Source organism: Stegodyphus dumicola, chromosome 3 (assembly GCF_044657685.1).
Source record: "Stegodyphus dumicola isolate Sdum_Otavi_A_Nest chromosome 3, ASM4465768v1".
NCBI lineage: Eukaryota > Metazoa > Arthropoda > Arachnida > Araneae > Eresidae > Stegodyphus > Stegodyphus dumicola.
Genome location: NC_140770.1, coordinates 26,935,038 through 27,007,126, shown reverse-complemented (window position 1 = coordinate 27,007,126; position 72,089 = coordinate 26,935,038). Strand labels below are relative to the sequence as shown.

Here is a 72,089-nt window from a genome sequence, read left to right as displayed (position 1 = left end):
TATTATCTTCCTCTTTCACCGTATGCTTTCCGGAAATAATTGAAAAATACGTCCAGGCAAAATTCGATTCGAATCTCGGGGCAGGCATTACACGTGTTTTACGTCTCCTGCTTTGAAATATAATGCCTAATGCTAGTCACTACAATGGCGCCCAAACTGAAACAAAAAGTGGTGGACAACCACCAATATTTAAGGATTTAATCCCTTCCTGATTTGTCTTTTTTAAGTGGGGAGAGGTACCTTTTCTGCGTGCATAGGTGTAATTAGAAATCACGTGTAGCTAACAATCGGAAGGTTAATGTTTCGAGTCCTGAAGAGGACACTGCACAATTTTCACGTTTCTTACCCGAAGTAAAATGAATAATACTAGTCGCTACAATGGTACTCGAACTAAAGTAAAAAGTAGTGGACGATGATTTATAAACGCCAGTATTCGGCGACTGGATTCCTTCCTACCCCGTCTTCTTTAAATGGGGAAGAATGTAAGGTATTTTCTCCATCTTTATCTTGTGCCTTTATAGTGTTATTGGGAATCATGTCTGACTAGCAATTGGAAGGTTCAGAGCTCGAATCCTGTGCACGTTTTTCGCGTTTCTTTTTCCCAAATAAAAGCCTAAAGACACTTTACGGTTTTAAGACTGAAAACTGATTGTTTGGTTAATTATTATATATAAATGCTTAATAATTAACAATCAATGTCTTATTGTTAACTATAAATTCAACATTGATTATTTAACATCGAATAAGAATTCTTACAATTTAGAGGGAAGTAACGAACACATTTATTAATCAAATTTTAAGAGAGCATTTCAGGGATCTTCAGTCACGATTAGAATTAGTTTAATGTGAATTTTCGAATTCTGTGGACTTTGAAAATATTTTTAAAATACATGAAAGTTTTGTCAAATAAGAGGGTATGTTAAATTATATAAAATAAACAATGCAGCCCATGCAACTGAAGAATTTTATTTAAAATATAATATTCGAAACCATATAAGAATTTGGTGAAGAATAAAAGAAAGCAAAAGAAAATATTATTCTTCATTGATGCAATTCCCTTGTTCCTTTTCACAGTCTGTTCACAAAATATCTCATAGAGAAAGGGTAAAGAGGATTCTTCGTCTGAAAGATAATGAGCTTTTTACATCATTCATCCGCTTTTAATTTTAATTTTATTTTATTATTTTATTGTGAAAGATTTTTCCTACTGAGAGAGATGACTCATTAGCGAAAGAATATACGTAAACTTTTATAGTTCTTTAAGTGAAAAGAGCAACTGAAAAACCGGTTGATGAGACTTCTGGTGACTGCCAGTTCCTTATGATCGCACGCATGAGAAAATTACGCGAATTTTGAGATCTTTAAATAATAAAAAAAAAAAGAACTTTCATTTTTTAGTGTTTGTCCTGGAAACATAATCATCTACTAATGTTTAAGCTAGATGCGGATTAAAATGTTTTATTCCGTACACCGTTGCCATTGCTCGCTTTGAAATTGCTGAGTTTTTTTATTTAAAAAGCGTTCAAATTTTCCAAAGTATGAAATATACAATAAAACAAATTAGAAATTCTTCCAGTTGTAGATGTTCGGTTGGAGGACTATGTTATTCAAAATTTGATGAATCTAGGTAACTTTTTTTTTTTCAGAATACGAGAAATATACATACATTTATGTAGATTCATCATTATTTTGTTTCTTTAAATATAATACAGGGCGATAATATTTAGTGGCAACAATCTGAGAAGTGATGCAGTCGTTTTTAGTGATTCGAAGCAAAATTCCGTTTCAACTCTAATACCTCTTCTGGGCTAGCTTCCATTTGGGCTAAAGAAAACTACATTTAAGATGCGATCAGCACTTTTCGTTATGATGCTTTTCAAAATTACAAACTCAAAGCTTCAAAATTAGAAGAAACGTTTTTATGTATGATTTCGTATGATATAAAATAATAATAAAGTTACCCGAATGTCTATATTCAGGACCACCTTTATCCGGATAGCTTGGTCCTCTTTTTAAGATGGGTAAAATTAAGATTACTGACAGATTATTTCTGTGTTTTTAGTTCTTTTTTTTTTTTTTTATTCAAAAGATGCAAAACTGCGCCATAACTCAAGAAGGATATTTTAAGAAGCTATCAATATGTTTAGGCAAATGCGCACAGTAATTAAAACTGTTCGGGAAAAAATGCAGCTTGTAAGCAGTAACTGTTAAACAATTATAATCCTGTTTTTTTCAGTAGGTCAATTATTATTCATTTTTCCCATAAATCATTGCTATGCCATAACAAGTGTTATTTTTCTAAAAATAAACTAAACAAACATGATGATGTTACATAATGATCTTTTCCTACAAGTAATTATCTTAAAATGAGCCTTAATTATACAAATGAAAAATAATTCCTGCATTTAAATTTAATGTAGTAAAATAAGAATAAAAACTAAATGCTTATATTTACCGTTTATGTAAATAAAAAAATACTTTTATTTTTAATTGAAATCGAAATGAATTTGTGTTAAGGCAAATAGGAAACGAATTTCCTTATTTATTTTTGTCAAAAAAATATGTTTCGGTTCACGAAATTAAAAACACTTCCTTTTAAAGCACGTAAGAATTTTCTCTTTTCTTTTCCTCAGAGGGAAGATAAAATGCTAGAAAAGCAGAAATTTCAATTTTCTCATTTGTATCCTGTAAATAAATATTTGTTCAGTATAAAGCTAACTGAAAACCCAGATTTATCTAAAAAGGGACTAGCTTTTCCGGGTATTTGAAACAACTGTAAGCTTCGCATCAATTTGAAATTAAACTGCCAAACTAGCCAAGTTGCTTTAATATAATAAACTACCAGACTAGCTAATGGAGTAAAGTACTATACATTTATCTAATTTACATAATGTCTCAACAAAAGGATGCATCTACTCGTAAAGAATCAATGTTTACTGAAAGATACTTTTGGCTCCAAAACTGGCTTAACTTTTACAAATTGATTAACTTATACGGCTACGTGGGATGATTGCCTAAACTTTAATTTGAAAAACAAAAGACATGAAAACTGCAGAAATCTCGATTGAGCGAAAGGGTCATGACCATATTTAGAGGAATTTTACTGATAAAAGAATTGGTAAATATTGATAGATGATATTCAAAAATGTCCGGATTTTTTTTTTTTTTTTTTTTTTTTTTAGTCCAAAGGGATTTGAATCCCGAAGGACCATTAGTTTCGTTTTGGCATTTTGCGTCGGACTCATAAATGTCGGTTCACTTTTCAAACTGTTGCCACAAAATGTTAGAGTCCTGCATTATATTTGAAGAAATTAAATAATGAAAAATCTGCATAAATGTATGTATATTTCTCGTATTGTGATAAAACAACGGTACATAGAGTCATCGAATTTTGAATAACGTAATCCTCCAACGAATATGGGTATGTGGAAGAGGAAATTTGAAATTTGGAATTAGTTTTATTATCGATTTCATATTTTGTAAAACGTTGACGAATTTTTGATTAACAAACTCAAGGATTTCAAAGCGAGCAATGGCAACGTTGTGCAGAAAAAACATTTTTATCTCCAGCGCGTGAGTCTCTGTATCGGAAATTCTAAAGATATGCTCGTTTTAAAACTATTTTGCGATATTGCTGTTGCACTGGATCTTATGGTTTAAGTGCGAGGAACATGATATTTAATAAAGAAAGGTAACACACAAAATGTTAAAAAACGCCCCTTTGGACGTAATTTAAAATCTAAAACATTTCAGATTTTGTTTTTAAGAATTTTTTTTTTTTTTTTTTTTTTTTTTTTTTTTTTTTTTTTTTTTTTTTCATTTTGGATTAACAGCTAAACCAAGAAAATTCGGAAATTTAATGTTCAAGGGCAATCGGCGGCATCATTTTTCTGACAAAAAAAGCATATAACGTGTATAAGCGATTTAAACCGCTAATCTATCCTAATAATAAAGTATATTATACAATCATTTATACAATATTATAATTAATAGTATTTTATACAATCATTCTTTTAAAATTTGCAGCTCAAAAGAAGCTATTAGTCTCGAAATGGAATTTTTGAGCTGAAACACTATAAATGCGTCACTTTCCATTACAATTGTTGCATCTGTTGCAAAATGTAAGATATTTATTTATCTTTCGAATAAGATAAAGATAAATAAAATAAAAGATAAATAAAATGTAAGATACTTATTTATTTGTCTGATGTGGATTAACAAACTAAGCTTTTCAAAACAATAGATGCAGTTCTTAAGAATATTAATTTTTTACGTTTGAATCAAATTGATTTAAATAATAATTTTAAAATAAGCATACAATGTCTCAAAAAAGTGATGGGACACTTGTGCTTTACAAAAGGAAACTGCAATAAAATAAATTTAAAAAACATGTAAAATTTTTTGTGGGTGTGTTTCATACTTAAATTTAGTAACAATTATTACATAACATACATTTTCTCAAAATATTAAAATATTAATTTAATAAAAATACAATTGTTTAGAACGGAGCAGAAAATGGCTCACTTAAGTGATGGGACACTTACTTTTCCATCAAATATTCATCCAAAAATTTTACTTTTTAAAAGATTTAATATTTTGTTGGATTTCCTTTTACTTTTAAAACATGATTTAATCTTCTTGGGATGGATTCGACTAATTTTTTTGTGATTTCTGGAGTGATTTTACCCCATTCTTCTCGAAGCACCGATTTTAATTGTTGTTTTGAAGAAATGGTGTGTTTGCGAATTCTTGATTTCAATTCTTGCCAAATATTCTCTATGGGATTTAAGTCTGGAGATTGTGGGGGTGTTTTTATTATTTCAGGACAGTTCTACAGCAGCCAGAGTCTAACGTTCAAAGCACTGTGCTTAGAGTCGTTGTCCTGGTAGAATTTAAAATTGTTATGAAAGTTCAATTTTCTTGCTGAAGATTTCAAATTTTGATTTAAAATGTCAATATACTTGTACTGATCCATTATACTGTCAATAAAAACAAGATTACCAACTCCAGCGAACGACATACACCCCATACCATAACTCCTCCTACACCATGTTTTACTGTTGGCACCAAGTTCTGTTTGCGAAATTCTTCCCTGGGTTTTCTCCACACTAAGATTCTACCGTCAGAACCAAATATATTAAATTTACTCTCATCAGCAAATATAGTAACTTCATTCCAGTAATCATAATTCTTATTTATGTTGGATTTTGCGAAAGCCAGTCTGAGTTTTCTATTCTTTTCACTTACGATGAATTTTTTCCTGGCTGCTCTACCGTGATATCCAGTAGATCGAATTACTCTTCTAATAGTCTCAGAATTAACAATTACTCCACATAATGCTTGTAAATCAGCAGCAACTTTAGGAGCACTCATTCTTGGATTTTTTTTAAATATTTCGAACGATAATTCGCTTTATTCCATTGGATAGCTTTGATGGTCGGCCAGGTTTTCTTTTATCTTGAATCATATGATTCTTTTTATATCGTTTACTGATATTGAAAACTGATGAATGACTGAAGTTAACTGTTTCAGTAGTTTCTCTAGTAGATTTTCCACGTTCAATATGCAAATTTATAACTAATTTTCGAATTCCAGGCAAAGTTTCTTTTCGTTTAGGATTCATGGCTGCACAGAGCTAAAAAACACAGAAATTCCAAAACAAACTGGAGAGAAATACTGCAGACGATTTTATAAATTATTGGAAATTGCTTTTTAGTAAAAATAAATACCCCAAAAGATATTTTTATTGCTTACTTCAGATGATTTTTGTTGCATAGTACGTAGTGTCCCATCACTTAAGTGAGCCATTTTCTGCTCCGTTCTAAACAATTGTATTTTTATTAAATTAATATTTTAATATTTTGAGAAAATGTATGTTATGTAATAATTGTTACTAAATTTAAGTATGAAACACACCCACAAAAAATTTTACATGTTTTTTAAATTTATTTTATTGCAGTTTCCTTTTGTAAAGCACAAGTTTCCCATCACTTTTTTGGGACACTGTATCTTTAGAATTTTCGATACACAGTTCCGCGCGCTGGAGATAAAAGGGTTTTTTCCCCCGTAGAGTGTTGCCATTGCTCACTTTCAAATCCTTGAGTTTGTTAATCAAAAATTCGTCAAAGTTTTACAAAATATGAAATCTATAATAAAACAAATTCCAAATTTCAAATTTGGTCTTCCATATGCCCATATTCGTAGGAGGATGACGTCTTTCAAAATTCGATGGCTCTATGTACCGTTGTTTTATCACAATGCGAGAAATAGACATACATCTATGCAGATTTTTCATTATTTAATTTCTTCAAATATAATGCAGGACTCTAACATTTGGTGGCAACAGTTTGAAAATTGAAACGGACATTTATAGTGATTCAACGCAAAATCGCAAAACGAAAACAATAGTCTTTCAGAGACAAAGTCCCTAAAAGTGCATTTAATTAACTAATTAAAATCCTCAATATTTTCATAGAACGACATTAAATATTATTTAATTTACATTTTATAAAATGTAATGAAATTTTGATGAACAAATTCAACTATTTAAAAGCGATAAGTGTCAACACTGTAAGGAATACGATATTTTATCCTCAGCCCAAGTCACTGTGTCTCGGAAATTCTAAAGATTTCTGTGCTTTTAAATATTTTGTGATATTGTTTTTGAATTGAATTTTACGTGGTATTTAATAAATGTGATTAATAGTATGTGATATTTAATTAATAACATTAACACACAAAACAATAATTATAAAAAATACAGGGGTTGGACAAAAATATGGAAACACCTTTAAAAAACATGTTTCTTTGCTTAATATGGTGTAGGAAACCCGTTGGTATCCAAAACAGCTTGCAGTCTTCTCGGAATGAATAAATACAGTTCCTATATGTTTGCCAAGGGAATAGTATACCATTCTTCCTGCAAAACGGTTACAAGTTCAGATAACGATGTTGGCGGTGGATAACGAGAACGCACTTTCCGTTCCAATGTAGACCACAAAGGTTCGATAATATTCAGGTCTGGTGACTGTGGTGGCCAGGGGAGATGGGACAACTAATCCTCGTGCTCAGAAAACCAGTCCTGGACAATGTGAGCTATGTGAACAGCAATTTTGTCGTCTTGGAAGACACCATCACCATCGGGGAACAAAGTTTGTACCATGGGATGAACTTGATCGGCCAAAATGTTCACATATGTCTTGGCAGTCATGTGCCCTGACACAGTTATCATGGGGCTAGCAGAGAACCACGATATGGCTGCCCAAACCATAACAGAACCCCCTCCATGTTTCACTCTTGGCAACAAGCAGTCTGTATTATAGGCTTGAGATGGCGTTCTCCAGACGTAAACTCGGCCAGAAGTGGGAAACAATGTGAAAGAAGACTCGTCAGACCATATTACTCGCTTCCACTGCTCTATAGTCCAGGTTTTATGACTTAAACAGCACCTTTTCTTGTTACGGGCATTAGCATCACTGATGAGTGGCTTCTTAATTGCAGCACGGCCAGCAATTCCCTGTTTATGAAGCTCCCTTCTAATTGTTTTGGTACTCGCAGGGTTCGGTAACACAACATTCATTTCAGCAGTAACTTTTGCAGCTGTGGTCTTCTTATTTTTCGTCACAATTGCCCTTAATGATCGTCTGTCACGATCACTCAGGACACACTTTCGTCCGCGCTGTGATTATGTTTTTCCGCTTTTCAAATATGCGGAATAAATCTTCGATACAGTACCTCTTGAAACACTAAACACCTCGGCTACCTTGCTTACGGAAGCACCTATCATACGTGCTCCAACAATTTGCCCACGTTCGAAGTCTGTTAACTCTGACATAATGCAATGACAACCTCACATAACAGTACTCCGACAACAACTGAACTGTTTAGCACATTTACGAAGTTGTATAGGTGGCGTCAGTAGTCAAAAATGCCAGCGCCATTTACATATTTCATTAAAATTAATCTTTCTTTTCAAACATGCATTTCACAAGGTGTTTCCATATTTTTGTTCATCCACTGTAGTTTTACAAGCTATGTTGCTTAGTTGCTTTTAATATTTGTGTGATTTTGCTGCTAAATGTTTATGGCGTAAGTGCGAAAAAGCGATGTTTAATGATAAAGCTAAACAGATACAAAAAAGGGGGTTTAGTAGTATTATAAGAGCAGAATGGTAGACAGCGAGTTCAGTGAGAACAAATAAAAAGCATTAGCTAACCGTTTTTGGGCAAATCTAACCCTTTTGCGTTAAAATCTTAGATCTCTCAGATTTTTTTTCTTATTTATTTTTAGCTATCATAGAGTTAAAATTTTACTTTAAGTTACTTTTCAGCAAATTTGATTTAGCATGATTTCTCTGTCGTTAGTTTAGGTCAAATATTAAAATTAATTTTTGACTTTCTTCTAAAGACACGATTTTCTCGAAATTAACTGTCATCCTTATTTATATGACAATGCAATAGCCCATAATGAATTCAAAATTATGTAAAGTTACTTTTATTCAATCCTGAATTTTTCTCACATATCTTAATCTCTTTAACTACCAAATTGATTCTCGCAGAATTTTAACGCTTTCCCTGTCGGATAAATCGAAAACTTATCTTCAAAAACTCTAATATAACTTTCCGAATCAAGCGGTTATTCAAAAATCGTTCGTATTTCATTTTTCAACTATCGAGCAAGAGAATTGTTGTTTACACTTTAAACAGACGGTGTCTACTAATTATTCAATTTTGTCATCAGTTGTAAGCGTATCCAGATGCATGCAAGCAATAATTGCAATGAAATCTGGTGTGGTGTGGTGTATTTTAATTATGGCAAAGCACACTAGGGCTATCTGCCTAAGGGGAGGGATGCCTTCGTGGAGGACTTTCTAAGGGAAACTGGCTCGTATACACATGGGGAAAACCACGAAAACACCCATGAAGCCAGCCCGTTCGCGGGATTCGAACGTCGGACCGAACTACCAGTGTTCAGCGACTTTACCGCTCGGCCGCTGGTGGACCGTAATGAAATCTATTAGAGAAGGGAGAAATCATGTTGCAGAATTGATAACTGAACCGAATACAATCTTACATTACCTAAAAAATAAGGGAACTTTGAAAGAAAGTTTAAATCACGTCCATCATTGCTACTCTGATCAGAAGGTATAATGTTTCCACATAGAACCGACAATTTTCGTCTTTATTATTCGCCTTTTTTACTGAAAGTATTGTAATCGTGGAAATTTTCGGGTATCATATTTGAAAGAAAATATCCATTTTGACGCTATCGAATGCAATTTAACGATGTTTTTGCGTGACGTCAGAACTGTACGTCAGACCAGAATAAAGCAATCATTTTTTCGAAAACAGTTTGCAAAAGGGATTTAAAATAGATTTAAAAGAGATTTTTTCGTGACGTCTGTACGTACGTATGTATGTATGAATCTCGCATAACTCAAAAACGAGTAGCTTCAGAACATTAAAATCTTGTACATAGGGCGACTGTAATATGTAGTTGTGCACCTCCCGTTTTGGTTGCAGTCGGCTGAATAAAAGTAAATAAATATATATATGTATATACTCAATCTATTTCTCGGTTCCGTTTTTAAATTCTTATATGTTGGTAAATTGTGTATTTTTTTGGCTTCAAAAGTAATTGAATTATGTTGTTCTTATCTTCCGGTCAAGGGTTTTATGACTTTAATGACCTGCATGTTATAGTTATAAAATTATCAATACTTTAAAAATTGTTTTAAGTGTGGCTAAGCCTAATTTTTTACCATAGCATCCATATTTGTTTACATCTGAAATTTAGCAGCATAATGGATTGGTTTCCAATCTAGAAAAACTAAGCTTCGCAACAACAAAGTAATGTCTTCTTTTATTATTGCAAATTAAATTATGCTTAACCCATTCTGGAATTATCATTTAAACTATTAAATTATCCCATGTATTGACTCAGTATAGCGTCCATAATAAATTAAATCAGTTTCTAAATCTTCAGTGTATTTTTGCCGTGTGAGACCGAAAGTAAACTTTCAGTTTTGTGCACCAAAAAATTTGTCTTTTTGCAGGCTGGCCTAATTGCTTGTTTTTGCGTAGAAACTGTAATTTTAATTGTAAAAAAATTTTAATTCTTTTAAATGTATTTGGTGTTTTATGTTTTTCTATATCTTCCAATTTTTAATATAGATATTTCGAGTTTTTATGTATTTTCGCCTTGTCGCGAAGCAAGAACTGAGAATGAGAAATACATCTATAATGAAATTCAAGGAAATAAGTGCTACATATTAATAAAAAATACTATTAGCAGGCTGTTTCGGACAGAGAATGTTTACGAATAGCGCATGCGCATTAGGTAAGCAGCACTGAATAGTCTGTGAAAAACTGTTTATTTTTTATTTATTTAACTTCTTTTATACATCGTTTTAGATTTATTTTAGCATACGAATAGAACATGTGGCAAAGATTAAATAATTCTTCAGATGATATAATTTTTTTGCATTCTGTGTCATAAAATGAATGCGATGTAACGCTGTTAAGTGAACCTAAAGAAAAAGTATCGCTATGGTAAATAAATATAGCGAATTTTAAAAAGCGCATTTATTCTATTGTGGTTTATGCGTTACTGAGGAAGTAGATTTAATTCAATTCAATAAGTTTAAATGAAATGCAGGAAAAATGTGTATATTTTAATATTCCGTACCAGGAAGTCATGTGGTGTACTCATCAGATTTTTTTATCATAGCAGTCATATTTGTTTACATTTAAAACTTAGCAGAATAGTAATTAAGTTTCTGCACCTTCAGTGTCTTTTCGCCGTGTGGGACGAAAGTAAACTTTCAGTTTTGTGCACCAAAACATAAACCTTCTTGCCTGTTAGCTGATTGCTTGTTTTTGTGTAGAAACTGTAATTTTAATTGTAATTTTTTAAATTTCTTTTAACTGTATTAGGTGTTTTACATTTTTCTATATTTTCCAATTTTGAATAATTTTATTTTGAGGTCTCATGTATTTGTGCCTTGTCTCGTAGTGAGAACTGAATTAATTGAATGAGAAATATATCTAATGAAATTAGAGGAAACGAGTTTAAATGAAATGCAGCAAAAAATTTGTATAATTTAATATTCTATACAAGGAAGTCATGTGGAGTCCACATCAGGTTTTTAATTACGAATTATAAATTATAATATGCATAAGAACTAACCTTTTTAAGTTACACGCCTCAGTTAAAAAAATTGAAAAGTAAAGGAATAAATTACAGCTCTTACAGTGTTCTTGAATGAAAACAAAATCGCACGTCATCATACAAGAACTGCATTGCAACAGGAACAAAATTTAACGAACAGCAGAATTGACATATGATGCATATAAAATGACTATATAAACTATAAGAATAGTTTGTAATATAAAATGACTGCTTTCAGTTTACTTGAAGGTTTAATTATAAGTTTTGATTTAAAATTGGTGATTGGCAGTCGCTTGGTGTATGTCCGAAATATTGGTGATTGGCAGTCGCTTGGTGTATGTCCGAAAGATTTTACGGTTAGCCAAAATCGACCATGAATATTGTGATAACTGAAAAATTATTATATATATATATATATATATGTTACCGTGAAAGACCGAAATTGGAGAATGTCGACTTTCACCGGAGAATGTCAACATTCACCAAATACGTCGGTGAAAGATCAAATATTTCTTTACATTCTTGTACATTCGGACCCTCACCGGTGTATGTCGACAATCACAGATAAGCTCTGGTGTAGGTCGAAAAGAGAGGAGTTTATGTACACGCTGCCATTCCAAAAGAAAGTGTTCCACAAATAAATGCAGTTGTAAAAGCAAAGGCCTCTTGTGAAATTCAAAGTGTCATAATAGTTTAAGTTGTTGCAATAAATAAGATTTGAATCACATAATTTGGTAAGTTTATAACTTTTATTATTTTCCTTTCTCATTTTGAATGTAGTTTTAAGTTCTTAAGTTCTTATTTTGAGTCTCAAGTGCGTTTTTTCGTGAATGAATTACGGAGAAGGAAATATAATATTCTTATATATTCAACATTCACCATTAGTACATGGTGAATGTCGACATTCACCGGTGTAAGTTAGAAATAAGAGTATTTGGAAAATATTTCGGACATACACCAAGCGACTATGTGAATATTGATATTCACCGGTGAAAGTCTACATTCTCCAGATTTCGGTGTTTCACCGTAACATATATATTTGTGTGTGTATAATAATTAAGAAAAAAGAAATTCCTAAGTCAATATCCAATTACGCGCAGTAAGCTGCAAAAACCAGGAATAATAAATTGAAAATTTGGAAGAATATACATTTTCCGCTTGGAATAAAAAGCTGTCAAATATTTTTTTTTTTTTTTTTAAAGTTTGCAAATGGCGTAAACCGCCGTGAATAAAACGTGTCCAGCATTGTGATCAACGTGATCAAACGCACCAAAAATGCAAAAAATATTACGAAAAAAGTAGAATCAAAAAGGTTGTGCAAATGATATATAATTTGCATCCATTGGCGCATCGTGGTCCGGGTGTTGGTGTATCGAGAGAAATAAGTAGAACAGAATAAGTAGAAAAATAAGTATCCCTGTTTCTGAAATGATAATGACACAAATTTACTAAATTTCAACTGCAAATCAATTTGTGCTTTCATCAGTGAATTTTCTATAGATTGGAATAAAAAGAGCATTTTTCTTCATTCCTTTTTTCTTCCTTTTCTGTTTATTATTATATTTGGCAAATCTATGCTGAAAGTTGAATAATGTATCGAATGTAAATAGTTCTAATTTTTCAATACATATATATGCATGTGTGTGTCTGTAAGATAAAAATACGTAAATTAAAATAATAACTTAAATTAGAACCAGCACCCACCTTGATTCCCCATTTTAATTTGAATATTTATCCTCTCTATTCTAAAAAAAGCAATTTTTTATAATAATTTTTTCTGAACTGCGTCATTTCTATAGATTAGTCCACATCATATGTCTTTTACGTAACGTTTGTGACGTAAATAAAACTCAAACTCAAACAGCCAATAGGAATTTTGAAGCATTATTACTTGCTCAACAAAATGCAGCCGAAATAAACTCACTCTAAATTAAGATTTAATTCTGAACACAAGGCACTTCGCTTCTGCTTCTATTACGCTATGCTTCCTATCTACCGCTATAGTACCAAAAATGTAAATGTCACGTTCTGGAATAGGGACAATTAATATGCCAAACTATTTGTCGCTGCAAACTGTTTCATTATAATGAAGGAAACATGACTTAAATCTGCTAAGATTGCGTATTGTTTCATCTATATGATTTCCAAATTTATTCTTTTCATTAAGGATCTACTATGCATGCTTCAATATCTATATGCGTCATTTCCAAATCATCAACATATCCATATATATATGTGATGTACCAGCTTTAGTCGTAGCTTAAATTATCAGACGATAAGTTTAAAAAAACAGGATCCATTTATTATTATTCAGGAGAAAATAGCAGTAAAAAATCATATATCCGGAGTAAATAAAAAGAATTACTAATAACTTTTTGTATGAAGTTTACTGCATCGTTACATTAAAGGAAAGCCCCGATATTCCTTTGCGATTCCTTTTATAGCCTATGGAAAGGTGGAGCTTCCAAGAAATGACGTCAGCCAATCCAGTTCGCTTTAAATATTTCCAGAACATTCTATAACTGTACGTGTAGAAAAGGCGGGAAAGACAACTTGACTACGGGGCTGTGGATTGAATTCCACGTACTTTCAAATAAGAGACCGTCGCCATTAAAAATGAAAAGAACATACAGTTAGAATTTTAAGTGTATTCTTGACTATGGAATTTTATTATTACATATATATACACTTAAATAAAAGCAAAAAATTAAGTTTAAGAAATTACCCCAGAGCAGTTTGTACACTGAAAGTTTCAATAGTTCAGTGAAAATAATTCAAAACAAACAGAGATCGAAGCAAATTTAAGTATCATATTCGATTTAGCAAAGTAGAGAAATGGGCTGACGTAAAAATTACGAAGTTTCAAATGGTGTAAATAGTTACTGTTCTATTGACAAGCTAAAAACTTCAAAAATCAAAATACTGGGAAAAATTTATATTATAATTTAAAAACAAAAACAAAACGAGAACAATTCCAAAATTACCAGGTAAACCAAATTAGTGGAGAATAGAAATTTGAATGTAATTCAATTGAAAACAACTTAAAAAATGAGAAATAACCAATGAAATAATTTGTTTTAAAAAATATCATAAAAATATCTGAAAGCTTTCAGATTTTTCATTCTGCCGAAATGCGCATTTTTTGTATTTCCACACATATGCTCGTTTCGAGAACCGTTTCCAAAGCATTTAAGCTAACGCCGATTTGGTTTAAAAATAATCTTTAGTATTTCCGATAAAGAGTCCCCCGCGCTGGAGATAAAAATGTTTTATTCCGTACAGTGTTACCATTACTGGCTTTGAAATCTTTCTCTTTGTTTATCAAAAATTAAAATTCGTTAAAGTTTTATAAAATATGAAAAAGATAATAAAAAATCGAAATTTAAAATTCAGGCTTCCAGGTGCCCATATTCGGGAGCAGGACTACGTTATTGAAAATTTGATGGCTCCAGGTATATTGTTGCTTTTGTACAATGCGAGAAACGTACATACATTCATGCAGATTCTTCATTATTTAATTTCTTTAAAAATAATACAGGACGAAATTATATGGTGGCAACAATTTGAAAAGCAATTGGCAACAATTTGAAAAGCAATCCAGCACTTTTAGTGATTTGAGGCAAAATGCCGTTTTGAGACTAATAGCTTTTCTGAGTAATTAGTCTCGAAACAAATTAGTCGAATTTATTTATTAGCCCCTTTGGATTAATAAATAAATGTTATATTTCCTGGAACATATTAATCAGGTGGTTGGTGTATTGAGAAATGTAAAAGAAAGTTAATAAATGCATGCTGCAGAAATTTAAGTAAATATTACTTGGCAAAATTTAAATTAAATTAAACTGTGCATTTATAAGCTGAAACGCGGCACGTTGCAATTAAAAAAGCATTTAGCTTAACTTTAAATTAATTAAACAGTTAAGAATAATACGGGTTAAATGTAGAAAAAAGAATGTAGTACGAAGATTAATTTAATTTTTTCAATGTTTCCCAAATATGTGTATGAAACCTTGAACAAGAGAAAATCTGAATTGTAAGATTAATAATTAGAATAAATCAATAAAAATATCCTAACCCTGAATTCTCTTAACTGTGAAAAAAATTCAATGGCAACAAATCAAGCAAATATTTAATACTGCTGTTCATTGTAATATACAAAAAATGAGCAAAAAGAAATTATACTATTGTTACGAAATGTCAAGGAGTGGTAAAATGGCTTCCCCGCAATGCAGTTTTAGGGTTGCCATAAAATGGCAAGGAAAAGCAGGGTTGCCACATTTTGCGAGAAATCGTCCGTTTGACAATATTTGGCGACAAAATTGGCTACATGCCATGGACTAATGGAGAACCTTCTGGAACGAATTCTTACCGGTTTAGCCCAGAGTGTTCTCGAACACAAGCCGAAAACTAAATAAACCCTGCTGGTTCGCAGTCAGTGTGTGTGCCTCGTCTAGCGAGCTGATAGTCAGTCATTGAGCGAATGTCTCGAAGTTTAGCGCCGAGTTCGTAGTCGAGTGCATCGAGAGAGTCTTTTAGTTCATCGCGAATTAGTGCATCGTCGAGTTTTGTCTTGTCGAGAGCTATACTCTTGTGTGTCGTCAAGTGCATCGCGTGAAGAGTCTCGAGAGTACGTGGAGTTCCGAGAAAGACTGAACCGAAGAGTTGGTAGCTGTACTCGGGTGTTTTGCAGTGAAGCTGTCTCCACCGTTATTGCCTGACAGTGTGAAGGCTGTGTCGCTGAACGTGTCAGCGTGTTTATAACAGTTCGACGACTGTAAAAGTGATTTTAGAGCTATCTGATTAATATTTGTAAATAAAGTGTGTTTCGATACTTCAGCAAGTATTATTGTCATTATTCACTCGAAATCCATACGAACCCTTAAGAACGCAACACTAGTATAATTAGAAAAAGGATGATTAATTTGTTTTTTTCTTTAAAAGTGAAATAAGGGGAAATCCCCTAATCTAAATTCCTACGAATAGTAACTAAACAATGAAAAATATATATTGGAAGTAGCTGCAGTAGTTTTAAAGGAATAATAAATGTAAAATATGGAAAATGAAACAAGTTGAGTTGTTAAAGAATACTGAAATCTCTTACGTGAGCTTTCATGAGACTTGAAATTAAAATAAACACTTTTGTTAGTAAAAGACTAACTAAATATTAAACACTTTCATCCAAACTTTTAGCTTAGAAAAATGCTTAAATTGTAATTTCGAGTATTTCTTCCCTTAGTTCTTTCACCATATGATTTAGAAACTTCTGATGTATGGTAACAATATAAATTGTGTGCCTAAATAGGAATATGTTTGGGGTAAGTAAAACGAATGCTATTGAAATTTAAATATCTTTAAATTTTTAATATAATAATATTAGTGTTTATGTGTGTGCTTTTAAATGTGTGCTCATCATTTAAGCTGTCTGTTTAGGAATAGTATACACTCTTCACTATACCCCTCTCAATTTTTAAACGTAAAAATTAGCAGGGAAAAAATTAAAATTATGCGAGAAAATATAGTATGTATGTATGTATACGTATATATGCACAATAAAAGCTGCAAAATTTAATTAAACAAAAAGGTTCAAATAAAACCTTTAACTTAACAACCCACTAAAAACCTGAAGTTAATATAACAGTAATAATACAGGGTGTTTATAAAGTTCGGGACCCATTTTTATGTTTAATAACTCATAAAATAATAAAGATAGATTAAAATTAATAACATAAATGGTTAGATAGACTCAAAATGTTTCATGACCCTTGTCAATGAACTTCCACATGTGCCCCCGTCGTCGCACAGAGAATATCAAGTCGATATTCAATTTCACGCCAGGTGCGGGCAAGCATGTCAGCATCCACAGAAGCTATTGCGGTCGTAATTCTGGCTTCTAGGTCATCAATGTTCGACACTCTCCTTCTGTAAACGTTGTCCTTTACAAATTCCCAAAGGAAAAAGTCCAGCGGCGTTATATCAGGGGATCTGGGTAGCCAAGGAATTGGACCTCCTCGCCCAATCCATCTTCCTGTAAAATGGTCATTCAAAGAACTGCGAACGATGGTACCCCAATGAGGTGGTGCACCATCTTGTTGCAAAACGACATGTGGCTGAAGCTCTTCTAGTTGTGGAAATACGAAGTTTTCCAACGTGTCTAAGTATACGACTGATGAGGCCGTCTTTTCTGTAAAAAGGAAAGGCCCAATGACTCGGTCGTGCATTAGTCCACACTACACATTAACCTTTGGGGAATCCCTTTGTTACTCACGGTATTCATGGAGGTTTTCAGATCCCCATATGCGCACATTATGGTGATTAACAATGCCAGAAAGAGATAAAGAAAAAAAAAGAGAGAAATATGCAATTAATAAGCAGACGATATTTAGAAAAGTACAGATATTTAGACTGGAAAATGAAATTATCCGAAATTAACCACACGCGCAGACGATATTTACAAAAGTATAACAGTTCGACGACTGTAAAAGTGATTTTAGAGCTATCTGATTAATATTTGTAAATAAAGTGTGTTTCGATACTTCAGCAAGTATTATTGTCATTATTCACTCGAAATCCATACGTGAAAAGAAAAATATATAAGTTGTTCCATCAATAAATGCAATAAGTTTGTTTATATCTTCATTATTTTATGAGTTATTAAACATTAAAATGGGTCCGGGACTTTATAAACACCCTGTAGTATAAGTAAAGTGATTATATTCATAATTTCACTTTTCATAGCAATAACTGCTATTGTTGAACCTTATTGTTTGAAAGTAGCATCACAACAAATCCACAAATTTAATCTTGCGAGAATCGCAGGACTGTGTGTGGGTTGATCTGAATCCTGGGTTCACTGTAGGAAAGAAGGGGATTTTTTCCCTTTCCGTCCAATTTTGAAGATGAATTTCCCTAGGGATGATTCTTAAGGTCTTCCATCCTTATTATTCTAGCACCAAATCAATAGAATGCTCTTTCTTATCGCCGTGCCACTATGTCACAAAGATACTAAAAACTTATAAACATCCAATTGGGCAATTTTGCAATAATTGAACACGAGCCAACGAAAGGGCAACCAGCAATGTTAATCACTGCGCAAATTTGGGCGGCATTGTAAGAACTTAATATCTGGTAAAGATTTAATTAATTAAGGAATACATTTATTGCTTTTAAGTAGCTCAGTTTGTTGAAGATTTACTTTTGAACAATCCACTAAAGATCTTATTTTTTACCGAAGAGCAAAACTCCCAAGTGGCTATTTGCTAGGCCACATGAAAGGTCCTAAAAGTTATTATTTAGAGCAATAGAAATTAAGATATATATAAAAATAAGCACATATTAGCGTTAGGTATTTTAATCAAAATCGTTTGAAACATAGTGTTAAAAACGCATTAACATCAAAATATTTACCAATGGATGCGAATCGTTTATGCTTTCATTCTTCTATTATCTAGTTATTTTTAAATGAACATCTTTATGGTAAAATCTTTCATTACAATTCAAAATATAACCTGAGATATATTAAATATTCCGAAAGAAAAAGGTTTCAACTATTATGTCGCAAGCACTAATTAAATTTAAGAAAACGAAATTGAAAAACTCTCCTCTAAATGCTTCGTAAACAAGATCGTATAAAAACAATGCATCCTTTTTTCATAAAATATAAATTTGGAAAGTCCTGTTATGCTTTAAAAATTTAGAAGCAATTCAAATGTAATTTTCCTCAAAGAAACAAGAAAATGCTTTTGTTTCGAACGTTTTTTTTCTTCGAGATAAAAGCAGTTACAAACGACGCACCAAAGCGTATATCTCTACTTTTTTAAAAGTGAAAACGAATGTTTCGCTTAAAAAAGTGAAAAAAGGAAGCAAATATTCTTTAATAGCAGTAAAAATATTTTCGAGATATCGCAAACAAAGAGAAAAGCAGTGACCATGCGAAAAATTTCTTTTATTAAAATAAAAAACGCGTTTCCCCTTCTGTCAGCAAATCTTGAGATATTAATGGAAAACACAACATGTAAAATAACTTCCTTTTAACATATCCCTAACTACAGATGTTATTAGATACAGTCATTTCTTTTCGTTTTGTAAAGGAAGTCGCAAATTTTTCCAATAACGCCTTAAATGGTAAAATTGTAGGAAAATTAAAACCCAGTTTTATTTTATGTATTACAAGTAGAATGAAGAAAATGTTGATAAATTATTTTCCTTCTGAAGTGATTTTCTTTTCCCCGTGGAGATAAGGTTCAGTCCTTTATTGCGCGGTTATAGTTATTTTTTCCCGTCAAATGAATATTATCGAATATCCGAGTCATTCGAATCCATTATACCATTCGACTTTTCCTCGTATCATTTATTTACGAAATTCAGTTATGGAATTTAAATGGAAGTTTCCTTTCATGTTCTTTGTACAGTTGTTAATTAATATATCAAATTCTTTCTACATTTTAAATTTAATATTTTTAAATAAAAGTTAATTTATAGTTTTTCCACTCTTTTGGGCTCACTGCCGTCTTTTGGAACTTTTCTTTGACTGTGGCTTTTTGAGCTTGATCAGCGCCCATTAGCATCCGATGTGTAGGAACTGATTGAAAACGCATAAAGACACGTATTTCTTGCTCATCACCAAATCAAATTAAAAATTAAAACATACAAAGCAATATTGGAAGGGAATTATTGCTTCTCAAATTATTAATGCTCCACTCTTCATCTCCTCCGCGCACACATTGCTAAACATTTGTTCATTTGATGATCGTTACATGATACCGGCGATGTGAGCACTTCAAAAATACCGAAAAGTTAACTTGATACCTAACAGCTGAAAATTGCCTGAAAGTACAGAAATGTTAATAATTTCTTAAGAAAACTTATCAAAAACCGCATTGTTCCTTCTCAAAGAATAGTTCACGAATCTTTGTATAAATCCTTGGATATGCCTAGAGCACAGTACATTGGCTTTACATTGCTTTGCGTACACTTAATATCTTTGTTTATTTAAATGATATAAGAAATAATACAGTACATATATTGGAACAGAGGATCACCACTTATTTAACTGCCCACAAACATAAGAAACCACCTTATAAACTACTTTCACAAACTGGTCAACGTGGACCGCTAACATAAATATTAATTTATCTGAGCAAAATAAAAATGGCTCAATCCTAACATATTGTGCCTTTGGGCGCTTAGCCAAGTTAAGCCATACGCAGCCTAAAAATAACATTTGGCTCAGTCATTACATATAGTGTCACGGGGTACGCAGCTGTATAAATTCATATGCAGCCAGTAAATAAAATTGTCTTACTCATTACATATTGTGCTACTGGATACACAGCGATGTCATTCCACTTGCAGTCACAAAATAAAATTGGCTCAGTCATTAAATATTGTGCCACAGAATACTCAGCGATGTCAAGCTATATGCAGTCACAAAATAAAATTGGCTCAGTCATTTAATATGTACCCTAGAATACTCAGTGATGTCAAGCCACATGCAGCCACAAAATAAAATTGGCTCAGTCATTTAATATGTACCACAGAATACTCAGTGATGTCAAGCCACATGCAGCCACAAAATAAAATTGGCTTAGTCATTACATATTGTAATACTGGATATCAACCATGTCAATCCATATGGAGCCACAAAATAAAATTGGCTCAGCCATTACATATTGTGCTGCTGGATACTCAGCAATGTCAAGCCATATCCAACCCGCCCCAAAAACGTCCAAAATATAAGTTTCTCACAACACTAAGAACACAGTGGCACACTCACTCTCTGTGTTCAACGCTGTTAACCATACTCAACTTTTACATAGTTCTGTATTGATATGTATATTTTCGGTTTGATTCCTTGTTTGAAAGCTTTCCATATATTTTAATGATGTGGCCTCCTACGTTATCTCACACACTAACTACTACAATTTAACATATCTCTTGCAACAGTGTTACAATTGTGTCCTTTCCCTGATTGCTCAAAGTGATGCATGTGCTCAAGTATTCAGGTAAATCTAAGTGTCCTGTCATCATTAACTAATTTCCAAGCTAACTAATTTCCAAGCTACAAGTGGTCAGTTCGATGGAAGTCATTTTAGTATCTCTAACATATCTGGGACGCTCCAGAAAGGACAGTTTCATTTTGCCGTCCTTCTCTGAGAACCATCTAGGAGTTGGAAATTGCCTATAGGATCTACTGCCACAGGGACTCTTCAACTGCCAACTGTTCAGCCTCCTGTCAGTTTACCGTCAGGTGCACCACATATCTGGCTGTGAAAGGAGACCATAAAATTCATATTAGTCTCAATTTATGCTCGATAAATGCTCAAATTTATGCTCAATTTATGCTCAAATTATGCTCAAATTATGCTCGAAAGTGGGTTTTGAAGATCGCTGCACTATGAGTTTTACTGATATTCATGAGTACATGAAACCACTGTCAATGGCATCTCTTTTTCCGTTATAAATGCAAATTCATACCATATTTCATTTAAATCCATACATTAGTTTCTCAGAAATTCAACATAAGTAAATTCTTATAATTTTGAACACTTATAATTTTATCCAAGGTCTGAATTACATGAATTGGCTTTAGCCTTCTTAACGGTAATTCCTCGTGTAATTTAAGGGATTTAGTCAAAACCGAACCTCATGTTTTAATAGTTTAAATCTCACTTTACGTTTGTTTGGATTATTACCACTAGCTGTGCAGTTTAGTTTCTGCTTTTATGTAGATTGTGTATTGTTGGCTGACTAACTAATAAAAAAGCTTATTTTAAACCTTTATCTGTATTTGGAGTTACGTTACTGAGAGATTAGGAAAGAGAAGCAAGCCCTATTACTCTCTTCCTAGAGGCAGGTAATTAATATTTAAAGTATTTAAGTTCCATACAACGTTACGTAATTTCTTTCTTTTGTTTCCATCTGTTTTGTTTTATGTGTATAGGCATGTGTATGACTACCAGAATAAGGCAACCTAAATTATGTTCACTTTTCAGATACCTGTTTGGGCTGTAGTCCAGTTTAATATAGGCAACCGAAATTTTGCTGAATTCAAAATCAAATTATAGATTATATGAACATTACTTAAACTTTTATTATTTTCTTCAAATAAGTTAAAATTAAATTATGTGTCAGAAAGTGTGGATATTTTTAAGACACGTCTAATATGCTAGTTACATCATCGCAAAATAAATACTTTGAATCTAATTTAAATATTTTTTGATATTTCATATACATGATGAATGGAAAAAAAAGTTTGCAAGAAATATTTAGAAAAATAGCTGTGTATAATGCTTCATTAAAAGGAGTCTTAAAGAAATATGTAGTTTACACTGTTTCCTTTAATTTATCCATTTGATAAATAAAAAAATATTATTTCATGAGGATATAAGATATTTTTTCCCTCCTGACTGCGTTCCTCTGCTGTGTAACTGGAAAACATCACCGGCTAGCAAGGTCAGGGCTAGGGTCAGGTGTTCGAGTTAGATTTGAACAAAACCGCTCCTATACGGGATCAGACCGAAGCCGTTCGCTGAATGGTGAATTTGTTCCTTTTAACGATTCAACGCTCACTACCAATGACCTTGATAAATGTTCTCAGAACAGGCGAGATCTGTTTAAAGTGGATCAAGAGCGGTGTGCAAAGATGGAGGAAAAACAGGAAGAATCGAACAAAGAGTGGAATCGCTGGAATCAACTCAACCATACTACTCACTCGCATGGATTGATTTCTTTCAACTGTACTTTCGAGATTCCCTAAAAAAAACTTTCTGCACAGAACAACAATAAAATTCTGGAACAAAATCATGTTAATAGTTAAAAAATATTGAAAACAAAACTCACTTCTGTTAAAGATTACATTGTTTTATTACTATAATTGATATTTCGATACTACTATAAAGCACGGTGTAAAAATAAATTTTTAGATTGGAGGCAGATCTCAAAGAACATTAAATTGTCTGCTGACAATTATTTTTCCCGTTTTTACTTAATTTGAGAAAATGACCCCAAAATGGTACGAGGTTCTTCTGTTCGGTAGGGTCCACATTTTGTCTGCAAGACTGAAAAAATATATTACTATAAATATAGAAAAATTATATAGAAAAAATTATGTTTATAAATGTATATTAATACTAAAGAAGATTGAGAAGAAATTCAAGGCACTTGATTACAGGACGTTAGTAAAATAAGTAAATAAAGAAATATAATTTATCATTTTACAAAAATATTACAGTAATATTATATAAAAAAGTAATACCTAATATATATAGCTATACTATGACCCAGTACTCAAAGAATCAAAATGAAACTCAAAGGAACAGTTCCGAGGAAACGAATAATCAGGACTCCGGAAAAGCCAGATTTGCGGCTAGACCAGGAGCGATAAAAAGAGCGAATAATGAAAAGTAGGAATCAGATCCGTGGCTAGAGCAGGAGTGATGAAAGAGTGAATAATTACGACTCCAAAGGACACAGATCTTTGACTAGCACTGCAGCGCTGACAGCTGGGAATCCGGGAAACTAGTTGCTATAATCTACGTACTTTAAACAGATCCTGGTATTGCTAGGCGGGGAAACAATTTCTGTCCATTTGCAAATACAGGCGGTCAGTTTCACTGAGATGCGTCGGTTGTTTATTTAATGTTTTGTTTTTTAAATACTAGACGGAACACAAGTAAACCAAAAGCACACATATATACATACATAACACACATACATACATAAAAGATAGGGCAGAGATGTTCCTGATAAATAATAAAGAATTCTAGTGATTACATTAAAAGTAATCAAAATTTTGGCACTTATCCCTACAACAGCTCTCGGTAAACTGTTAAAAACTGCCGTTCCGTTTTCACCAGAGCTCTGACCATTGGCTCAGTAAAGTGAATCCGTTCTCTGAATCGGTTCCGGAGCGGATCATCCATATCTAGTTCCAATCGCAGCGATGGCGCAGCATTTCTAAAAGATACAAGGACAAATTTTATAATGTGCGAAATATATCTGACATGGCATGACTAAATTATAAGATGAACTTGACTAGAAATTTAATTAGACTAGGCAGTTGTTAATTCTGTTTTGGAAGAGGCTTGTCATGAAACAACCTGTTGCTAATACAATGAGCTGTAAGAAATAATCAAATTTCAGTAATTTAATATTTTTATATAGATCTCTTAATATAACAGTTCACAGAGTTCTAAAACGAGAATGCCGTTGCTGTTTGATGATGATTTAACATCAGTCGTGATATGCTTTATTATTCCAAAGACAATTTAGGATATATAAAAATAACATTTAAAAAACAACCGAATTTTTCTCACATCGAATATTTCTTACATCATACTTTAGTATTTTCTACAACTTCAGAAGATGTTTAATAATCTAGATCATATGAATCAGTTTGAGACATTAATCCGTGTTGTCTTCATTTGCAATCTTGTCACTGGTCTAAGAGAGATTCTTCTGAAAATTCGGGTTTTTCGAAGTTCACTCCAGATATCTTACTGTAAACAATTTTTTAATTAATTCCTTTGCACTCTTCCATGCAGTTTCTAAGTTGCAAATAAAAACTCAGATGTGCTAAGTACAAATTTTGCGAGAAAGTATGTTTTTTCTTTTAGCTTTTGCCATCGTGTTCTAAAATAATTATGGGTTTAAATAAATCTTCTTTGCGTAAAATTGTAAATGCAAGATTTGCTCCTTGTGCTGTGAAAACCCACATAAATGTTTATTAAGAAGTAAAAAAGGATGTTTAATGTTGTCTCAACCATTCATCAACAGAAAAAACAAGGGAGTTCTAAAATTTTTAAGTAGCCATTGTTTTCGGGAAGTTATTTCCATTTCACGAAAAACTAAAGTTATTTAAAGAACACACCACAAGAAAAACCAGACAGGATTCTAACCCCAAAATGAAAGCTTTCGAAAGCAAGATGGCGAATTTCTCATTAATTTTTATTTGCTTCTTCGCTAACCGTAAGTTAAAAATTGATTCCAGAAATTTTAAATTTGTACAAAATAAAATCAAAATTTGCCACAGAGCAATAATATTTATTTTAGTTTTGCAAAGAACAATCACTTTTACTCAAATTTACATTTGTTAACCCTTTAACTGTCAAGTTATTTTGATGATTTGGGTACACAAATTGTCAAATGTTTTTATTGCAAAAACCAAATGTTTAGTACAAAATAAAATATACTTAAGTAGTTAAAAATTGATATTTTGACGTACATGGGTAAAATTTTTAAAGTTTTGTAGCCACTGCATATTTGCTTTGAGGCGGCTGCCACTCAACATGGCAGTTGCAAAGTTCGCTTCTAGTGGAGCATTATTTTCTAAATATGAAAAAAATTAATTATTTTCTAAAACATAAATAAATATAAGTGAATACCTATTAGTAGTTCAGTAATTCAGTCTTGTGTGGTACAACTGGAAACACTTTTCCAAGCACAAACCAACTCCACAATCACTACACCAGAATCGTGATTCCTTCCTTATCTTTTCCCCATTTTTATCCTTTTTCGAACAACACACTTTGCACTGTCTTGTAGGCTCACGTTTCGCAGGAGTAAGAGGAAAATGGGATATAAAATGTCGTTCAGTAAGACGGGCAGGGTTATCTATTGTAGGTGGTCTGCCAACATTCTTTTGTCCAGAAGCTGCATCATCATATTTATGTAAAAGCTCTTCTACAACTTGGATTCGAAATTCTAAAAATGTAATACGTTTCCCAACTACATTTTTATAGAGCAAATATGAGTTCCAGAGTACCTTGTCTAGTAAATGTAAAAATATCATTTTTATAATATTTTTTCTGACGTTTTCGGATTGTTGGATGAAAGGATATTTCCTGATCACAGCTATCTACATCACCCATAGTTAGACCGTAATTAGAAACAATCTTCGGCTTGAGTATATCTCCATTTTTTATTTTTGAGGCTGACCATGGAAGTATCATGAATACTGCTCATCAAACACACATCCTTCACCTTCGGTTGAAGAATCAAAATCATCTATATAACGTTTTAAAGAACTGGAGGCTATTTTACAACAAAAAGACCCCATGCACTTTGAACCAAATAACCTCTAACCTTTGAAATCTTCAGTAAAGTGCTGTCATCTATTGAACTGAGCACACATTAACTTTTCCCGAGATACAGATGGGTTTGACAAAGAGATGAAGACGAAATAAACGTCTCCCGATATATATTCGGGTATAACAATACGATGCACTCAAAATAAAAATTACCCCGAGTAATACTCGGGCGTGACATTTTCGAACACCAGTGCTGTACCCGAGATTATCTCGGGCATGACAGTTAAAAGGTTAAGTTGCCACTGCTAGTTTCATGCTTCAGTGCCGTAGTGTAAATCTGAGTATTTTCAGGAAGAACACGACGTTAAGTGCCTTGCCTTGTCAACATTCTAAATAAAATATAAAATGAAACCATTTTTTAAAGTCGCTTTCTTATTTTCTGGGACAACCTGCTCTTTATCAATATTTAAAAATTTACAGTTCGCTGTTTAATAAATACAGTTATGAAGCTTTTAATAACGCTACAGCTATCCTCAACCGTTCTGAACGCTTAAGCTTATGTACGTAACAAACTTCTCAGCAGATGATTTTAGTTCAAAACCTCTAAAAATATACTTAAATGTGCCATCTGAAATTCGTTTCTCCTACAATTTAACGATGTTTTTGCGTGATATCCGTACATAAGGACAGAATAAAAGACTCGTTTTCTCCCAAAAAAATTATAAAACTGCTTTAAAATTAATTCTGAAGAGAATTTTTCGTGGCGTCTGTACGAACGTATGTACGTACGAACGTACGCATCTCGCATAACTCAAAAACGAGTTGCCTCAGAACGTTGAAATTTCGTATAGAGGACTGCTATAACATGTAGATGTGCACCTCGTATTTTGGTTGCAATCGGCCGAACCAAACATATATAAATATATTTATATATATATCCACTCTGTTACCCGGCTCGGTGATCTCAGTTTCTTTACTCTTATATGTTTGTAAATTGTATATTTTTTGCTTTAAAAATGATTGACTTATGTTGTTCTTATCTTCCGGTTAAGGTTTTATGCCTTTAGTAAATCTGTATTCAATATTTTTAGAATTATCAGCAATTTTAAAGTTGTTTAAGTGCCGCTAAGCCTTTTTTTTATGGCGGCCATTGATGTTTACATTTGAAACAGGAGGCTAGTGGATTTGTTGCCAATCTAGAGAAACTTAGCTTCGCAACAACAAAGATAACGCATTGCTTTATTATTGCCAATTAAATCATGCTTAATTCTTTCTGGAATTTTTTCGAGGAAATAAGTGTTTGAGATTTACATCGTAATTTTTAATATAGATATTTTGATGTATTTTTGTCTTCTCGCGAAGTGAGAACTGAATTAATTAAATGAGAAATACTCAATCGTCTGTGAAAAACTGTTCCTTTTTTGTTTGGTTTTCATAATTTTTTTATACATCATTCTAGCTTTATTATAATATTTGAATAGAACATGTGGCAACGATTACATAATTCTATTCTTTAAATGATATAAATTTTGTGCATTATGAGTTATAATATGAACGAAATATATAAGTTAACTGTTATATAATTATTAATAATGTTAAGTGAATCTAGCGCCAGAGTGTCGCTATGGTAAACAAATATTGGAGTGAATTTTAAAGAATGCATTTATTCTATTGTGGTTTATGCGCTGTCGGCGAAGTAGATTTAATTTAATCCAATACGTTTAAATGAAATGCAAGAAAAAATGCGTATATTTTAATATTGCGTACAAAGGAAGTCATGTGGTGTACACATCAGATTTTTTTCAATTTGTTGTGCTATCCTAAATTCTTTCATAGTAGTCTTTTAAATGAAGCTTGTAGAGTATTTTGTTCGTTTATTCGTTAAACCTTACATTTTCCATCACTTCCCTATTGATGATATATATATATATATACACTTTGCAGTTCATTTACAGATTTAACATTTACTACGAATATAATTGCAGACATATTTAATTATATGTCTTATTTCTCATATCTCCTCCCAATTTCACATAGGGTTATTTTGAATAAATAAATGTAAAAAAAGAAAAAACTGAAAGCTTTCAGATTTTATAATTACGCCCAAAGGGGCTTTTTTGTAGTTTTATGCTAAAAAATCATGTTGCCTTTATTTATTAAATATCATGTTCTTCGCACTTAAACAAGAAAATTAAATTCAACAGCAATATCATAAAATAATTTTTAAAAAGCATATCTTTAGAATTTCAGGTACACAGTCTCGCGCGATGGAGGATAAAAAAAGAACTTTTTTTCGTACAGTGTTGCATTGCTCGCTTTGAAATTGCTGAGGTTGCTAATCAAAAATTCGTTAAAGTTTTATAAAATATGAAATGGGTAATAAAACAAATTCTAAATCCCAAATTTGGGCTTCCAGATGCTCATATTCCAGTGGAGGACTATTTATTTATTCAAAATTTAATGTCTCTAGGTACCGTTGTTTTTCAATGTGGGAGAAATATACGTACATTCATGTAGATCCTTCATTATTTAATTTTATTAAATATAATGCAAGGCTGTAATATTTGGTGGCAACAATTTAAAAAGTGAAATGCCGTTTATTGTGAACCAGTGTAAAATGTCAAATGGAAATAAACAACTCTTCTGCGCAAACTGCCCCTTTGGGATAATAAAACATATACGTGTGTAAAGTGTTTTGTTTGTTTTATTTGTTCTATTAACATTCTCATATTTCCGTTAGTAATCTTACGCATTAAACACCAGCTACTCTTTAAATTATAAAAGAGAGAGCATAATGTCAATTCCTTTTCTCTTAACGAATGATACGTATGTCAATCTTGGTGTTAAAACGTTTACCGTGAGAGCGAAAATGCATTATACAATTTATTAAATATGACAATAAAAACTATGGAGAGAAGAATCTTTAAAAAGCAACTTGTTGCTTAGTAAAGTAGATATAAAAATTTTTAAAAAAATCAGCTAATGCCGAATCAGCAGCTTGTAAATTTTAGTTGTTAAAATATGCCCATGGAATTTGTCAAAATATTATGACACTATTATCTAAGCTTTGTCCTAAAACTGATTTATTACTTTCTAGCGATTTTAATCCGCTTTAATCTGATTGGCGGACAAGGTATAAAAGTAATTCTATTTGAGTAAAGAATGCTATAAAAGAACATCATGATTTCCATCATTAATTGCTTCCTCAGTGATAAACTGCTGCTTTAAGCGTCAGGATCTAGTTCACTCAGCAAAGTTTATTTGTGTTTCCGCAAATACTACAACTTTTAAGTCATTTTGTGTTCAGTAATTCTCCGAATCATGACTTAATGAATGTAATTCCCTGACGTAACAGGAAACAGAATTTTAAGATGAATATCATGATTCTAAGGTATGAAATCAAAGCTACTGAAAAAATTATAATAAATTAATCGGTGTATTCAATTCAGTAAGTAAACAGCTGACAATTAGCTCTTTGAGTTTTCCAGAATGATAACACTTCTGAACAATTGTGCTATTTTTATATCAATATAAATGAAGCATTTATTTGATATCCCGCTTTGAAGAATCATGCTACACCTCATTCAGTATAAATATATGCTGTTTATTTTGACTAGTTCGGTTAAGTTAAATGCATATTGTTTATTTGGATAGCTTCCTAAAACATCGTTAATACAAGCAAAACATTAAATATTAACTACTTTATATAATTATATGTAAACATTTTTTTTTATGTTTCGAATTTTCTCCATTTATTACTTTTCGAATGTACACCTTGCATAAAAAAAAGATACTTCAATATATCTTGTTCTACTGGATCAATTGAATAAATTTATCTTGCCTTTCCCATGTCTCGGAAGCGAAGACTTAGGATACATATTAGATTTATAATTATAGCATTGCTTTAACATAGGTATTCTAACACAAAATCGGTTATTTTGTGAAATGACATACCTATATTTTTCCATATTTTGATTCTACTATTAAAATCATGCTACATTTCCAAGCTTTGTAAAAATCGCACGAGTAGTTTTTAAAAATTTAGCTCTCAAAATTTTGGATCCTCAGCCTTAATTAAATTTAGTATATATTTATTAATATCTCTTTTTTTATTAAACTTATTCCTTTATTATTAACCTTGATTCCTTCTTTCACAATTCGAAATTTAGGTTCAATCCTAATAAAATTCGCAGATATTTTATTTTTTTTAATTTGTATATTTTAGTAGTATACGTATATAAATTTATTCAAACATTTTTGAATTATAACCTATAATAGTTTTACCATCACCTTAAAGCACACCTATAAAAGCTATATTTTTTTATTCAGAATTTCCAAAGATATACGTGAATTTATACATTAGCTCGTTTTCAAATTTCGCATTTTTTGTTATGAGCGATAATAACGGTAAATGTGCTTTATGTACGTTGTTAATTAATTATTGGAAAGAATGGATGATGCACTTTCTTTTCTGCTCGTGCACAATGAAAAAAAAAGGCGGAAGGAAAAATAGGTTGCCATAAATTAAAAATTTCGCAAGGGAATTATTCTTGGCGCAAATTGAAAAAAGTGCGCCAAAATAAATCTCTAAATTTCTCACCAAAACTAAATACACAGGCATAATTCGATCAAAAATCGAAATATGAATAATGAAAATATGAAATATGAAAATGAAAATAATAATAAATTTCGTAAAATCGAAATATGGAAAAAATCGGTTTTTGTATAGATTCGTAACAGAAAAAAATCGACTTTGTATTAAAATATCTGCCCAGTAGAAAGGAACGCCTTTTCTTTGTGCACCTTGCACAAAGAAAAAAACGTACTGTACCATGTACATGTAAACCGAATACTGTACCATGTACTGTATTTGATTTAGTATGGTTTATATGATTATGACAAAACACTCAAGGGCTATCTTCAGAAAATAATGAGAGGGATACCTTCGTGGAAGACTTCTTGATCGAACCTGGCTTACATGCACGTTACAAATGAGGAAAGTCACGAAAGTATACATGCAGCCAGCCAGTCCGCCGAGATTTAAACCTATAACCGAACTTGCAGTGTTCAGAGACTTTACCGCTCGGCCGATGGTAAGCGCAAAATGTGCAGTAATTTTTGTAATTTTTTTTGTGTGAGTTCTAATGTTCTAATGTAATATCTGTTCTAAGCACGTTTCCATTAAAAAAATTCCAAATTTAATTTAGTAACTCATTAGGCTCTGCATTGCAGACTGTAAAACACATCTTCTAGATATACTTTTTTTTTTGTTTCTTAATTTTTTTTAAGAGTTATCCTTCAGAATAGAGGAATAGGTATTTTCTTAATTTTAATGCCAAAATGTCCCTGCTGCTTTATAGCTAGATTTATGTATTTTTAATATATTGCTTTAAATTCTTGGATATCTTGCAAGATTCACGTATACAGACTTTATTAAAGACGTTACAAACACATTTTATGCCGTATATATACAGCCTTGCCTGTTAACGTAAAGGTTAAAAGGAATCAAATTTTGGCTAATCTTTAGAATATGGTAACAGGTAGTTTGGCGACATTTTGGTAAGACGATAAAGGTTACTAGCTAGGACATTAGCAATAATCTGAGATGTACACAGTTCGAATCACAGATTATTTTGTCTCAGAGAAATGAGAGATCATGAGACATGTAATGCGACATTTTCCGGTAAATTCTGATCGTGATTTTAGCTAATAAGCACTTAGGAACAATTTCACTGCTAAAGTTCAGAATCGCCCACTTATTTGTTTGGCGCCTTTTACATGAGTAAAAAGAATTGGATTTTTGTCAATTTTCTTTGACCTTTTTAAGTGAAAATAGGTCGCTGTGTACATAGATAAAGTCAAGAGTGTGCGCAATGCTATTTTTGTGCAATTCTGGGATTTTTTTTAAGTGAAAATGGGTCGACGTGTACATGGATAACGTGTATGTGCAATTCTGAAAAACGCGGGAAGCAGTTTGCGATTCTGCACTTTCTCTCAATTTCGCACCTAATATTCGTCATGATTAAGCATTTTTGTTCCATAAAAGTTCTAGTATAAGTTATAAAAAACAAAAAAATGCCCTTACTTCGTGAAAACAAAATGGCGTCCAAAACAAAACTAGCAGGTTGCTGTAACAGGACGCCAAATTTTCGCCAAAAAATCGCCAATTTACCATAATGTAAAGATTTACCCAAATTTTCATTTGTACATGATTGCGTCACTAATTATCAATAGTATCGAAATTATAGTATCTATCTACGACGGAAAAAAATCAGAATTACTCACTACACAGCAGATATTTAGAAAAATGATCGCCTTCAAATAAGATAAGTTTTGAAAATTATGTAACTTCTTTTTTACAGTTACGTACTAATTTGCTTCTGCATGTATCAGTAAAAATAATTAGAAAAATTTTTTATAACAAAATACTTATTAGTTTGATGTTGCTATTGCAGAATAAAACCATTCACTGCATTTACAATTGTCGTAACATTTTGATGTAATATGAATTCATTACAAGTAAAGGCAAAATTTTCAGATGCATCTTTAACAAAAGGTTATTTCTCAATGTTCCGTGAAGGGGAAAAAGAGTTTATAAATAACCCTTTTGCAATGAAACGCTACTGTTAACGAAGAATTTAAAACTGAACGAAAATACAATCATTGCTAATATTTTATATTTTATATAAAAATCTAAACAAAAAAAAATTAAAAAAAGAATATCTTTAAAAAAAATCTGAAAGCTTTCAGATTTTATATTACGCCCAAAGAGAATTCTTTTAATGTTTTGTGTGTTACCTTTACTTATTAAACAGCATGTTCTTCACACTTATAGCTAGATTTATGTACCATGTAAATTCATAATTTATTTCGCCATTTGCATCTTCGAATATTAGTCTATGAGTTTATTATTAATTAAAAACACTGTTTACAAAATTATTGCGAAAAACCTTAAAACAAGAAAATTTTGTTTTAATTTGGTTACTTATTGATTCGTTGCCTGGCAATGCGCCATCACGTGATTCCATACTAGCCGGAAGGTTTCTAAGGTTTAAAGAAAAGTTTCACAATTCTCAGCCATCCTCTTAGTCACCAGATTTGGGAACTGAGGAATAATTTCTCTGTCTTAAAGAGTAAAGCGAAAGTTTCATCCCAAATGTCATTAATTTCATTGCAACGTCGAGATAAAAAAAGTAATGAAGAAATGAAGCTGTTGTATAAAGATGAAGCATTCATTATATGGAAATTTCAAGGATTGTGTTCTAAATATTAAAACAAGCGAATTCTTTTTTCCAGGATTCAATTTGTTATGATCTTAACTCTAAAATTTTGCAGATGCTCTGCGTATTAAAAAATTAAAAATTAAAGGATTTTTTTAAAGATTAAAGATATTAAAGAATTAAAAAGATTAAAAGAATTTTTAACACATAATATTAAAAAGATTTTTTGCTTTCTATAATGTGATTCTGGATCATATCTAAACTTAGACTTAATACATTAGGAGAATCTGAACCCCCTATACGGACAATGTTAAATAGGCTATTTTCGATATACCTTTTCTCAAAATCTGCTGTCGATACACATTTGAAATTTTTTGTGTAATTAAAGTATACCTGTTTTATTATACTGAAATGAGCCTTTGAAACTTTTTGAGTTTAAGAGTAATTTATAGAATACGCTATTAGGCATACTAAAATGTAGCATTTTTCTCACAAAATAATAATAATAATAATAATAATTGTGATTTTTTCCCTTAGTTTGTCACAAAATGTTCATTTCAGTAAATATTAAGAAACATAATAATTAAACCAAAAACAATTTACATACCTGTGACCAGTAATTCTTGAGAAAAAGTTTATCGAATATAAAAAAATCACATTTGGAGAAAAACGCCCTTTTATGTAAAAAATACTCGTTTATCAATACATTGGATGATAAATTAAAACTAGGTGTATAACAGTTCTAATTTTCATAGATTTTAAAGTATGCTATTTTTAGAAAGATAAAAGTGTAGAAAACTGGAACATTCAAAAATCCCAAATCACTATTTTTGGAAATTTTTGGCTTCCAACACCCGTTAACTTTAACACTCCCGTTTAACATTCCCGCTACAGAAACGAGAACCAAAACATTTTGGTAATTGAAGAATTCTAAAGTTTTCAGTATTTAATTTTGGGTTAAAAAATACTTTTAAATTTCAAATTTCGAAATGTTATTAATTAGTTAATGTTATTAACGAAATTATGCTGTTTCATGTAGAAAATACGAATTATAAAAAGACGGAAAGAAAATGGCAAGAGCTTTCTATAAGCCAAAAAAAAAAAAAGGTAAGACTTCTTGAATTCGGCTAGAAATTTCCACTCTAAAAACAAGCAATAATCACTGTACTTAACTATTATTTCGCCCTCTGCTATTGTTTTACAAGTCCGTAAAAAATTAGCGCAGTCGAAGCACATGCTTTCGGTCCATTGCGCGACAGCCATTGTTGATAATATATTATCCATTCAGGTGTAGCGTGCGTCATGAGTCCTTGTCTAAGCAGAAATATTCATTCTTTCCTCTAAATCTGGCAACTTTACCTACACACACACCCTCCTTTCTCGGTCAATTAATCAGCAGAGGACCAAAAGATGCGCCTTTCCGCAGACGACAAACAAATGGCGGATCAATGACCACTGTCTTTGAAAAGGAAAGGGAAAACTTTCCCCTCGTGCAGACAGGGGTGGAATCTGCTCTATCGCTACAAAGAGAAAACTGTTAAAAAAGGAAAAAAAGAGCGAAAAAGGAAGGAACGAACTGTTTCCCGTTCTTAACTCAACCCTCGCTCCTTCTCACCTTCCTCCCTTAAGCGAAATCGAATGAAGCTGTATATATAAGCCAGCTGACACTTCAGTTGAGCACCAAAAGCGATTACAATATCTCAGATCTAAGCACTGTTGTGGAGAAGTAAGTAATGCTCCTGTTGAATTTATATGTGAGCATTTTATATGTGATTTTCTGCAACAAGAGACTTTATTAAGTGTACCTTTCTTAAGTATAACAGTTCATACCTTTCTTAAGTATAACAGTTTTGTTGTCATAAATTGTACTCAAGAGTAAAATATTATACGGTCCGGTTTGCAGTTGCAGTTAATCTTTGAAGAATTCAAAAATTTAACGAACTTTTTGTTTTAATATTTGATTAAAAAATAGTTTTTTGATTTAATTTAAATTTACCGTATTTTTGTTCTTCGAAATTGTAAAGAACAATATATTTTTGAATTTAAAAATTTAAATTATAGTTATATTAAAAATTATTGAAAATTTTTTTAGAAATTAATTTCTTTATTAGTATATTATGATATTTCCCTTCTATTAGAAATAAGTTACTCTTCGAAAAATAGTTAAAATTTCATATTTATTTAATTTATAATAAAAGTAAATTATAATAAAGTGGATTCAGAGACTAAAGTGCAATAATTTCAAATCTCTTATTTAATTAAAAATTTAAGTAGTCGTGAAATTTTTAAAAAAAAATATTAAGTTTCTCATATGTAAGTTTACAGTCTATATCATATGAACTTATTTTAAATATATATTTATTATGAATTTTAAGAATGAGTAAACTCATATAAATATTTCAGTTAACACTAGTAGCTGAAAAGACCAAAAACTGTTGAAGTACTCTTATAACAATTTAGTATTTTCGACCGTGAAACAAACAAAGTGAGAATTTTAATTTAAAAGTTTAAAATTTACTTTAAGAGATAGATAGATTAATTTCAGTTTTTATTACATTTACAGTTTTTATTACATTTAGTTTTTATTACATTTATTTTTATTTAATATAATTATCATATGACTAAATTTGACTTTACTTGAGCAATATTGTAATTACTATCATAATATATGAATCTTAAATATAAGTTCTAAGATTTATTCAAAATCAATTTTAATTGCCACTTCTGGAGAAAACGTGTGTCATCTTTTAAGAAAGGTCTCCTAAGACAACTTTAATATATAATATTTTATATGTAATAATTCACCAATCTTGTAAAATGCCCTGAGATTTTACTGTCTTAGGCAATTTTAACAGTTGTTTAAGTTTTTAGTTATTTTTTTTTATTGTTAGTTTTATGTATTATTTATTATCTTTTATAGGTGTTTTGAAATTAGAACTTTCATGAAACGTTTCACTACTGCGCTAACATATTATTCTACTTTAAGCTAAAAGACTGCATTTTTAAACAATTAAAAAGATGTCTTAATTTTTACTTTAATAAAAATGGATTTACAACACTTAGTAATTTAATCGGTATACTAATTCGAAAAATTATGAAACATAAATGTAAGGTTATTTTATTAATTTATTATATAATAGGTGTTTGATGCATGAATTTAATACTCGAAACTATTAAAAATAATTTCTTTTTTGTTACAATAATGCAGTATTTATAATAACTTCAATAGGCTAGTATTCTTTTTCAGTATCTATAATTTTTTTCATGTATTAAAACAAAGATTATTCAGTTTAATAAAAATTTTCCGGCTGAAAAATTATATTAGATCTGACATGTTTTAAAATTTTATTCAATTGATATTAATGTCAAATTTTAAAAAACGATTTAGTGCGTATATATTTTAAGTTATTGCATAGAAAACTTATAAATGAGTTTTGAAATAAATTTAAGTTAAAACAATCCCTGAACAGCTCTCACAAGTAACAAAAAGCAATTTAACTTTTAACGCAACTAACTTATGAGTGAAAGGAAAATCGGTAATGAATGATGTAATTCAAACGGCTGAACACACGATGGTATAATTTGGGAAGCCGACCAGAATTAGTTTCGAAAATGCATATAATCTATAAGTATTATGAAGTTTTATGTTAAATAACTAGTTATTATGATTTGAACCTTTACTATAACTTCCTCTTTTAGTTGTTCTCACCAGAAAGCTAATTAATTATTTTAAGGTAAGAGTTTGAATGATTGAAACTAGAACTTCTGGCAGCCTCATCTTGCTGTTTCTTACTAATCCCAGATTTACTTAAGTTAATAAAGCTTTAGCATCTTGCTAGCCGACGTTTAAAATAAACGCAATAATTTTATTTAGCTTCAAAAGTTTATTTTGTGTTGCAATCTCAGACTATGTTATTTGCATTGGAATTTATCTTATATTAATTTAAATATTCTTACATATAGCAGAGGTTCGTTTATCGCATAAACAACAGCCTTTCTGTTAATTTAGGAATTAAAGGAAAAGAGTACTTTAATCTTCTTAACGCTTGGACATTTGTTAGAAAATAAAACTATAACTCGAGTCAAGTCTAGTAGGGTCTGCAGGACATTGACACATACTTCTGGATACAGAAGAATTCTACAATATCATTATAAATAAAAGGAAAGTAAGACGAAAGGAAAGCGTATGACATTGATAGAAACCTGCCGGCCGATAAAAACTCCTCTCGAATTTTCCTTTTTACCTTTGTGCACCTCTGAAATCAGTGAAGTTGTTTTTCTCTCCTCAGAATTCCCGCTAATCACTTTATAATTCATTCTGAGGCACAAAGCCATATCAAATGTTTTTATAACAACCCTTAATCTACATAACCTTAGATAGAGATGAATTCGACTGCTTCGTATAATATATAATTTGTGTAATATTTCTTCTACGATTGAAGACTATATGAAACTTCTCGATGAGAGCAATTTATAAGTCTTCAGATGATAAAAATACGGTAATATTATTCTAATACATATTTATTACTTTCGGATCACAATCTAATAGGCGTCCAAAAGAGTCATTGGACTATAAATATTCATGATCTTTACTTTATGTAAATTATGTTACGAGAAGTTAATGCATCGACACTGAAATCTGGCACTATTTTCTGGAACATCTGTCCTGTAAAATTCTCTAGAATATATCGCTTTCTGGAAAAATAATTTATGCAAACCTTTCAGCAGTCATTCGTCATCACAAAAGTTTTTCTAAACTAATTCATTTTTATTCACGTGCAGATTTAAATATTTTGCTTTTGAATTTGTGTATGAGCTTTAAAATTCGAGACACATTATTTTAAGTTTAAATATAACTTCATATTTAAACTCAAAATTTAAAATAATGTGTCTCGAATTTTAAAGACACATTATTTTAAGTTTAAATATAACTTTATATTTAAACTTAAAATTTAAAATAATGTGTCTCGAATTTTAAAGTTCAACCATTTGCAATTTAGGCTTTAAGGTACATATAAATTTCTGATAAATACAATTATATAAATGGAGAAATCGTTTAGGGACTTTAGACTTCTCAATTTTTAAAATTTGTATTATCTTAAAATTATGTTTTTAAAATTTTAAAAGGCAGTAACATGAGGTACTTAAAAGAGGTGTTGGAACCCCAAAATCTTCAAAAAATTGTGATTTCGGATTTTTGCATTTTCAAGTTCTCTACTCTTTTATCTTTCTAAAAATACCATTCTTTAATCTCTATGAAAATTAGAACTGTAAAAAAATCTAGTTTTAATATGTCATCGACTGCTTTGATCAATGAGGATTTTTACACAAAAACGCGTTTTTCTCCAAACATGATTTTTTATACTCGATGTACCTTTTCTCAGAAACTACTGCTTACAGGTATCTAAAATTTTTATGGCTTATTTATTAGGTCTCCTAATTTTTACTGAAATGAGCTTTTTGTGATAAACTTAGAATAAAAAGTTTAAAAAAGTTTTTTGTGTGAGAAAAGTGCTAAATTTTACTATGCCTAACAAAATATTCTGTAAATTACTCTAAATTTCAAAATGTTTCAAAAGTTCATTTCAGTATAATCATATAGGTATACTTTAATTACACAAAAAATTTCAAGCGTGTATCTACAGCAGATTTTGAGAAAAGGTACATCGAAAATGGCCAATTTAACATTGTCGGTATAGGGGTTTCTGATACCCCTTTTAAAGCATTTTTGTAAATGGAAGTGTAAGTCTATGAAAAATATGAACAATGGCCACTTAAGGAAAATAATGTCCTCCTAGAGAATTTTTTAACATGCTATATCACATATTAAGATGATGCGTTTCAGCTAAAAGGATAAAAAGTTTTAAATTATGTATAAGGCTCTGAAACATTCATATCTATTTCAAGCAGTTTGAATCTGAAACTACTATGTTACTCAGATAGTAATGACTTAAAGTCTTGGTTAATTTAATACAAGCTATTCAAATCTGAAACAAAGAACTTGAAATGCATTTAAAAAGCTAAGCACAATCATTTCTGGATCTTGAATGATAACGGAAAATCTTCATACTTAAATTAGAATTATTTTATATGCAATAGGCGTAAAATTTCCCAAATCTAATGGGTCAATTATCTGCATTATTCCCGCATTAATATCTAAGCGTTATTAACCAAACGTAAATTTACTCAAGGATGAAATTTTTCCTTCCGCTACGTCAGCGTAAGCGCAACAATTGCTAAACAAATATAATTTGATTAATGATTGTTACATCACTTTTACTCATGAGCAGCAATTCCTGTTTGATTACTCGTTACCAAAATGATAGTCTTCCTCAGAGGCACTGTCATATATATCCACCTACCCGATTTACACATTTTGAGTTATCTGTCTTCGACGGGTTTTCTTTGTTAGACTAGTGACATATATTCCAGTTTAGAGGTAGACAGTACAACTAGAACTTAAAACCCATAACAGGTATAAGTAGAAGTGGGCGGAACGCAAGAAATCCATTATTGGTGGTACAAATACAGTCCCACCGCATTAACTCAGTATTTCCACACCAGTTTTGAAAAACATACTCGAAGGGGGGCGTGTCTGAGAGGCTTATATACCTCTTCCCCTACTACAAATCTCTCAAGAGAACTTTTGGCTCGCAGTGTATTTTGAGTGAACCTTTCCGCACACACACTATACGCTTACGATCATCCATGCCTTCTCCGGGATACGAGCCTGGATCCATTGGTACAGCAATCAGCTTCACTAACCACTACATCCGGCTGGGCGGCAAACTCGGTTATGAAATACATTGAGTATGTGAATAAATATTTATGCGTCTTGAGGAACTGCATAAATGAGGAAATATTAGCAGACCTGTAAGCGCCTGAGTGCCTAAAGTTGGGAAACTCTGATAATTTGTCAGCGTGTTTCTGTTAGTTGTTACAAAGGGCTGGATGCATGAGTATTTGTGGTATGTCTCGTATATAGCGAAATTGCTGACAAGGTTTCCTTAGAACATCTTGAGCTTAGGTACCATTCCTCTTAACTAGATAGCTGTAGACTGATTTTCTGTAACTAAGTAATCCATATTGAAAAATAACAAATATTCTTTTGAGTCTTCTAAAAAAACTTTAATTTTTTTAACGTATCTGTGATACTTTCCAGTATTTTTAAGTTCGTAAAAATCTGATTAACCCTTTTCGTAAATCTAACAGCAGTTCGATGATATGCATATTTACATTTAATAAAATCACTCTGAGGGTGGGCATGTGCCCACCAGCGGCCGAGCGGTAAAGTCGCTGAACACTGGTAGTTCGGTTCGAATCCCGCGAACGGGCTGGCTGCATGGGTGTTTTCGTGGTTTTCCCCATGTGTAACGTGCATACGAGCCAGTTTCCCTTAGAAAGTCCTCCACGAAGGCATCCCTCCCCTTAGGCAGATAGCCCTCGAAGCTTTGCCATAATTAAATAACCTAACCTAACCTGAGGGTGGGCATTACAAGATTTTTTAATAACTACAGACGGAATTAATGTCATTCGTTTTATAAAAGACTGTAAAAACGTTAGCCAAAACTTTGTTTTTTACACTTCTACAAAACTTCTTTTGTACCTAGGCTTATGCTAAGTATCATGTTAAATGTTAGATAACAACAAAAAGCCCTAAAAAGTAAACAAATGTAAATAACTGATCGAAGACAGAATTTAGAGGTAAAATGGAGCTCGAGAAAATTGTACAGGAGATAATACGTCTATAAGAAAACAATAATAATGGCTGTGGTAATAATAATACTAATAAAGTCATGTATTTACAACAAGTTTAAGGATGGCAATGCCCGAAATATACTCGTTATGCTATTATTTCTTCGTACATTAGCGCCATTTGAAGACCTGTGCAAGTAATTAATAAAGATAAGATTAAATTTTTCAAGATACAGAACTGCACATTTTGGCTCCAATGTTGCCACGTGTTATTTTGCCAGAAATATATGAACTAAAAGCAATAAGCAGCTTGAAGAAATGTTTTATAATTATGATGACAGAAAGAGGAATCTTAAAAATAATTGTTTCCGAATTTAGACTATATGCGATTGAAGCACGAACCAGTTTCACGCAAAATGACCTCCATGTAAGTGTGCGTAGATTTGACAGCTAGCTTTCGTGCATTTTGCTTGAATCCGTTAAACTAGTCAACTTCCAAAGAAACAACAACGAGAAAGTGTCACCATAAAACCACCACCAATAGTTAAAATAATTATACAGAACAAAAAGAATTAATTCAAATATTGTCTTTAATAATGTTTATTCTTCAGATTATATTATTATTAGTCTTTCTCCCTGAGGGACTATTGTTTTCGTTTTACGATTTTGCGTCGAATCATTCTGAATGACCGTTTCACTTTTCAAACTATTGCCACCAAATATTATCGCCCTGTACTATATTTGAACGAATTTTTGACTAGCAGACTCAAGGCTTTCAAAGCGAGCAATGACAATGTTGTACAGAAAAAAAACATTTTTATCTCCAGCGCGTGAGACTGTGTATCCGAAATTCTAAAGGTATGCTCAATTTAAAATTATTTTGCGATATTGCTCTTGAACTGATTTTTTTTAGTTTCAATGCAAAGAGCATGATATTTAATAAATAAAGGTGACACACAAAATGTTAAAAAAACGCTGCTTTGGACGAAATTTAAAGTCTCAAACCTTTCAGTTTTTTTTATTATTTTTATTCGCCCCCAAATACAGAACTATCTTATAAAAAATAAAGGTTTTGAATAAACACCTAAAGTAGTAAAAGTGAACAAGTACATTCCCCCCACTTGGGAGGAAATAAAGACTACAAATTTTCCGTTTTGGAATTTCACACTTTTTTCCCCGAAATTTTCCAATAGTAAAGTTAATTAGACTGTTAAACAATATCTAATAAGTAATGCCAGTAGTAATAAATTTTTAGCAAACTATTCATAACTACAAACTAACAATGATTAATTAGAATACCGAAAATAACACATAATAAAAACCTTCGAATGAAATAAGCCTGTTTCGATCTCAAATATGGTAAACTATAATTTATTTCCCGGAAAATGCATAAAATGAGACATAATTCCAATTTTTAAAAATATTATTAAACTACAAAGCCAAAAAAATATACAGAAATTTTAATAAATATTCAAATAAAACGGTAGCCGTATTCGAAATTTATTTGTTGGAAAACAATGCTTTTTAAATTGTTAGCAAGTTTGATTTCAAAACTATCAAGGAAATTTCCCTAATAAACAACAACAACAAAAAAAAAAAAAAAAAAAAAAAAAAAAAAAAAAAAAAACATTATTTTCACATGACATAGGGTCAGAGTAAAAGAAACAAATATAAAATAATTACTTAGAATTAAATGAATACTCATAGTCAATGAAATTCAAACACATATACGTAAATTCGAAAATTAAAAGAGAAACATTTGTACTTCTCATTTAAGACAGGAAAAGTATACATTTGTCTCCTCAAAATGAAATAGTTTGAATATTTATGAGCGTTATTAAACGTTTCGCTACGAAGAATATCACACTTAGTTTTATTACCACAAAGCACGTATTATAAATTTAAGAGCCACACAGCTTTTGTGGCAGATAACCGGCTCTGTCCAAAAGGCTATTTTCGGCTGCGAAGCTCAACTTTTATCTAATATTTTTAAAGGCATATTCTTAGCTATCAAAAACTTTTCTTTTCTCAATCTGCTGGCCAGAAGTGGAAACGTGTCAGTTTTTTTCAGAGACGACAAGCCGGAAGTAAATGTCGGCCACATCGAAAGTCTAAACTTGAGAAACAAATTAGAAGTCTAGTTTTTATCTTCTTCTACTTTATATTTTAATTAAATAATTTTAAGAATTTCAATAGGTTTAAAGAATCTGGAAAAATATAATTCATAATACATTTTTTTTTTCATTTTGGTTTGGCAATAATCTATTTAGCTTACTGTTTTGTTTACATCCAGGTATTAATCTTTCTATTTTGTGTATTGTTTCAGTATTTTTTAAGATTTTTTTGTTTACAGTTTACGATTTTTGTTCACACTAACAATAATAATTCTAGAGATCCACTAATAGAGTATCACTATCACTTGAATATTACATGCAGATATTTTGCATTATTATGCATGCTGTAAAACAGAAGGTCACAAAATCCCATATAATTTTAATTATACGTTTTTCCCCTTTAATAACAGATTTTTAAAACTTTGTGCACTTTAAAACTTTTTAATTTTGACTAACATATTTGACCATATGCTGTTATGCCCATATATTTTCCTGGAAGAATGATTGTCAGAGCCTGAAGGAAATTGGATTTGAACGAGAGCACCCAGAAGAGTTAGTTCCAGGGTCTCTCACTCCTCTTCCCTATCACCAAACCACACGAGAGGACTTTCGGCTCGTCATAGATTTACAGTGTCTCCATGCCGCAAAGACACAATACATGTACAAACATACATGTCTTCTCCAGCAGCAGGCTTCCCTTTCCACTATACCGTCTGGACGGCATTTCTCCATATATTATTACTGAATGAATATTTTCCAATTATTCTACTTCACTGTACGTTTATGGTTATTATACAAACATGATGTCAAAAATAATTTTTTATTATGAGTATTTTCTTACCAGTGAATAGTTAATGGTTTTATTAGTGTCTACTTAAAATTTTGAGCTTTCGGGAATACATTTTAACAAAATAATGTATGGCAATAATGTATAGTATGTTTGGCAAGCATGAAATGCTAACTTTGTAGAGACATTTGGTTATTTCGAAGCAAGAGTGATGAAAAATTACCAATGCCTTTGCCGGACTCCAACTATGGACATCTCGAATACGCGTCGAGCATGCTGACCACTACACCATGAAGGCATGCTAAGAAGGCGGCAGAAATACTTTATATGCTCCGTCTTTTAAAGGGCGACTGGGGTTTTTAGAGAACCCAATCGCCAAATTCTGGTGGTGAAAAATCATCATTCACCATCTTTTAGTTCCGGCATCACTATAGAGACATAATGTTATTTCAAAGCAGAAGAGATGAAAAAATGAGCAATGCTCTCACCAGGACTCAAGCCATGGACCTCTCGAATACACGTCGAGCGTGCTGACCACTGCACCGCGAAGGCACGCTAAGAAGGCGGGAGAAATACCTTATGAAGTTTTTCTCATTTAATGAATGATTATATTTATTTCGTTCACAGTTCAACAGAAAATCACAGAAATTAAGAAATATAACAAGCATTTTAAAAAACGCCATAAGAATGAGCTCGGTTTAAAAAAAAATAAGATTTGAAGTACGTAAATTAAATGTGTACCTCCTTTTAAGTGATAAGGTTTCATCATTTTTAACAACTTACTACGAGAATGACAAATTTTTAACAGAAAAAACTGTAGAGACACTAGGTATTTTCTGGAAGTAAGAGAGATTAAAAATTTAGCAAGTTTTAGTGTAGTTTTTATGGGACCCAATCGCCAAATCCTGGGTGTGGAAAATCATCATCCACCACCCTTTTAGTTCGGGCGTCACTGTAGACATTGTGGAAGCTAGAGATATTGAAAAATTAGCAACGCCTTCGCCGGGAATCGAACCGCGGACCTCTGGAATATGCGCCCAGCGTGTAGACCACCACACCACGAAGTCATGCCATGAAGGCGGGGGAAATACCTTATAAAACAATATAAACTTTTTCTGTTTAATCGCTGGTAGGCAAATTCATTCCATTGTACTTTGTACCCAGGCCTCCGTAACTTAAATATGCACAAAAAAGAAATAGTAAATTAAGTGAACTGTAAAATAGGCATAGCAGATGTATGTTCAAATTTTGAACATGCAGTTTAGTCCGTCTGGATAGATTACTTAGCGAAATAAAATAAGTTCTGCGAAATTTTAGTTTCCTATAATTATAAATTATAAATCATAAAGAATATAATGTAATCAAACATCATAGTCTTTTAAGATGTATAAAGATAAATTCACGAATTGGATAATATTATCAATAGAAAATATTAAACAGTGCTCTTTGGAAGATTTAAACAGTAAATATACTTCTGTACTTCTGGATGTTCAACTATTACAACTATTATTTGGATTAGATTTAGTTTAATAGTAATAAGAAAATGCTTCAGGTATTGCCAAAATATAACACACGGGTACAAAACAAATATATATAGTTGATTAAATAACCTAAATCTACTTTGCTCAGTGCAAGATCACATTAAAAAAAAATGGGGGGGACATGGGGAGCACGATAGCTGAAGAGCACAATATAAAGGAAACTGTATAAAAATGTAAATCAGAATATTAACGAAAAACTAATGCTTAGCTTAGAATATGAAATATAAAATAGGCGTTTTTGTTCCATAATATCCGCCCTACGCAGTAATTTATACTTGTTTTGCTTGAATTTCGTTTAGATTAAATAAATATGTAATTTCGACAAGCAATGCTTTAATTAAATGAATATGATTTTACAATTAAATTATAGTTTAGATATTAGTTTATTGATTTTAAATAACTAATATTCCTCCCCCATGTACTCAAGTGTCAAAACATTCGGGACTTCACATAAATTCTAGAAGAACGTTTAGCAGTTTGAATTATTAAGTGAAATGTTCGAGAAATTTCTTAATATTTAACCAACTAAAAGTAAATCTGTTGTTTTTTATTTTATCATCTTTTATCAATCTAAAGTATTTTGGGTTGGCTTATAAAAAATATAATCAATTATATGAAAATTTAAATTTTAAAGAATCTAAAGGGTAAAATGGTGAATAAAATTTCAGCACAGAAGGAGAGCATCATTTTCAGATTTGATTTAAAATTTTTAAATCCATTTTGACACAGTCCAATAATTATTGTTAAAAAACCATTATGTTAAAATAGCTAATAGTAAGTTGTGAGATTATAGTGTGAAGTTTGAAGTCACTATGAATATATGCAACAGTTATATATTTAATAATTTTATATTTAAACATTTATTATAACAGTATGATAAACTGAGCAATATATTTAACAATAAAATTAAGCGCAAAATGCAACGGAAGAGCGCAGCAATTATCTCCAGCTAAAGTACTTTCTCTCCCTAAAGTATTTTATAATGGTTGACATAACTACACACACAAAAACATGATTGCTTTTTTTTTCGCACAAAAAGCAACAAAATATAAAAGTTTTAAGCTAAAATTTAAGGATAAATATTTGTATCTGGCATTTTAATCAATGTGTATGTGGCAATAATAAATATATAAATGATTTATCAAATTTAATGTGCATATAAATGTTTTTAAATTGAAAAATAGCAATAATGAAATAAATCAGAAGGAACAGTAAATTTTAACATTGTAGCAGGATGTGAAGTATTTTAATCGAATTTTATTTGAATTAACGCTCTCTTCTTTCATCAACGAAGATCGGTAGTGCTGCCATCTTTAGGTGAATGGTAACATTTCTCTTTTGATTAAGTTGGAATTTATTATGGTGTCGCCATCTCGTGTCTCAACAAAAAATTAAAAATATTGTAAATTTGCAAATAATAATACATTCATTCTTGCTATTGGCTCAACATACTATAAGTATATATGTTTCCTATTCGCATTTAGCTCAACTTGTTTATTCTAGCATTTCACATTTCATAACTATATATCTAATTTCATTTAATATTATTTTTATTATTATTAGTATTATTAACATTATTCTAATTAACAATGTTTGACGGTTAGAAAATAAAATTTATCTTTCCAGAAGTGGCACACGCATTAAAAGTGTTTTTTTTAAGTCAAAAGTAAGTTACTCAATTCTTGCTACACAATCTTTAAATATTTAATAAATGTTACTATATTTACATTATTAATTATTTGAAACAATTGAATATCAATTAAATGTATTTTTAAAATCAAATATTTTAAACTCATAATGATTTTAAAGATCATTGTTTCTAAAAAATACTTCTATACAGATATATCTGAAATAATACATTTATTATAACTACTACTTATTTAACTATGAAACAAATAATTAAGCAGCTTAACAAATTAAAGGAATATTAATTTTAAACCTTTACTCCCCTATAGCTGATATTATTGATTATGATTCAGCTGTATTTTATTTTGGATAATTAAACGTATTTTTATTTTAAAATTAGAATTTCTCGTATTTCGAAGACATGCTAAAACAAATTTCGGGCCTACGTCATTTTCATTATATATTATACCAAAATAAACCTATATATTAACTGAATAGTTATAAACTTAAGGGCACAATACTGCTGTTAAGAGTGCAGACTTGTTCAAAAAATATGTTTATAGCATAAAGAGACTTACTGAGATCAACTTATCAACATCAATTTAGAAACTTCAAACTTGAGAGAGCTGGGGTGAACTGACTCATGTTCCAGTGTCTCCCTCTAAGCGGCAAAGCCGTATATATACGGCCTAGAATATTTTTGTGATATCTGTAAGAACGTATATATACGTGCATATTAAAATATGTCAAAGAAATTAAAACAATATATCAAAATAAAACAAATCCAGGTATGAAATACCATCAGAGTTTTTTACATTAAAATAAAAAAATAACTTGTTCTCATAGTAGTTTTGGGAAATTTGCACTTTCTTAGGGAAAACCCTGTCCGCTCAGAGGGTTAAATGTGTCCCAGGGAAACATTAAAACGTTAGATGCAATTTTTTTGGAGTTACTGTGTAACGGAAATGTGGATTGTCAGTACATTTCTGCACTCATGTGGCATTCAACTGCGAATTTTCAAATTTCAAGATCGCTTTCCACTCTTATATCAGGGTGTAGGTTAGGTTAGGTTAGGTTAGGTTATTTAATTGCGGTAAAGCCTCGAGGACTACCTGCCTAAGGGAAGGGATGCCTTCGTGGAGGACTTTCTAAGGGAAACTGGCTCGTATACACATTACACGTGGTGAAAACCACAAAAACATCCATGCAGCCAGCCCGTTCGCGGAATTCGAACCTCGAACCGAAATACCAGTGTTCAGCGACTTTACCGCTTAGCCGTTGGTGGGCCTATCAGGGTGTAGGATATTGGAACGGATATATGTGATTATAATTTTGACAACAGATTTTTCTCTTATCACACGTACACAAAATATGTCATAAAATAGGAGAATACCTAATGAAGTTAATAGCATTCTATTTATTTAATTAAAGAATATATTCTTGAGAAGAAATCAGAAACTAGGCATTCAAACATTTTCAATTATTTTATTACTTAAAAAAGATGAAAAAATTTCAGTTAAAACTCCATTTACTATGTATGTATCCCATTCTGTTCGAATTAAAATTTTTAATTATTTTTATACAAGTCAAATGCAATTTTAAAAACCGAAAATGAATTTTCTCAAACGAGTCAGCTGTATTTTTAATTACGCATACAACACACACGTTATTCTTTCATTAGAAAAGGCCCACCAGCGGCCGAGCGGTAAAATCGCTGAACACTGGTAGTTCGGTCCGAGGTTCGATTCCCGCGAACGGGCTGGCTGCATGGGCGTTTTCGTGGTTTTCCCCGTGTGTAACGTGTATACGAGCCAGTTTCCCTTAGAAAGTCCTCCACGAAAGGCATCCCTCCCCTTAGGCAGATAGCCCTAGTGTGCTTTGCCCTATTCTCAATACACCATACACACCATTAGAAAAGTACTCTGTACTTTGTTTTTTCTAATAAACATAGCTTAATGTAACCATTGTATGACTTAGATATTAATTAATAAATTTACAAAACAGACAAATTCCAATTTTGATTTTTCAAGGAATTTTAAAATAGCACTTGTAAATCAATTACTAAAATACTCTCCAAAACCTTTCAGTGCAAGCTTGAAATTTTATAATAGACAGTAATTTAAGAACTTGAAAGGATCATTAATTCCGACATTTCTTTATTTTAATCTTTCTCTCTTAACTTTACATTTGTTGCTGCTTTAAATAGAGAATTTCATGTTTCTTTATTTCGAATTTAATGTAAATGTATGCGATTGTATTTAAAGATTTTCCTTGTGAATCAGTGTAATAAATATTTATATAATATATATTAATATTTGGAGCAGCCCAGACGGTATAGTGGTTAGGGAAGCCTGATTGCGATACCGAGGTTTGAATCAAGGAGAAGGCTTGAACGTAAAATTGTCCGTTTCTTCATAAGACGGTAGCGGTGGCCGCCTTTAGGTGCCTCCACAATATAATGGTTACCATTTCTGGCCTTAGGAATAGCCAACACCTTTATAAGCAAGTGACCACCAGTGGCAGGGTGGAATATTCATATTTTTAGAAATATTAGGGAAACAATTAACAGCATAAGTATAATTTAATTGATTTTCTGAAATTGTTAAATGTTTCTTTCTGAGATATAAGAAAAATTGCGTGAAAATCTTGAAGTTTTGGCAGTTTTCCACCCATGCATTCGGTATTAAGATATTGCTACCAAAGCTTAAGTTTAATTCGTGATTGAAACATAATTACGAGGGCCCACTAGCGACCGAGCGGTAAAAACTCTGAACACTGGCTGTTTGGTTCGAAGCTCGAATACCGCGAACGAGCTGGTTGCATGGGCGTCTTCGTGATTTTCCCTATATGTAACATATTAATACAAATAGTTTCGCTTACAAAGTCCTTCACGAAGGCATCCCTCTTTCCGTGTACTACCTTAGGGCGGAACACGTAACTCATAATTATGATATTAAATATAATTATGAGCATAGTTTCGTCATTTTATTAAAATTATTAGCTTTATTGAAATTATTAGCAAAAATTCAGTAACTATTGAGGGTTAAAGTAATTAATTAAAACTAGTTGATTAAAAAATAATTAATATTATTTTTTTTAAGTTAAGCTATTCGAAACTCAAGTTGTTTACAATAAAACTGATGCCGCGTTGTTTCTTGTATTTGTCTTGAATTTAATTTTTTATGCTTAACTTTGTTAGTTTCCCACTTTTCTGTATTATTTCTCTTTGGAGATTAAATTAATTAATTATTATTTTGCTTTATTTTGCATGCTTTTACTAACCGGTGCTTTTATTTATATGTGTAGCAAAATCGAGGGGAACGGAACTGATTTATAGTTTTATTTTGCACTGAGTAACTACGGAAATGGTTATTAAATAATTATTTAATTAATTATTTTCAATAGAATGAAATTATCAAATTAATTTGACTTGTTTCATGTTTCTTTCGTGTGCTTTTGGATTAATTAATATTTCGAACGTCTAATCTTTTCTTTTCCTCTTTAATTAAGAAACGTAACTGTCTTAATTTATGGAATAAGTTTGCAATATTTAAGCTTTATTCATTATAGAAATTATATTTCTAAAATCCTGTTTTTAGGAATATTTTGATTAAAAACAATACCTATATTTCTTTTTGTAGCAAACATTTTATAATTTATATAAAAAATTTATAATGAAACATCTAAAATATCAAGTACTAGCAATTATTACGAAGATATATAAAAAAAAAATCCCATTTATGATTCTTCTACTGGAATTTAGTCCAACCGGTCTTAATAGCGGATTCTAGTAATTCCCTCTAACTTATGTAGACACATTTAATGAGTGTCACAGATGCAGCATTACCGAAAACGTACTTCCATAAATTATTTACAGTGTGCTATGTATATATGCAAAATTTAGCAATAAATATCATTATTTGAATACCAAATAAAAAGAAATAAATATCGCTATTTCGGGGCTAAATGTCTCTTATCACGACTTATAGTATCATATTGGGAAGTTCACGCGTCTTTGAGATTAACTTAAGTTCAAAGATATTTAGCCTACTATGGAAATTTAAAATCTGCTGCTTCATTGCCAAGCACGAAAGGGCAGACCTATAGATTTGTTTTTCTCTTCCTTGCTAGCTAAATGGATGACTTTATAATTACAGTATATTCCACCCCCCTCCTTTCTGCATGCCTTCGTAGTATATCGGTAGCACACTAGGCGCATATTCAAGTGGTCTAGGTGTAAGTCACGGAGAAGGCATTGCTCATTTTTCGCATCATCTGCTTAAAACAATAAAATGACTCCACAGTGGCGTCCGAACTAAAAAGGTGGTGCACAATAATTAGTCACTACCAGGATTTGGCTGTTGGGTCCCCTAATCACCAGTCGCTCTTTAAAAGGGGGAGTATATAAGGTATTTTCTCCCTCCTTTCTGCATGCCTTCGTATTGTAACGGTAGCACACTCGGCGCGTATTCGAGAGGTCCAGGTTCGAGTCCTGGCATTGCACATTTTTTATGGGCCTGCATCAAAAATCCTAATGACGCTGCAACATTACTTACAAGATTAATCTCTATAGTCCACAGAAAAACGTTAAATAGATTATTTTATGTAGCCGTCGACTACGTTGTTTGAATTTAAACTTATGTTGTTTTAAACATCTGTAAGAAGTGGAGTTTGTTCTGTAGTAAAAGTAACTTCAAGTGTTAATAGAAAGGTTATTTTAACCTTCTTAGGACTTTGTTATCGTAATACAGACTAGAGTGTTAACACGCTCGTGAGTTTAGTAGTCTGTAGAACACTGAATTAAATTTCTATCCAAGCTACGCCGTACAAATTTCAAGCAAAAAATCTAGTACACTGTTGAAATCATAAATACTTTAAGCATTTTGTTTTGACATCTAAAGGTTGTTCTTCTCTTAAGACAGCCGGTTTACTTTTTAATACCTAAAATCAATTAAAATCACGAATTTATCTGAACGAACTACCTCGCGTTCGTTCATATTATTGAGATTATTTATTAGACTTTGCATGGAAACATGTTCTTCTGAAATGAGAAATAATAATTCGTGAAAAAAATCGATCGTTCCTTTCCCTTTTCTTGAGTTTAACGCTCCTCACAAACAGTTACAGTTGCAGTTCACCGACCGTGTCGTTAAAACTCATTTATATCATTTTTCAATAATATCCTGCTTTTGAAAGAGAGGAAATTTCTTAAAATCGGCATCTTTGTCTGTTATTCTTACGAAACCAGCACCCCGTGAAGTTGACTGGCCTGAGTGGTCCGTTCCCTAACAGGATAAAAACAGGAACGAAATATCAACGCTTAGTTTTTTGGTTTTCGCCCCTTTTCCTTTTCTGCTTTGTTTGGGTAGAAAGGGAAGTTCAACGCCCACTCGTTTCCCCCGCGGCTCCTTTTTTCGTGTTTTTCTAGCTGGGACTTGTTGGACAAGCGACAGAATTAGACGTGAAGGTGGTTTTCTCACGTTTAGAGAGATCGCACTTTTCAGTCACAAAAAGGAAAACGCGAAGGAAATCTGAAGCTCTGACTGTAGCGCAGTAATGTAGGGAAACACATGATTAAAAAGTAAAAATAAGGAAAAGCACGAGGGGATATATTTTCTTTTTAAATAATCAACCACATCATGAGTATTTTAATAGACTAGTTATCTTTTTTCTTTGTTCTTTAATGTACTCTATTGGCCAAATTTGAATGAGAAAATTCTTTCGAAAACAGCATAAACAACTGCGCAACAGACATAAAATGCTCAAGATAGAAATTATAAAGTAGAATTTTTAGAATAGAGGATTATGAATCATAGAAAAGAAATGGATTTTTCAAATACACTTTCTTCTTTGTGTTAAACATTAGAACAGAACAGAATTTTTTTTTCTGGAAACAAAGAATGAAAGCAATCAAGATGAGTTTTTTTGCTTTCATGTATTTTAAAGTAAACGAATTTAAAAATGCCCTGCAATTAGACTCATGTTCTTTAATTCAGACGGATTGGTAATAACAGAGTTATTAGGTTATAATAGTAGTTTATTAGTTATTACGTAGAGTCATTAGGTTATAACATTGTAGAAACATTAGATATTATAATTAATCAAACATTAGCACCCTGTAATTAGACTCATGAATTAATCCAGATGAATTGGTAACAATATCGACGAAGTCATTAGGTTATAACATTGTATAATCATAAGATATTATAATTCCTGAAATATTAATATCCTGCAATTAGATTCATGTTCCTTAATCCAGGCGGATTGGTAATAACAGAGTTATCACATTATAATAGTAGTTTGTTAGTTATTATGTAAAGTCATTAGGTTATAACATTGTAGAGTCATTAGGTATTATACTTTATCAAAAATTAGCACCCTGTAATTAGACTCATGAATTAATCCAGATGAATTGGTAACAATATTTATGAAGTCACTAAGTTATAAAACTGAATAATCATAAGGTACTATAATTCCTGAAATATTAATATCCTGCAATTGGATTCATGTTCCTTAATCCCAGACGGATTGGTAATAACAGAGTTAGTAGATTATAATGGTAGTTTATTAGTTATTATGTAGAGTTATTAGGTATTATAATTAATCAAATATTATCACCCTGTAATTAGACTCATGAATTAATACAGATGAATTGGTAACAATATCGACGAAGTCATTAGGTTATAACATTGTATAATCATAAGGTATTATAATTCCTGAAATATTAATATCCTGCAATTAGACTCTTCCTTAATCCAGACGGATTGGTAATAACAGAGTTATTAGGTTATAATAGTAGTTTGTTAGTTATTATGTAGAGTCATTAGGTTATAACATTGTAGAGTCATTAGGTTATAACATTGTAGAGCCATTAGGTATTATACTTTATCAAACATTAGCACCCTGTAATTAGACTCATGAATTAATCCAGATGAATTGATAACAATATTGATGAAGTCATTAGGTTATAACATTGTATAATCATAAGGTACTATAATTCCTGAAATATTAATATCCTGCAATTAGACGCATGTTCCTTAATCCAGACGGATTGGTAATAACAGAGTTATTAGATTATAATGGTAATTTATTAGTTATTATGTAGAGTCATTAGGTATTATAATTAATCAAACATTAGCACCCTGTAATTAGACTCATGAATTAATCCAAATGAATTGGTAAAAATATTGACGAAGTCATTAGGTTACAACATTGTATAATCAAAATGTACTATAATTCCTGAAATATGAATATCCTGCGATTAGACTCATAATCTTAAATCCAGATGAATTGGTAATAATATTGTAGAGTCATTATATTGTAGAGTGTAGGTATTAAAATTAATTAAACATTAATAACTGCAATTAGACTCATGTTCTTTAATTCAGATAAATTGGTAGTCTTTAGGAATTTTTTGAAACATGAGACTTAAAAAATGTGCAGTGCGCTGTCCAGGATCCGAACACCGCACCTTCCGATGCTAGCTTGACGTGCTGTCCAATTACATCACACTCGGTAGAAAGAGAGAAAATAACTTATCCACTTACCCTCTCAGAGGTGATTGGAGAGTGGGAGACTCCGTGATCAAATCCTAGTGGTAACTGGAACTAAAATATGGCGGACAAATTATCTTATAATTCGGGCTTCTCGTGTAGAATCAGTTGTTAGGGTTTTATTTCGAATTAGGAAACACGAAAAATGTGAAAAGCCCTTGCCAAAATTTGAACATCCTGATTGCTAGGCAGGAGAACCATCGAGAACCATCTGGTTACACCAGTAGGGCATGCAGTAAAGAGGGAAAAATAACACTATACTAGATGCGTCGCTTTTTAACCATCTCATCAATGAATTTGAGTGTAATGTCAGTTTCAATTACAACAAAAGGTTTCCTTGATTATGAAGAAACTTTTCGCATATAAAAGAGAAAACATATGTCAAGATGTTATCACATCTGTTTAAATACCTCTTATTCCATAACTTGCAATATTAATGCAAGATTTCAGAAATATTACAAATGTTTGAAACAGGCTAAATATGGTATGAATAGTTTTTACAAAATAATTACATTAAGAATTTGAACTGTATTAGGACATGAGGGTTAAAAATCTTGTAATAATTAAATCATTAATTAAAAAAATAATATACGACTCTATTAGATATATTAGTGTAAATGTAAGTACTACGCGATCTTCTAATATATATTTTCTGTGTTTATGATACATTAATATACAAAAATAATAATGTAAGACTTCAGTGCTGATGCAGTTGTGTGTAACAAGTTAAAAAATGAAAGGAAATGTATTAATAAGATATTTCGCCTTAGTAATTCAACTAAGTATAATAAGATGCACAAAAAAAAAAAAAAAAAAAAAAAAAAAAAAATCCTTCCCCAATTAGTTTCTTAAAAAGATGTTTATTGTAATTCGATGTAACTAGATATACTAATGTAAATATATTGTTTGTATGAAGTACAATGTAAAATTAAAGTTTGTATGTATGTTCGAAGTAATTATGTTATATTAATCTGCCATAATTCAACTTTTGTTAATAGGTCAATCTCTTTGTAATAATTGTATACTGTGTCTTTGTAATTGTATATTCAATACGTAAGTCTAGTATTGATGTAAAATTACTATGTAAATGTCTTGGTAGGCTAGCATCCGATGCGGGCCAACTAAAAGCCCAGCGGGGTACAGTAGTGCGGCGGGGCAACACCTGTAAAAGTCACTGAGGAAGTTCTGGTGCTCCGTCCACTTTTCCCTGTCCCTGTCCCTGTAAAGTGAATTCGTGACGTTTTTAGTAAAGGAACATTAAGGAAGTATTGGAAACTGTAACAATTCGAAGCGAAGGAGAAGTTTTTAGCTAATAAAAAAAAATAATAATTCATTCACTGTTTCTGAAATTGAATCTCTCTTTTAGGTGATAGAAATGGCTTTTAAGAAATCCCTCTTGACTGTCACTTGCATCTCTCTGCTGCTGAGCTGCGATTTGTGGATTGGAGCGTTGGCAGGACACCATCACAATAATCGGGGCAATTCAGGAATTGAAATGCTTCTAGCGGCAGGAATCTTAGCGAAACTTCTCAACAAGCATCATGGACACCACCACCAGAGCCATCCCGTTCCTATTCCAATTCCAGTCCCTGTCCATCACGGCGGTGGAGAGCATGAAGTTGTCGTACATGGAGGTCATCATGGCCATCATGATCATCATGGTCATGGAAGCAATGCTTATTACGACTATGCTGGGTATGTAGGACCCTACTACGCAGCTCAGTCTTCCTATATGCCAGCTTATTATTAAATACTTCTACAGCGTCTAAATAATGCAAACTGTGATAAGAAGTTTTTGGCGTAAGTTCTGACAGAAGAATTGATTCTCATTTATATTACATCAAATTCTTCAAAGAACTTATCTCCTTGATAGTTCAGCATTCTAAACGAAAATGGGCCAAAATGTTAGTATAAAAATGCTTCAAGCTTTATACGAAATCCTGCGAATAACAGGCACCTAAACTAGTTCTTTCTGAAGTGATTTTGTTGTGGTTTTTGATTTAAACTCTTTGTTCTTATTTAATGCAGGAGAAAACGAGAATCAAAAGGAATTGCTTTTCGGTTTTTTTTTTTTTTTTAAGATTATAAATATGCATACAACTTTCTGTATTTTGTAAGGATTAGGTATGCTATTTTTTGGGTAAGTTTCTTATTTCTGTCTTTCCTGACTGCATGATATCCTAACCTATTCATATTTCCTTTGCAATGAGACTAAAAATTTCCTAACCATAGCTCACTGGCATGAAATTATCCATATCTCTGGTATATTTGTGACATTTTATAAGTCTTTTCTACACCTTACATCTATATGTCTATACGTCTTTACATCTGTACGTCTATACGTCTATTACATCTATACGCCCTTACATCTATACTTCTACCGTTTATTAATGCTTAACACTACGCTTTATCTCCATATAACATTATTTGAACTCTTTCATGATAATAATTTTTTTCTACCATTCTCAATCATAGCACTAAACTAGGGATTTCTAAACCATTTCTTGCATTAATCCCATTTAAAATAAAAGTTTTCTTCATCGATAATCTTACATTTTTTTCTGTATTATACAGTATACAACATAATTATATCGCATATAAATAACTAAGATAATAATTACACTTAGCATATGAGCATAACGTTTGAAAAGAGTGATTCATTAGTTTTTTGTTTTATTTTTTGTATTATTATTATTTTTTAAATTTACAAATATAAACAAGTTTCAAGAAACAATACAATACAGATAATGGTTGAACAAAATTCGATTCTTAATAATGTGATAGCTGAGCTTGATGTACTGATGCAATATTTTAAATATAATATATGGATAAAATTGCTTAACTTAATTTCCTGAATTGCCGCCTTCAAAAATAATCAACTTGTGTCTTGTTTTCCATAGTGAAATCATGGACTTACCTAAAGCCTCGCATTGCATATTGCACTTATTTCATAAATATTTATATATTTTAAAAATAAATTTAATTTTAAAGTGCATTAAATAGTTTTTATGTATCTTTCCCTTTATTTTATTATTTTTCCTTAATAAATGACATGGCTTTAAATCAAGAAATAATTACCAATTTTACAAATGACTTAATTTTGTAATCAGTGGGATTTTAATTATGATGATAAATTTCCGATATATATTCGGCTCTTGACCACTTTAGAATAATCATTGACCTATTTAAAATTTCTTTGACTCCCCAAAATGTGTTAATATATCGGTCTGCTGGGAAACCCTGAACTACATTAATTTCATAATAGTCTTCTTAGGCATAATTTTTTTCTTATCATTCTTAATCGTTGTACTGTACTAATCCAGTAATAATCCTAGTTAAAAAATAACTCTTAATCGTACTGTTTTTTTATTGATGAAATTTATGGTATCTGTCAATAGCGGCTTAATTTATTAACATTAATTTCGAGATAATTTTTATTAGGTTAACAATTTTTTGGAAGTATTTTTACTCTAAAATTCTTCGTGTGTTAATGCAAATCTTAGCCCATTTCATAAAAATTTTATTCTAATTATATAGTAATAAAGATAACATTAATTATATTTAAGCATTTATCTTAGTAAATTTAGTACCATCGTTTTGTTTAAAAATCATCAGCTTATTTATGCTAATTAAATTTATATAGTTCTTAGTTGCGTTGCTAACAATAATAAGAATTTTAGCAGAATTGCATTTCACAAATCCTGCAATTTTTTGCTCTGTAAAAGTACATATCTTTAGCACATTAGCAGTGCTTCGATTAGTGCAGCCAAAACAATCTTAGTGCACCAAAGTCATAATAATAATACACACACATACATACTGTAAAATATACTGGACACACATACATACTGTATACTGGAAGATTAAAAACATTTAATTGATTTTCAAACATGAATTTTCCTCACCCATGATATAGGCCACTGATAGCATACATAACATCTACAGCGTTCATACTACATGTTATCGAACATATGCCATACTAATACAACTATTAAAACATGCTTAACAATTAAAATTTTGCTTTAATGCTCTATCTCTTTCAATTTCTCACTAGTCGTGCTATATTAACACTAGTCATTAATAAATCCTATTTTAGTAACAATATGCTTATTTGGTGAAATGCTGAGTGTAATCCACAGCTTAAGTCTTCGAATGGACCATTACGTGCTACAGAGAAAATATCGTGAGAAAAATGAAGTATGTTGAAACTGTTGTTGGATTTCAGAATATTTAGTTCATTTTTAACAATCATTTGGTTCTAACCATAAGAATTATGACGATCATCATATCCCGTGCAATAAAGAACAGTTAAACAAAGTGAAGTATTGAAGAAAGAAAAAAAAATTTTGGTAGAAATTAAAATTGTTTACATATTCATTTTTTGGAATGTTCTGTGTACAAATGTTTGTAATCATCTTCAGGATTTGCTTTCCATTGTAAAGTTATGTAAAATATAATTTTTGTATAAAATGTATGTATTAAATGTACAATACTGCAATAAAATCGTATGTATGTATGAAAACAAATCTCATGTTTTCAATTCTTTTATATATTATACGCTTTATAAAGTTTCAGTATTCAAACATAATAACTGTTCATTAATGACATAAATAACGAGCAATTTCCTTTTCCAAATCCAGAAGAGAATCTACATTTAAGACTAAACTTCAATGAAGCAAGCAATAAATATTTTAAAGGTATTTGTTTTCTTACACACTCCACTGCCTGCATTCTTTAAAAGAGCAGAACTGCGGAGTATGTAATATTTTTGAGTATGTAATACATACACTTTTTTATTCTGTAAATAGTACGTTATCAAAAGAATACACGTAACTTTATTTTATAAATAGGTTGGAAGATTGAATATTTAAATTAGTTTACGAAAAGTTAAAAAAAGCTTTTACATTTACTGATTTCAATCAGTTTAATTGCGCAAAACATTTATTTACAAAATCAATGAGAAATACCTTCTTATGCAGGCCAACAATTTCCACCAATAAAATGTTGTGAATATCAAATTAATTGAAACTGTAATAACTAATTTTTGATAATATTTGTCAGACATAAAAAATAAAATGTAAAAATAGAATACAACGAACAGCAAAATCTAGACTGCAAAAACATGAGATTCTGAAAGGACGCAGCTCACAAGCGGCCCATCGGTAAAGTCGCTGAACAATGGTAGTTCGGTCCGGGGTTTGAATCCTGACGAACGGGCTAGTTGCATGGGGGTTTTCACAATTTTCCCCATGCGTATCGTGTATACCAGATAGTTTCCTAAGAAAGTCCTTCACGAAGACATCCCTCTTCTTAACAGATAGTCCTCGAGTGCTTTGTCATAGCTAAATAAACTAACCCAATCAAAACAAGACTAAGAATTCAAAAGCAAACCAACTTATTGGCAAACGGAAACATTAAAATACTACTATTACTACTACAACTACTGCTACTACTACTACTACTAATAACAATAATAATAATAATAATAAAGATAACAACAGCAATAATAACAATAATAATAATAATAATAGCAATAATACTCGTAGCAACAATAACAATAATAATAATGATAATAAAAGTTTTAAGAGATAAGTAACTCAGGTTCCATTAGACCTAAAATCAAGATTTATTTTAAATATGCTTAGGAAAAGCCCCCAAAACAACACTTTTTCCTCAGTAAAATAGCCACCATTAATTACAGCTACTAAGCTTGTCTGTTGCATACTGCCCTGTTCGATTCACAGCTACACTACTACGTCCTTACTTATACAAGGTACCCCATCAAGACCAATTAAGTTCTGCACAGCCAGATTCCTCGCTTGGAATACATAGAAAATGCCCAAACATCCGCACTTGTACAACACAACCCATTCTTTTCGAGATAAATACAAAAGAAACATACGACTTCATACCCATCACGTAGCTTGTAGTTCCAGTAAAATGGAGCTACAGGGCATTTCAGCGCTCATGTACGTGATTGGATGTGGAATAACAAGGCTGTTGGCTTGGAACTAGGGATCCAGTGTTATGGCCACCACGATGGCCAGATCTGGCACCTTTGAATTTCTTCCCATAAGACCATCTGAAAGAATTGCTCTATCGGGACTTAGTTATTACAGAAAGTGACTTACTTGCTCGTTTTCATGCTGGTGGTGACTAATGACGGAGGGCGGGCACACCTGACGTCATAGGTAAACAGATGTTTGTCCTACGACTTCCCTATCCAAATCAACACCACCCAAGACCAACAAGAGTGCATATTTGGCTTGCTCATAGAAGTACAATAAAACTAAAGAAAACATACAATATATACATATAATATGAATATAAAATATATATTTATATATATATTTATATATGCATAGCATACAACATATACATGAATACAGACATACAACATAAAAGTGTACATGTAAAGAAAAGTAAAAAAAAAAAATTAAACAGAATACACTTGTCATTGCTGAGAAAGTTTATAGTATAGGGGAAAAGTGGAAGAAAATGAAATCCATTATGAGATGCTAGTTTGATGATTATTTTAATTTAGATTGGGTGACATATATCTCGTCTGTTATTTCGAATGTCTTCATACTACTGTGCAGCCATTCTACTGTGCACACATGCATGGTTCGATATGCGCTGCAGACATTTTTAGCATCTTCCTGTACGCATATTCAAATACCGATGTTCTGCATCAGATATGACACCACGCTTTTTTTCGCATTTATCTCGAAAATTATGGGTTTCATAGGTACAGTTCTTTGGACATTTTTTTTTTGATGTATTCCAAGCGAGGAATTAAACCGTACAGAGTTTAGGCGGTTCTGAGGAACACCCTGTATATATGCGTAGTTGACCGAATCTTCCAGTTAATCTTGATAAAATTTCACGGATTTGGAGGTGAGCTATACATATTTTACTTTAAAACTCGATAAAATACTATTAACACAAAATTATTCAGTGTGCCAATATATTCAGAATAAATAATAGCAGTAATAGTAGAAGTAGAAAAAAGCAGCAAAACTTATTCTGGAAGGCAGTGAATTAGTCTCCTGCTTCGTTTCTAGTGACAATGAAAAATATACCAAAGAACAGGGAACAGTTAGAATTGGACGATACACTTCAAAGTTTATTCTAAGAACCAATTCACTTTACTGAGTTTATTCCGATTCCTGAAAATTAAGATACAGCTCTTTTACAGTTCACGGACAACTCTTGTTGGAAGAGTACCAGGAATAGAGATCTGCTGTCAGATTTGCGAAAAAAAAAACTGAATATTTTTTGGAACTGCTCCAAGAAAGTTCGATTCTCATTTTAGAGGAAACAAAAAAAGAATAATTATCCTCCCAGGTTAAACGAGAGTTTGATTTTTATCATTTCCCATTTTTTGAAAGATTTATATTCTAGAATTTAATTGTTAGTTCTATGTCGATAAGAGATTTAGAGAATCTCAAAACTACATTTGAAAGAAATCAGTTCAGGGAATTAGTGTTTGATTGAGTAGATTTCTCCGATCCCACGGGTCGTTCCATTTTCTTTTCGCTCTTAGCTCGCTAACTGGTTTTGATTCACCCTTCGTTTCCGGCTTTTTCCATCAAATGTACTGTTAGCGAGTGGTGAGTCATAAAAAAGAACTGATTCGCTTTAGTGAGCAAACGGTTCTGATCCAATCCGATGAAAAAGCTTCCGTCTCCGAGAATGATTACCTCCTCCATTTCTGAGATTTTAGAGCCTCCACCATCTGATCTATTTCAGTAATAAAAGCAAGAAATGTAAGTGTTTAATAGTTCGCGTATTTGTTTTATTATAGATTTCATATTTTGTCAGAAATTAAAGTATATTTGATTAACCTGTAAGATTCCAACCTTTGAGTTACTACTAATTGTGTGGAACTTAAGAACTGGAAAGCAAATAATCGCTTAGCTCAGAGAGAGAGAAATGTAAACGTATGAAAGGTTAATTACCCTTTATTTTTCAAAATAAATTTAACAGTTGACTCCTTCTCGGAGTTTACAGCTCCACTTGGGTTTGAACTCGGGAATAATAAAAATAAAGCCTAACTAAATTTAACTAAAAATTTATAGCCGAAGCTCTCAAGATTCTAACAGAATTGGGCTCTTAACGCTAACTAAACGGCGGAGGTATCAAGGCCTAAAGTACGGCCGAGCGTAATAATAGCTTAAGAGAGAGTAGCCTAAAAGACGAACGCGCGATGTTCAGAATCTCTGGCTCTCTAACGAAGTCAGTAGATCTTCAACTTTTTAAAAACTTAGCATACACCTTAGAAACCAACTCATCGATTTCAAAGCGAGCAATGGCAACTCTGAACGGGGAGAAAATCATTTTTATTCCCATCACGCGAGACTGTATATCGAGAATTCTAAAGAAATGCTCTTTTAAATATTTTGTGATACTGCTGTTAAATTGAATTTTATGGTTTAAGTGCGAAGAGGTAACACACAAAATGTTAAAGGGAGCTCATACATCTTAAACCCCTTATGACCTTCGAATATGTGACTGTTGCAAGAATTGAAATAATTTATTTATTTTAAAAGCAATTACTTCCAACTTTTTACATACATAATATAGCTGCTTTAGAAACTAGTAACCAGAAAATTTGTGTTGGTACGAATATTTTTGTAATTTAATCCGCTTTGTGACAAAAGTTTTCGTCATGTTTCCACCTTGCGCGCATGATATTTTAAAAATGGCTAATGGTACATACATACTTAAAATTTAATGGAATACTTTATATGGGCACTATTTTCTAACTGAACCAAAAATTTGATGAATAATGTAGTATTAAAAAATTTATGCACGAAAACACTACACACTTTTTAATAAAATACTTTTTATAAACTCAACTCCAAATAAAATAAAACATTGACATGAAATTCTTAGAATTTTAGGTTCACAGTAGTTTCCAAATGTTATAAAAGCTATATATTAAATATGAAATTAAATTATGCAACAGAATGTTTTAAACTGTGCGCGCAAGGTGGAAACTTGACGAAAACTTTTGTCACAAAACGGATTAAATTATAAAAATATTTGTGGCAACACAAACTTTCGGATTACTATTTCAGAAAGCAGCTATATTATGCAGTCAACTGTAAAAAGTTGGAAGTAATTGCTTTTAAAATAAACAAGTTATCCCAATTCTTGCAACAGTCACATATTCGAAGATCTTATGGGTTTTAAGGTGTATGAGTCCCCTTAAAAAAGTCCCTTTAGGAAACATATAAAACCTGAAAGCTTTCAAATATTTTTTTAATTATACTTTCTCACTCTGAATTATATCTAACTTATTTCTCCCATAAGAAGTTCGCTCATCAGCGGTCAGGTGGTAAAGTCAATGAACACTGGTAGCTCGATCTGAGGTTCGAATCCTGCAAAAAGGCTGGCTGCATGGACGTTTTTATGGTTTACCCCATGTGTAACGTGTATACGAGTCAGTCTCCCTTGGAATTCTCCATGAAGGCATCCTTTTCCTTAGGCAGATAGTCCTCGAGGCTTTGTCGAAATCATATAAACCAAGTCAATACCAAACCCATATGGTGCACGGGAATTTGCGTAAACGCTAATGACGTAACCATGTGTTCGACAAGCGTTCACGCCATATTTACACATGTATACCTATGCAATAATCCATGATTTCGGAAATACACGCAGAGACTTAATGCTATTTTCTATGAAACAAATCTGATGTGTACACCACATGACTTCCTTGTATTGGAATATTAAATTATACGCATTTTTCTTGCATTTCATTTGAACTTATTGGATTGAATTAAATTTACTTTGCCGACAGCGCATAAACTACAATAGAATAAATGTATTCTTTAAAATTCACTCTAGTATTTGTTTACCATAGCGACACTCTGGCGCTAGATTCACTTAACAGTACTAATAATTATATAACAGTTAACTTATATAATAATTATAAAACGGAAACTAAGTTAACTCTTATATAATCCAATAATTATATAACAGTTAACTTATATATATCGTTCATATTATAACTCATAATGCACAAAATTTATATCATTTAAAGAATAGAATTATCTAATCGTTGCCACATGTTCTATTCAAATACTATAATAAAGCTAAAGGATGTATAAAAGAAATTAAGCAAACAAAACAAAAAAAGAAACAGTTTTTCACAGACCATTGAGTATTTCTCATTCAATTAATTCAGTTCTCACTTCGCGACAAGGCAAAAATACATAAAAATTCAAAATATCTGTGTTAAAAATTACTAATTATTAAAAATTAAATGACTAATTATTAAAAATTAAATTATTAAAAATTAAGTAAATCTTAAACACTTATTTCCTCGAATAAAATTCAGAAAGGATTAAGCATGATTTAATTCGCAATAATAAATGAAGGCGTTATCTTTGTTGTTCCGAAGCTTAATCTCTCTAGATTGGCAACAAATCCACTAGTCTGCTGTTTCAAATGTAAACATCAATAGCCGCCATTAAAAAAGGCTTAGCGGCAATTAAACAACTTTAAAATTGCTGATAATTCTAAAAATATTGCACACAGATTTACTAAAGGCATAAAATCCCTAACCGAGATAAAAACAACATAATTCAATCATTTTTAAAGCAAAAAATGTACAATTTACAAACATATAAAAGTAAAGAAACCGAGATCACTGAGCCGGGTAACACAGTGGATATATATATAAATATATTTATATACGTTTGGCGCGGCCGATTGCAACCAAAATACGAGGTGCACATCTACATGTTATAGCAGTCCTATATACAAAATTTCAACGTTCTGAGGCTACTCGTTTTGGAGTTATGCGAGATACGTACGTACGCACGTAGGTACATACGTTCGTACAGACGCCACGAAAAATTCTCTTCAGAATTAATTTTAAAGCAGTTTTATAATTTTTTTGAAGGAAAAGAGTCTTTTATTCTGTCCTTACGTACAGATATCACGCAAATACATCGTTAAATTGCATTCGATAGCGGTCAAAATGGATATTTTCGTTGTAATATGCTGCCTGAAACTTTTCGCGATTACAATACTTCCTTTTTACTTCGTACAAGGAAGTAAAAATAGAAATGCCGTTGTTTAAAAGCAGAGGATCTTATCGGAAAGTTATGTAGTCAACCGTCACTTTTCTCAGTTATCCTAGAAAGGCCAGCGCCATCTGTAGGCTGTATTTAAAACACAAATTTGCAATTCGATCACCTTGCTTGCCACACAGTTAAGCCTGGGAAACGAGCGCGTGTCGACGAAAACTTCTAGTCACGTAAGAGACAATGATCAGAAGCGATCATTTTGTTGAAAAGAAACAGTTCATAAGGTCATTGTCACTGAAATTATGCTTAAATCATTACTTCTCACTTTCGACATTATGTTCTTAATAAATATCAATTCGTTTTGCAGGTTGGTTTATAGAGCGATCTTAAGGAATTTTCGAGGTTGTGAACCTAAAGTGGTAATGTATTTAAAATTTTATTTTCTGTGGCCTCAGCTGAAATGGATAGAAGATCATTAAAATTGACAGTGAACTTCTTACTAGCATTTTCCCGAGTCACATGAAATTAACCTGTTTCGTATTTTGATTTGATAATCTATATGAATTGTAAGGCATACCTCCCGCCTTCTTAAAATGCCTTAGTAGTGCAATGGTCAGCACAATCGGCGCGTATTCGAGAGGTCCGAAGTTCGAGTCCCGGAGAGGGCATTGCACATTTTTCATGTCATCTGCTTCGAAATAACCTAATGTCTCCACAGTGGCGCCCGAACTAAAAACAGGAAGCGAAGGATGATGATTCTTCACCTCAAGGTATTAGCAATTGGTTCCCCTAATCCCCAGTCGCCCTTTACAAGGGAAAGTATATAAGGTATTTCTCCCGCTTTCTTAGCAAGCCTTCGTAGTGTAATGGTCAGCACACTCGGCGCGTAATCTAGAGATCCTAGGTTTTAATCCCGGCGAGGGCATTGCACATTTTACATGTCTCTTGCTTAGCTGTCTACCTAATGTCTACCTAATGTCTTTAAAAAAAATAATAAAAAAAATAAAAAAAAACTTACTTTGTAAATGTTAACCCTATTGCCTGTCAGCATGTGGCGTTAGTTCCAAAGAAATTTACGTAAGCTAATTCTCTCTTTCTCTTTTCCTTGGATTTTGAATAGCACTGAAATTTACAAGTTCGCATCTGACAGTGATTTAGAATAGAACATTAAAAGTTGTATTTAAGGATAAAATGTTTCAAAATCAAGAAACCGACAATTAAATTTTAAAACGTTACTTTAAGTATGATCTGCATTAAATAAAATATGTGTAACCCTTAGTAAAAGTAAAACTGATCAAACGCTTACATAATCAAGGTACGAAAATTCTCGCTCACAGAAATAATCAGTTTTTCAAACTGAAAATTCCTCTTCTTTTATTTAATTTTTATTTACACAATGTTTGGAACTATTTACGTATCCAAGTATCAGTTCATAAACTGATAACATAAAACTACCAGAGAGTAGCTCTGGTAAATTTACGTTGTTTGTGTTGACCTTTGAATGAAGCTCAGTGTTAGGAAGCTTAGACTCATTTTAAAGCTTCTACGAAACAGCTGGAGTGTAAAATCTAGCTCCAGCAGTAAAGCCATTTTTCTCTACTTACCTTATAGACAGGTCATCCAAGTTCGTTTGACAAGTATAATAGTTTTCATTTTTTAATTTATTATTATTATTTTTTTTTTTTTTCAGTTTTTTGAGCGACTTTTCTCAAAAGCCAGCTGGGACTCGGTACAGACATCTTACTAAGATAGTCTTTCAGGTTATTTCAGATAAACATCAGATTATTTCTCGCACGTGCAATGAGGCAATGAGTATACGAGAAAGTTTCCCTTAGAAAGCCCTCCACGAAGGCATTCTTCCCTTAAGGCAGGTAACACTCTCGTGCTTTGCCATACTTAACCAACCAATATGAAAAGAAGATAAGATAAACAGATGATAACTTGACATGAAAGCAGTGGCGTGATTATATATCAAGTCTACTCGACCTTACATTAGATCGTCAAGTCAAGCTACGAGTCATGATTTGCTGCAAAGTAGACGCTGGCCAGGACCTCAATCTACACTCTAATTGATTATATTATGTTTTTGACAGCTACATCCATATCCGCATACAGTACTTCGAAACACAGTTCTGTGGTGACGAGAACAATGGCAACAGCAATATGCCACGACGACAACCACGATGATACGTAACTTTGGGCTTCTATTGCGGATTAAATACGGATTCCTTTTCTTTTCAGCGCTGCGCAGAAGTGAGGGGGAATACAAATTTCCCAACACTACGCTGGGGAAATTTGTTTTAATTATGTAATTATGTATTTTAATTATGTTGGGATTATTTATTTTAATTTAACCACTGAGCGGCTTCCAAATAAGATATTGACAAAATGGAATAATGCCCGATCAGCTAAAACAAAATCTCCCCTCTACCAACCATCACAACCAGGCCAGGGCTGGCAGAACAGATGGCATCTATTCTTCACTAATAGAAAGAAATAGTTAGAGAAGCAAAGTTTGTTACATTAACAGCTTTGAATGTAGTTCTAAAAATAATTCATATATACATATATCATAATCTAATAAAAATATTACAATAGCAAGGCTATTACGTTGACAACTTTGCGCGTAGTACTACAGATAATTCATACATACATAATATCGTAATTTAATAAAAATATTATAGTAGCAAAGCTTCTTCCACTGACAACTTTGCACGTAGTGCTAAAGATATTGGATCAATCCATAAATTCGTACGCATTTTTTTGGTAAATTTTTAAATAATATAAAAAAACACAATTTAATATTTTAATGAATTATATATTTTCCTCCATTATCTACAATGTCTTGCTATCTTACAGGCAGCTTTTTTATGCCATTGCTGTAGAAAGTGGTTTTAATTCAAAAAACCTTGAAAGTTCATTGTGTACATCCTGTTTAGAATTTAATTTTTTTCCCAGTAAAATAATTTGTAAGGCACGAAATAAGCGAAAAATCACTTGGGGCAATATCTGAGGAGTAAGTAGGATGTGGCAAAAGCTCCTAATTAAATTCACTAATTTTTTGAAGCGTTGTTAGAGCCGTATGCCGTCAAGCGTTATCATGATGAAACAACATTTTCTTGATATTCACCAATCGTGGGCGTTTTTTGATCAATTCTGAGTTTAGACGGCAAAGGTGTTCACTATAAACTTCTGTTGGTTCTAACAGTTCAAAACATCCTGAACGGGGTTCATCATCAATGCTGCTTTTTTAAACTTTAAACTTTTAAAATTATTTCTGAAAAGTCCTTACACTAATAGCGTGGTCACCTTGTACACTATTAATTTTTATCGCTGCAAACCTGGCAGATTCACCACACGGAAAAAAAAAATGTAGCATAGCACGTTTGTACTGATTATTTACATTCATCTTCTATGGGTACTAAAATGCGTTAGATATTTACGAAAGTTGGTGGTGAACTGAATAATTATTCGTCAAACGATGACAAATTTCAACAGTTTCAAAATTGTAATGTTTTAGTAAATGCGTCATAATGAATTCCACGCATACTCTTAATGCGCACGATCTTATGGACTGACCCGAGAAAAGTTTACTTGCTTTTCCGCAAACATATGATTCAGCCCCTTCGCTTTTAAAATTTGTTGACAATATAAATGAATATGTTAGATAGATAACTTACAGCATATTAAGTAAGAAAATGTAAAAGATTGTTTAAGAACTGTCAATAATATCTTTAAAGCAAAAGTTCCCAAAGTTTTTTTTTTAAATTATTTGATCGATGCTGTATCCCTAACACTGGGAACAAACCTCATTTTAAGAAAAATGCCTGAGTGAAATTTTAAATTATGCAAAAAAGCAACCTTTGTTTGGAGTAGATATTTTCAGAAAACTTTTCGTTTTCAGGAGAAATAAAATTCTGCAAAATGTTTTTGCTTCTGAAGAAGAGATACTTCTGTCTGATCATCCTCAAAATCGATAGAGTTATTCAAAATCGATAGAGTTATTCAAAATCTAATGCATTAAACTGAGGTTATTCTTTTGCTCAACATTAAATGGTTAACTGAAGTCGAAACCAAGTTATTTAGCGATTTAATCATTAACATGGCGACATTTCTCTGTCATTTGGCACTTTTTTTTTAAATTTTATTTTGTGACTTCATTTCAGTTTAAAAAGTATTTTTCTCTAGTATTTTGATCATATTAGCCGAATCGTAGACCAAAATAATCGGTATATTTTCCATGTTTTCGTCGATGGGACTTTTCCACTTCGATAAAAATATCCGAATAATAACATTAAACGCGATCACATTAAGCGGCGGCTTCTGTATAATAAGCGGTTTTTTTAAACGTTTTTCTGACCTGGTATTACTTTAAACGTTTAACTTTTAAAAACGTTTTTCTGACCTGGTATTTCTTCAAAGTTAGTTAAGTCGTCTGGTTGTCTTCATAAAGCCTTCCCCGCCCCGGAGGTTGACTCTTTAAACTTTAGACGTTTTTCTGACCTGGTATTTCTTCAAAGTTAGTTAAGTCGTCTGGTTGTCTTCATAAAGCCTTCCCCGCCCCGGAGTTTGACTCAGGAGAATTCCTGAGAAATACTGGTTAGAATCTGTATTTAGGCAGTCTAAACCACGAGGGAATATACTCAGTCTTCACAGTACTAGAACCTCCGTTCATTCGGGGGATGGTTCAGGCTCAGCAAGGACCGAACTGGTACTGTCTTATCTGTCCCTTGGCCGTGAAGTAGCAACACTGTTAGATATTGTGTCTGTCCTTGGGGGTTTGGTTCCCTTTGGTTCTCTCTGGAAGACCGACATTACAGACGGAACTCTATCATCGTTTTTTTATTGTGGCTACCAGGGTAGTGACCGGTAGCAGTGTTGTTGTGGCCTTGTGGGGACTGCGGGTGGTACACCGCTCGGATGGTCTAAGGCAGTGGTGGCGAATCTTTTTGTGGCGGCGTGCCCAAAACCGTTTTTTGGGTTCCGGCGTGCCCAAAACCTCTTTGACTAAATCTCCATCGAAGAGCGGTTTACCTTATTTTACCAGGCACAGTGAAATTTGAAAGCTGGCCGTGGTTAGGTGGTTTTTTTAGAAAGATAATGACAAAAACTAACTTTCTGGTAAATATAATTCCTCAATTTTCCTTCAATAAACACCTTCCGTTTAGGTTCATCAAGTTCGGCAACAATCTGGTGGTTGGTGTTAAAGTGCCGTAAGTAAGTAAGTGAAAAGGAAACCGTAAGTAAAGGTAAGTAAGTGAAACTTTCAAGACTAAAACACTTATTTAAATTACGTATTATCATTTTATTGTGATTATTGATTAAGGAAGTGATATTTCAGTCGTGTACCGGCAGATGAGGCTCTGCGTGCCTACTGTGGCACGCGTGCCATAGGTTCGTCATCACTGGTCTAGGGAGTGTGAATGCTGATTCCTGAAAGGCTAAACTGCTGTCGCGGGGGTCCGTCTCTGGTAGTCTATCTTCATAGCCACAATTTAACAACTGAAATAGCTTCCATTCAAATGTAGATGTCACACAGCACCAATTGGAAAGATAAAGTTAAATTGGGGACCATGATCGAATTTTAAAGTCTTTAATAAATTTTCTGATGTAAACCTTACCAATTATTTATTTCTGAAACGAAAATTAAAATTTTGTTATAAAAAAGCAGATTGCCTTCCCAAAACATTAATTAAACACTTAATATTTCACATCCGATGCATAGTAAGTCTGCATCAAACTCATCCTTACAATCCAAAATGTGGAAAAAATTCCATTTTCTTATGATTCCCAGATTTAAACTGTAAAATAACAGAGAAAATAATCTATAGATACGGGCATATAAACAAACAGGAAAAGTGTTTTCAGAAGAAATTTAAATTTATTCTGCTGTAGAGAAGTTATCATTTTTTGGCAAACAAAGTGATAGAAAAAATATACAAATAAGGAAGATTTCAAGGAAAAGAATGAACGATGAAGAATCTACTTTAACCTGCCACTTAGTAATATATTTAGCGTGCATTATTTCTTTCGTTTGCAAAGTAATTCCACGGTTAATCCCATATAATCCCATCCACAACTCGTAAATTCATTCCCCACAAGCGTTAGATGACATTGAGTGGGTTTTAACACTCTAGAAAGCAGCAGATGACACTTGAGCGGTCTTTGACACTGGAATTTGTTTACAACTTTTGAAGCTGTAGGGTATAGTCTTAGGATGCAAAAACTATCAAAATAACTTTATTTTATTTGAATACAGTTTTATATTTGTTTTGTATCTTCGTGATTTTTGTCTCTATTTAGGTTCACACTTATA

The 72,089-nt window shown here is 31.8% G+C and overlaps 1 protein-coding gene across 1 annotated transcript; it reads left to right on the top strand.

Moving 5' to 3' along the window:
* Positions 1–34,995: 34,995 nt before the first annotated feature.
* On the top strand, positions 34,996–59,251 carry LOC146997943 (uncharacterized). The gene is made up of 2 exons (XM_085812670.1): positions 34,996–35,141; positions 56,098–59,251. The coding sequence occupies exon 2, from the start codon at positions 56,107–56,109 to the stop codon at positions 56,479–56,481; it is 375 nt and encodes a 124-aa protein (XP_085668796.1). The 5' UTR covers positions 34,996–35,141; positions 56,098–56,106; the 3' UTR covers positions 56,482–59,251.
* Positions 59,252–72,089: the final 12,838 nt, after the last annotated feature.

Excerpts from the sequence above, each read along its gene's own strand:
- LOC146997943 (XM_085812670.1), top strand. The coding sequence starts at position 56,107 with ATGGCTTTTAAGAAATCCCTCTTGACTGTCACTTGCATCTCTCTGCTG.